The sequence below is a fragment of the Humulus lupulus genome, chromosome 8, assembly GCF_963169125.1.
Source record: "Humulus lupulus chromosome 8, drHumLupu1.1, whole genome shotgun sequence".
NCBI classification, from domain to species: domain Eukaryota; kingdom Viridiplantae; phylum Streptophyta; class Magnoliopsida; order Rosales; family Cannabaceae; genus Humulus; species Humulus lupulus.
The window spans coordinates 10007670-10079758 of record NC_084800.1 but is presented as its reverse complement, the minus strand read 5'-3'; the positions used below and the strand labels follow the sequence as shown (position 1 = coordinate 10079758).

At 40.5% G+C, this 72089-nt stretch overlaps 2 protein-coding genes across 2 annotated transcripts; both read right to left on the bottom strand.

The window, feature by feature from the left end:
- Positions 1-21853: 21853 nt before the first annotated feature.
- Positions 21854-23792, bottom strand: LOC133794993 (ankyrin repeat-containing protein BDA1-like). Its single transcript, XM_062232446.1, has 2 exons — positions 23172-23792; positions 21854-21889 (listed from the first exon to the last, which is right to left on the bottom strand). The coding sequence occupies exons 1-2, from the start codon at positions 23790-23792 to the stop codon at positions 21854-21856; spliced, it is 657 nt and encodes a 218-aa protein (XP_062088430.1).
- Positions 23793-25006: 1214 nt separating this feature from the next.
- Positions 25007-68496, bottom strand: LOC133794514 (ankyrin repeat-containing protein BDA1-like). The gene is made up of 2 exons (XM_062231774.1): positions 67620-68496; positions 25007-26271 (listed from the first exon to the last, which is right to left on the bottom strand). Exons 1-2 carry the CDS (start codon positions 68238-68240, stop codon positions 25459-25461), a joined length of 1434 nt encoding a protein of 477 aa, XP_062087758.1. The 5' UTR covers positions 68241-68496; the 3' UTR covers positions 25007-25458.
- Positions 68497-72089: the final 3593 nt, after the last annotated feature.

The window sequence follows — 72089 nt, the reverse complement described above, 5'->3', positions numbered from 1 at the left end:
ACAAATTTGTACTAAAAAACTCTGCCAAATTGATTTCATTCGAAGCTTTGAGAGAGTATTCATAATAATATTGACTTGTGGACGTAGACAGATTTTAACTGCTGAATCACGTTAAAATCTCTAGTTTATTCTATTATTTCCAATTCATCGCTTATTGCTACACAATTAAGTTGACGAAAAATGACGTCAACATAAACAATTGTTGAAATGAAGCAAACAAGAAGGTAAATAAATGTTCAGTGTTTTGGTGAATGGATTTTCTTTTTATAATTTATCAATATCGCAATGTAATTAATAGTGTAGAATGGATTCTCTATAATTAATCTAACAATTAAAATTAAGCTTTGTAATGCAAATATAAATTAATAATGACACTAATTAAGCAGTTGTCCTAGAAACACTTTTTTATAAGTAAATAGCACATAATTGATTAATTAATTATATATGATCATTACAATTATCTCTATTTTTTCCCATTATTATTATATGTATTCTATCTTTACGTTGTAGAATCTTTATTTTTGGGGAGTTTTGGCATTGTTGTTGATTTATGAAAAAAAAAAATATTTAAGATTAAGGAGAAAGAATCATTCAGAAGAGACCAATTGGTGAGGGGAGTGTTGTGATGAATGGTAGATTATTATTTAATTCTGAGTTTTTGACAATCTTCGTAACGAATTTCGATCACAATAACCACACAAAAAATAAATAGTTATATATATACGAACGTACCTCAACTTGGTTCAGCATAACAGCTAAATGCAAAACAGTGTTCTGAGTTTCTCGGTCTTTGGCGTTGAGGAAGTCGGCGTTGTGACGACCCACTGCTTCCACCAACAGTTTGAGAGCCTCCAAATGGTTATGCTGAACGCATAGATGTAGAGCTGTTTCTCCACTTGGAAGCACCTCAAAGACCGACTCACTTTGGGCATCAATCAGAAGTCGAATTACGTCGACGCGGCCTCTCATGGCGGCATAGTGGAGAGGGATTTTTCCATATTTGTCTTTAACAAAGCAAACATCTTTATTTTCGTGTAGCAAGGCTCGGACTATCTCCATGTGCCCCTCGGCCGCAGCCAAGTGAAGAGGCGAGCGTTTGAAGGAGTCCAGCTCCGAAGCAAGCTGCGGTTTCAGCTTCAGAAGTTGTTTAGTGAAATCCAGGTGGTTGAGCGCAGCTGAATTGTGCAAAGGAGATTTAGTGGAAGTGGTGAGTGAAATTCTTGTCATAATTAAAGGGTCTTCTTGGAATAAGGAGTTCAAGGTCACTACGGATCCTTCCATTGAGGCCTCAAAGAGCATTGATACTGTGGCATCATCTCTATCATGAGTACTTCTACTCAATGCTGTTTCCATCGTGCTCGTGATCGTACTTAGATTAATTGTGAAAAAGGATAGAGAGGGGAGAGATTTGAAAAGAAGATGTGCTAACAACACATTATGAATAAACACTTATATAATGAATCATATTGTGAAACTTCTGAAAAGTTAATACCTCTATGGTTGTACGACTTATGTTCAAATATGTCAATGAGGAAGACAATCAGAAATGGAGCGAGGATTCACAATGAGGGTTTCTTTTTTAATTATGGGGCGAAAGTACTTTGTCTAAATTTCGAGGATTTTTCTTAGTAAAATAATAGTATATAAAATTAAAAAATTTAGGAAAAATAAAAAATTGAATGCAAGCTTAAGTCCTAGAGCTCATGTAGTTCCGTCCTTGAAGACAATCATGTTGACTTGGGCCGCACTAGCTCCCTTTATTTTCTTTTTTCTTGAAAATAACATAAATTTTCAAAATATTGTACTATTTCACAAATTTTATCATTTTTATTTTTTAAAATTGACATGCATTTTTTTAAAATCGCTGCTGGTATCGCAATGAAGATGACGTTCAAGAAGAGGCATCTTCACTAGTCAATGCTTCTCAAACCAAGGCAGCATTTTTGGCAACTCCAGAAGTTGTGGCAGATCGAGCATGGTATGCTAATAGTGGAGCCACTGACCACATAACTGTTGATGTTCAAAACCTCTAGTTTCAAATGATTACCGTGGACCAGACAAACTCAAGGTTGGAAATGGTAAGCTTATCTCTATCACACATACTTGTTCCACTCTTTTTTTACTCTAAAGTGAGCAGTAGGCCTTATGTGTTCCTCATATAAAGAAAAATTTGGTAAGCATTTCCAAACTCACATCTGACAATAATGTTCTTGTAGAATTTCAATTCTCAAATTTCTCTGTGAAGGATTGAACAACAGGAGCATTGCTTCTGGAAGGAAAGCTTGAGAATGGATTGTACAAGCTGCATCAACCAATTCATTCACATAGTCAATTGTCACCAAGCTGCTCTCCTTTGTCAAACCATACCAAGTGTAATAAATAAAATTCACTGTGTTTTACATCTGTCAAAACGAATTGTTGAATATGGCATAGACGTTTAGGCCATCCTAGTGCCAAAATTTTGAGTCTATTATCTCCTCAATTGTATGAATGTATCATAAATGAAATCAATAAAAATGGATTTTGTTCTTCCTGTCAACAAGGCAAAAGCCATGTTCTGCCATTTCCTCTATCCAAAAAAAAATAGCACTCAACCTTTATAGCTCATCTAAAGTGATTTGTGGGGACCATCCCCAGTATCATTCAATGAGGGTCTTAAATACTATGTGCAGTTTCTAGATGACTATACCAGGTACACTTGGGTTTACCCACTTACATCCAAGTCTGAAACATTAACCATGTTTAAATTGTTTAAGCTACATGTGGAAAACCAATTTGGTGTTCCCATTAGAGCTTTTCAAAGTGAATGGGGGTGATTTTAGGCCTTTTACCTCTTTCTTTGCTAACCATGGTATTCAATTTAGGAAACCATGCCCACATGTTCATCAGCAAAATGGAAGAGTGGAGAGAAAACATAAGCATATTGTGGAGTCAGGTCTCACGTTATTGGCTCAAGCCTCTATGCCATTGACCTTTTGGTGGGTAGCTTTTCAAACTGCAGTCTACTTAATAAATAGACTGCCCACACCTACTCTTAATGGTCAGATCTTTTCTTTAAGCTTTTTAAGAAATCACCAGACTATAGGTTCCTCAAAGTGTTTGGAACAGCCTGATATCCACCCCTAAGACCATATAATAGACATAAATTAGAGTTTCGATCCTCTATGTGCTTATTTGTTGGGTATAGCAATGAGCACAAGGGATATATATGCTTACATCCCTCTAGTCGTGTGTATATAACCAGAAATTGTGTGTTTCATGAACACACTTTTACATATAGTGTGTTATTCCCTTCTAATCTCTCTTACCACAACACAGAAACCACACATATCAATCCTAGTATCAAATTTACTTTGCCTACCAGTCAACACAAATGGTCAGCTCCCACCTCTTCTACTAGTGTACAATCCATCTCAGCTGGACTAGAAGCAACTCATCCCCATTCTCTAGAATCATCTGTCTCTTCTACACGTGGAGATGAAGCTATCTTAATACCTTCTCCTAGATCTTTATGTGAAGGTTCTACGAGTGCAGAAACTCTTGATACTCATGTGGCAGTTGAAGAAGAAACTCCTAGCAATGACAATGTGATAGCACCTACTGTTATCGCTTCCACAAATTGTCCTATGCATTACAAACCTACAGCTGCATCTACTCATAATATGCAAGGTGTTGCTAAACCAATGAACTTTATGGCCACCAAGTATCCTTTGAGTATTGAAGTTGATCCTAAGGAGCCAAACTCAGTTCAAGTAGCTATTCGAAATCCCATATGCAAGCTGAATATAATGCTCTCATGAATAATCAGACTTGGTCTTTGGTACCACTTCCTCCAAACCAAGTAGCTGTTGGTAATAAGTGGGTTTTCAAGACAAAGTTCAATCCATATGGCACCATTCAAAAGTACAAGGCTCGTTTAGTGGCAAAAGGATTAAATCAAACCCATGGTGTCAACCACCATCCGCATTGTCTTAGCAGCTGTTGTTCACTTTGGTTGGGACATCAAACAACTTGACGTGAATAACGCGTTTCTCAATGGTCATTTAAAAGAAACAGTTTTTATGGAACAACCCCAAGGGTTCATTAGTAGCACTCAACCACACTATGTTTGTAAGTTGCACAAGGCTCTCTACGGACTTAAACTAGCTCCACGAGCTTGGTTTGATAGGCTCCAATCTTCTTTACTAGCATGGGGTTTCACAAACTCTAAGTCTGATGTTTCTCTCTTCATTTACCATCATCAATCTCAACTTTTGTTTCTTCTAATGTATGTTGATAACTTAAAGATTACAGGCACAAGCCCTACCTTGATTCAAAAGTTGTTTGATGACTTGAATGGTATATTTTCCTTAAAGCAACTTGGTTCTCTTCACTATTTCTTGGGCATTGAAGCTTATCGTGATTCAACAGGTTTATACTTGTCTCAATCCAAGTACGTTTCTGATCTTCTACATCGGATCAACATGGCTGGAGCTAAAGGATGTACAATTCCTACAGTCCCACGACAGACCCTATCTCGTAGTGAGGGGAATTGTTGGAGGAACCATGTAGAGTCCAAGAACTTTACTTAGCTAGTTAGATAGTAGTAGTAATAAGTATAGCTAGTAATAGTTGTAGTATGTTTATGACTGTGGTTTTTAGTTCATCCATCTCTTTCTTTTAGAATACTCACCTCTATATTATGGTTTTTAGGAGTGTTCCAAAATCTCGACTTTGTTCTCATCATCCTGGTATATTGGTAAGGAAAATAGGATAGGATATTATGTGTTATGCCATATGTTATCTTATGATTTATGTGTTATGTTAACTTATGATTTGTGTGATATGTATGTTTGTAGACTTGGGCATATGACCTATACAACTAACAAGCCCCAATAAATTTATGGGCATGTGACTTGCTTAGCCAGCAAGCCCCACAAATCTAATGGGCATATGACTTGTTTAGTTTATGGGACCCCAAGTAATAATGGCCATTATAGTATATGTGACATATGTTATGATATGTTTTAGTATATGTTGATATGAATTTTATGTATATGATTTATGTGTTAGATTTTCCTTGTTGGGCATTAGGCTCATTCCTTTATGTTTATATGTGCAGGAAAATAGTTATGGCGGCGGAAAGATTCTTGGCAGCTTGGGGATGTGTATTGAGGCAGGATGGAATCGGTGGATTGCGCGTTCGATTCGAGGATGAAGTTTTTAAGTCTTTTAGTTATGATTTCTATGTATTTTTTTTCCGCACTTAATTTTGTAACCAATTTATTTAAGTTATATTTTGTTTTCAAAACAATGGGATCCCATATCCTAAATTAATGTTTATGTATTTTACATTTACTTTACAGTTTTTAAATAAAGTTATGGTTATTTCATATGTACGTTTTCTTAAGATTAGTATAGTAGTCATTAATAGTCCAAATTCTAGAATAGTTGGGTCATTACAGTTGGTATCAGAGCAACGGTTCATTCGCATGAAGTTCTCCTCGATACACACACTCAAAGCTCTGAATCTAACCGCCAATGTAAGTGTTTTAGTTGTTTTGATTATGTGTTTAGTTAATGTTTTAGTCCTTATGTTTTCAGTTAATAATATTTGTAAATTAGTTTATTTTTCGTTATTTATTTTATTTATTATCTTTGCATTTATGATTGTACATAGTGAAAACTTTTTTTTTTCCAAATAAATATCATTGTTATTTTTGAATGACATGTATGAGTTTGATTTCTTTTACAATCATAATAAATAATAAGTTTAATAAATAATGACCAAGTTCAGTGAGGGTGGATACAAATCAATGGACCGGGTTCTATATTGAGAGTTTAGGGGGCCATAGTAGTGGGAATGATTTTACTGATCCCAGCCCTCCCTTAATATGGTTAACTTTGGAACAATGATGAGTTTCGAGCCTGAGAATTAAGTCATATAGGATGATTAGAAATAGACTTAGTATATTATAAAGATGGCTTATTTTTCTAAGTTTAGAAACAGACCCTAATCATAAAGAAGGCTTACATAATTTTTTTTCTTCAGAATTCATAATTAATAGGTTCGAGTTATGTTTGCTTAGATTAAGTTTTTCCTTAGAGACTATTAGGATAAGTTCTAACATGTTCTCGACTGTTAGAACTTTGTTAAAGATGTCGTTCAGAAGATTTTCTTGCACCAACGGAAACGCCTCCAACGCTACTCTGGTGAACAATGAAGCCCCTCCAGTTCGCAGAAGGGGAGTGCATGCTACTGCCAGCCGCAACGCGCCACCGCCACCAGCTGACAACACTGCGGAGATCGCCAGACTACGACAAAAAGTGGAGGAATTACTGCAGCAACAACGACATCAGACTCAGACTCAGCGTCCACCTCAACTGCAACCACTGCCTCAGTAGATGGCTCAAGTACCCCATCAAGTAGGTCCTTATGGGGGATGGCCAATGGCGAACTATGCACCATACCTAGCTCAGCACATCGAGCCAATCTATGAGCGGTTTCGTAAGCAACACACTCCAAACTTTCAAGGGACAACAAACCCCTTTGAAGCAGAGGAATGGCTCAGAAATGTACAGCCGATCATAGCGCATATGAATCTCGGCAACGCAGACCGTATATCCTACGTTTCGTCTATGCTTAAGAAGGATGCTAGAATATGGTGGGACTTAGTTCAGCAGACTAACAATGTCGCCACCATGATATGGACAAAATTTGTGGAGCTGTTCCACAAGAAGTATTACCACTCGGCAGTCATCGCTACAAGGATCGAGGAGTTTGCTAGTTTGAATCAGGACAACTTAACGGTAGTAGAATATGCTCGGTAGTTCGACAGATTAGCCAAGTTTGCACCTGAGTTGGTTCCAACTGACTTTATGAGGGTGACCAAGTTCGTTAGAGGACTTAGACCAAAGATTGAATTAGGGGTTAAGCTAGCAAACCCGGGAAATACTACCTATGCTGATGTTCTAGAAACAGCAATAGAAGTAGAAAGGCTTCAGGCGAACGTTAGTAAGGAGAAGGTTAGTAGGCCTGAGCCTATACAGCAGGGTCAACCTCAAAATGGTCGGAACAACCACAACAACAGCTATCAGCATAGTAAAAGTAATAGTAATGGTCAGGAGAGAAGGCATCCTAATGATAAGTAGGCCAAGGATAATAAAAGAGCACGGACAAACAATGGACGCAATAAGTCGGGTTATGTAGAATACCCGCAATGCTCTAAGGGCCAAAAGAAACATCTTGGGGAATGTCATGCAAACATCAAGGGATGCTTCAACTGTGGTTAGGAAAGTCATCGAAAGAAGGAATGTCTATAGCTCAAGCAAAAGGAGAAGAAGGATTAAACGATGGTTCCAGACCAAAGTCTTTGCCTTGACCCAGGGAGGAGCCCATGCTAGTAACAAGCAGTTACAGGTCAGATTCCTATCCTCGATAGTATATGTTCTAATATCGCTTGATTTGGGAGCTACATACTCGTATATCTCGTTAGGAATGATAGAGAAATTAGACAAACCTTTTAGAACTAGGTTTATGACATAGTTGCCTTTGGGTAAAGTAGTTCTATCATCACGGATAGTACGAGGCGTACCGATCAAGATTGAGGACGTAGAACAAGAAGAAGACCTGATAGAACTGGTGATAAAGGACTTTGACGTGATACTAGGCATGGACTGGCTAGTACGGCATGGCGCAACCATCGACTGCAAACGCAAGAAGGTGATGTTCGAGACTCCTGACGGCCATAAACTATGCTTCATGGGACAAGCTTCATGATTTCGCACACCGTTAGTATCATCTCTCAAAGCTCAAAGAATGATAGAAAAAGGATGTCAAGCATTCTTAGCCAGCATCACAGATGTGGTAAAGGAAACACCACTCAAGGTTGAAGACGTCCGTATTGTAAGAGAATTCCCAGAGGTATTTCCTGATGACTTGCCAGGATTGCCGCCAACTCGGGAAATTGACTTCACGATAGAATTAGTACCGGGCACCGAGCCTATTTCCAAGGCACCGTACTAGATGGCACCTACGGAACTCAAGGAATTAAAGACGCAGCTGGAAGAATTCCTAGACTTGGGTTTTATTAGGCCGAGCCATTCACCATGGGGAGCACTAGTGCTATTCGTGAAGAATAAGGACAGAAGTATGCGGATGTGCATAGACTACTGCAAGCTTAATAAAGTAACAATTAAGAATAAGTACCCACTACCCCGGATCAATGATTTGATTGATCAACTCTGAGGTGCGACTGTATTTTCAAAGATTGATTTACGGTCCGGGTACAATCAGCTCAAGGTACGGGAAGAGGATATTCCCAAGACGTCTTTTAGAACTCGTTATGGACATTATGAGTTTCTAGTTATGTCTTTTGGTCTTACCAACACTCCAGCCGTGTTTATGGATTTAATGAATAGGGTCTTCAAGGACTACTTGGATAAATTCATCGTAGTTTTCATCGACGACATCTTGGTGTACTCAAAGGATAAAGTCGAGCATGAGAAACATTTAAGGTTAATCTTTCTACAACTGAAGGAGCATCAACTTTACGCCAAGTTCAAGAAGTGCGAATTTTGGCTTTCACAAGTAGCATTTCTCGGCCACATAGTATCCAAGGACGGGATTGTTGTAGATCCATCTAAGGTAGAGGCCGTAAAGGATTGGCCAAGACCAAAGAACGCATCCGAAGTAAGGAGCTACTGGGATTAGAAGGTTATTATAGGAGGTTCGTAGATGGCTTTTCTAAGATAGCCACTCCACTCACTAACCTGACCCGGAAACAGTAAAGATTCAATTGGAATGATAGATGTGAAGAAAGCTTCCAGTTGCTTAGGGACAAGCTGTGCTCAGCACCAGTACTCTGTGTACCGACACCCAATGATAAGTTCGTAGTCTACTGCGATGCATCGAAGCAAGGGTTGGGTTGCGTGCTGATGCAGAATGATAAGGTGATAGCCTACGCCTCACGGCAGCTAAAGGAGTACGAGCAACGCTATCCAACGCATGATATGGAGTTGGCAGCGGTGGTCTTTGTGTTGAAAATCTGGCGCCATTATGTTTACGGAGAACGGTACGAGATTTATACAGACCACAAAAGTTTAAAGTACTTCTTCACACAGAAGGAGGTCAACATGAGGCAGCGTAAGTGGTTAGAGCTAGTGAAGGATTACGACTGCGAAATCATATACCACCCGGGAAAGGCAAACGTAGTTGCCGATGCACTAAGTAGGAAGAGTTATGGAAGTTTAGCAGCGCTAGAAGGAATAGAAAAGTCGCTATAGCAGGAGCTGATCAGTGCCGGAATATAAATAGTTGTCAGTAAGCTGGCTAATTTGTCTGTCCAGTCAAATCTGCTAGAAGATATACGGATTGGGTAAGGGCATGAAGACACTAGCGGCACAAATGGATGCAGTCAGAGAAGGCAAGGCCACAGATTTCTCAATATTAAGTCAAGGATTATTGAGATATAAGGATCGGGTATGCGTGCCAAATGATCAAAGGATTAAGATGACGATTCTAGAAGAAGCGCACAGTACCCCATACTCAGTTCACCCAGGGTCGACCAAGATGGCAGATAACATCAAGGCAATGTATTGGTTGCCAGGGATGAAGAATGACATAGCAGAATTTGTGTCTAAGTGTCTACTAAGCCAGCAAGTGAAAGCAGAACATCAGCGGCCTGCAGGCTTATTGCAACCACTTAGCATTCCAAAATGTAAATGGGATGATATAGCCATAGATTTCGTGACGGGTTTGCCACGAACAAGTAAGCAGCATGATTCGGCTTGGATAGTAATAGGTAGATTAACCAAGTCAGTTCATTCCCTGTCTATTAAGACTTCGTATACAGCAGATCAATACGGAGACGTTTAAATCCAAGAAATAGTACGACTGCATAGAATCTCTAAGAAAATAGTATTTGATAGAGGATCGGTGTTTACATCGAGATCTTGGAGTGAGTATTTGCCGCTGATAGAATTCTCCTACAACAATAGCTACCAGTCAACGATCGGGATGGCACCTTATGAATTGCTTTATGGAAGAAGGTGTCGATCGTCGTTGCATTATGACGAGGTAGGAGAAAGGCAACTACTTGGAACTGAAGCTGTTAGAGGAGCTCAGGATGTAGTAGCCCTGATTAGAAAGTGTATGCTCGCTACTCAAAACCGTTAGAAAAGTTATGCGGATGCCAAGCGGCGTGATGTGGAATTCAAAGTCGGAGATCAAGTTTTCTTAAGAATATCTCATATGAAAGGTGTGAAGCGATTTGGGAAGAAAGGCAAACTTAGTCCCCGATTTATAGGTAATTTTTAGATATTGGACAAAGTGGGAGCAGTTTCATATAGATTAGCCCTACCGCCAGCTTTAGCAGATAGTCATAATGTATTTCACATCTCGATGCTGCATAGACATGTGTCAGACCCATCTCACGTCCTCAAGTACGATACGATAGCACTCCAGAAAGACTTGAGTTATGAGGAACGACCAGCTAGCATCCTAGATAGAGGGATGAAGCAGTTACGATCCAAGAGTATTCCAATAGTCAAAGTCCTGTGGAGTAATAGTTCTGAATAGGAGGCAACGTGGGAGTTGGAGGAGGACATGCAAGGCCGGTATCCAGAATTATTTAGTAAGTAAATTTCGAGGACGAAATTCCTTTTAGTAGGGGAGAATTGTAGAGTCCAAGAACTTTACTTAGCTAGTTAGATAGTAGTAGTAATAGTAATAGCTAGTAATAGTTGTAGTATGTTTATGAATGTGGTTTTTAGTTCATTCATCTCTTTCTTTTAGAATACTCACCTCTATATTATGGTTTTTAGGAGTGTTCCAAAATCTCGACTTTGTTCTCATCATCCCGGTATATTGGTAAGGAAAATAGGATAGGATATTATGTGTTATGTCATATGTTATCTTATGATTTATGTGTTATGTTAACTTATGATTTGTGTAATATGTATGTTTGTAGACTTGAGCATATGACCTGTACAACTAACAAGCCCAATAAATTTATGGGCATATGACTTGCATAGCCAGCAAGCCCCACAAATCTAATGGGCATATGACTTGTTTAGTTTATGGGACCCCAAGTAATAATGGCCATTATAGTATATGTGGCATATGTTATGATATGTTTTAGTATATGTTGATATGAATTTTATGTATATGATTTATGTGTTAGATTTTCCTTGTTGGGCATTAGGCTCATTCCTTTATGTTTATATGTGCAGGAAAATAGTTATGGCGGCGGAAAGATTCTTGGCAGCTTGGGGATGTGTATTGAGGCAGGATGGAATTGGTGGATTGCGCGTTCGATTCGAGGATGAAGTTTTTAAGTCTTTTAGTTATGATTTCTATGTATTATTTTTTTTCCGCGCTTAATTTTGTAACCAATTTATTTAATTTATATTTTGTTTTCAAAACAATGGGATCCCATATCCTAAATTAATGTTTATGTATTTTACCTTTACTTTACAGTTTTTAAATAAAGTTATGGTTATTTCATATGTACGTTTTCTTAAGATTAGTATAGTAGTCATTAATAGTCCAAATTCTAGAAAAGTTGGGTCGTTACAAACCAGCTATGTATCGCAGCACCATTGGAGCTCTACAATATTTGACAATCACTCGTCCCGATATAGCCTACATTGTGTCTAAATTGAGTCAGTTTTTACAGGCACCTACTGTGACTCATTGGTAGGCATGTAAGAGGGTTCTAAGGTACCTGAAGCATACCATAACATATGGTATTAGTTTCAGACCTGGTTCCACTAACACACTCTCGTTACAGGGGTATACCGATGCTGACTAGGCCAGCTGCCCCGATGACCGTAAATCCACAGGAGGATATTGCATGTTCTTAGGCTATTGCTTAGTTTCTTGGATCGAAGAAGCAGCATGCCATTGCTTGATCAAGCACCGAGTCAAAGTATCGAGCCTTGGTAAATGCAGCTGCTGAAATGTCTTGGCTTAAAGCTTTCTTGAGAGAAATACACATACCTATACATCAGCCTCCTGTGATTTGGTGCGACAACATTGGAGCTGCCTCACTAGCTACCAATCCTGTGTGTCATGCCAGAACAAAGCACACTGAAATAGATGTGCATTTCATAAGGTACATGGTGATGCAAAAGGAAGTGGATGTTCGATATGTACCAACACAAGAGCAAGTTGCTGGCGTACTTACAAAGGGTTTAAGTGTTGACAAATTCCTTAAGTTTAGGGATAAGCTCAAGGTTGTAAGTTCTCTTTTTCACTTGAGGGGGAATGTTGAGTGAGTCAGTTGAGTCTGTTAGGAATATGTTAGAATGGTTTCACTTCAGCTCGAGATACTCGGTGTGTTGTAGGAAATCAATTTAGCTCACCCTTTGTAATACTTAGTCTATAAATAATACATAGCAGCTTTCTCTATGTTAATTAATCATAATAGAGAGTTTTCACTCAAATCAATAGAGAAATTTCAGTTTGTATGCTTGATAAAGGCTACTATTTTAAAAAAATGTTAGGCATATTAAAGATTTCAAAATAATGCTACTTTTTGACACTTTACCCAAAATACCCTTAACATTTCCTCCATCACTTTTCACTTCTCATTTCTCTCTTCTCTTCCCTCTCTCTCTCTCTTAGTTCACTCGTTGTCACCTCACAGCACCACCAACACCACCACCACACTAAATATTGTATTTCGAACAGAACTGGGCATGATTTTTAGGTTTTTTGTGATATTTTTCAGATCTGAAACTCTGAAATTTGCAGAAAATCGACCTTGCTCGAAGGTGGTTCGATGGTGCTCGATGTCAGCTTGATGGGTCTTTCAAAATCATGATTTTTCATGAAAAAACGATTTTGCTCGGTGGTGGTTCGATGGTGGCTCGATGCAATTCTTGCAAGATACATAATTTTTCACTCAGGTGTACGTTGGGGGTGTTTTTTTTTATTTTGGATATTTTTTTCAAGATCTACATGTTTGTCAAGCTAATATGCACATTTGTGAAGTGTAACACTTGAAAAAAAAGACAAAAATGTAAACATACCTTATGTTTAAGACATCTTTTGGTATGTTTTCAAGTTTTAAACTTCCCAAATGTGCATATGAGCATGTCAAACATGTAGATCTTGAAAAAATACCCAACATAAAAAAAATCACCCCAAACGGACACTCGAGTGAAAAATTATGTCTCTTGCAAGAATCGCATCGAGCACCATCGAGCATCATTGAGCACCATTGTAACGACCCAAATTCCCTAATGTGGCTTGGATTAGGGGGCCGGGAGGGCCATAATTGATTTATTATGCAATTATGTGATTATATGCATGATTATGTGAGTTATATTATTATATGATGATAATTGCATGCATGTGGGTCCACTTATTATTAGAAGGGCATTTTCACAATTTGGCCCATTGAGGGCATATATGTATATTTATATGCATGTTGGTGGATTATGGGCGAGACCACATTGTTATGTGAATATGTTCGAGCTATTCAGCATGAGACAATCTTAGAATGAAATTAGCGGTTTGGTCATAACGAGGTAATTTGTCGGGCTTAGGGTGAGTCTCGGGGTAATTTGATGCTTAGTACATTGCCGGGAATAAATGGGTAATGGGATATTGTAACGCCCTACTTCCTTAGAACCGTTACTAAGTGAGTTTAAAACGTGCTAATCACCCGCTAATCGAGGTTTTAGGTTAAAAGTGTAGCTAAATTGTGTTGAAGGTCGTTTTAAAGGCATGATATATATAAAAATGTGATTATTCATTTAAAATACTAAAAGTTAAACATTTGGGATCCCAAAATACTGTTTAGAAAATATTTACAACTCAAAACACATTTAGGGTCGACTAGGCGACAAATTCAAGTCTATACATTACATTTTCCCAAAAATACCCCTGGCCGTGGCAGCCAGGTAGGCCGAACATGTACCCGTCGCTCCACCCTCTTCGTACTAATGGTTGCTAGACCTTTCCTTTGCCCTTACCTGCACCATAGAGCAGCCGTGAGCCAAAGCCCAGCAAGAAAACTCAACACAAAACAATTAACATATGCATATCTATCAGCAGCATATAACTAAACAGCCAACAGGCTAAACACATAGTGGCCATGCTGTCCTAAGCGCTTTACCAGGCCCTGGGTTTGCGGTCTTCACTGTGAGGATGACCTCAGCATCCTAAGAGGGTCTCGCCCTAACGGTTTGCACTCCACGTGCTCAACGTCGTTCCCGGCCCCTTGCCGTACTCGGCTTTGCCCTCCGTGTGCTAGCGTCGCACCCAGCCCTTGCAGTACTCGGCTTTGCACTCCACGTGCCCAACATTGTTCCCGGCCCCTTGTCATACTCGGCTTCCTACTGTTCTCGGCCTTCGCAGTTCCCAGCCTTCGTCATTCATTCACTCATACGCAATACATTGCATATAATCAAACAATACTTAAACATACACTAAAGACAAACAATAGGGCTACGCCCTGCAATTCAATCCCATAGGGACATGCCCTGCATTACAACAATACAATCAATAGGGCTACGCCCTGCTCTACGGGTACAAAAATTTCCTTACCTCTGTCCTAAGCTTCCTGAGCACCGCAATCCCGAGCACAGTCCTCTAACCCAAGCCTCGCTGAAAACCTAGTCACAACGCATTACCAATAGCCATCCGTAAAACTCTAATCCAATAAATAAATTCGGGATATAATTCTAGCCTCCGGGACCTTGGATTCTACCAAAGCCGGTGGTAAAATCCTTCCCGAGCCTTAACAATTGGGTCCCCAAGCCAAGAACCTTCAAACAGCCAACATTACGAACTTGAGTCGCGGCCCAGCCCCTTAAGGGTCGCGGCGCACTCAAGTTAGAGGCAAAAAGCCTCACTGGTTGAGGGACATGGGCCACGATGCTCCCACCTTGGGCCGTGGCGCCCTTGGGCAGACAGAGGCTTCCAGCCTCTTCAACACACACGAGCCACGGCGCTTGAAGAACAGGGTTGCAGCTCGAGCCTCCAAGCCCAGAAAACACCATTTTCCCCTACGTTTTCCTCAAGCCTAAACCCTCTGAAATTAACCCAATTCAAGGCCTATATCCAGAATCCTTGTTCCCACAGTCTAAACATCCTAATAATCTCATAATCAACCCCAAACTTCTCAAAATAACCAAGGGTAAAACACAATTCAGCGCACATGCATATCACTTCCCAGCAGAAATCAACAGAGTAAGTTGAGTTAAAAATCTTACCCTTGAACTTAACTAAGTCTCTGAATTAGTTCCTAGTGTTCCAAGCTGCTAGTCTTCCAAACTCCAGCCTTGAATCCCCTGAACTTCTGGCCTGAACTCCTTAAAAAACTAAGCACCACAGAGAGAGGAGGTGAATCGAAAGGGAGAGGGAGAGAGAGAATTGTGTGTGTTCTGTTGATTCTTCCTTCCTTCTGTTTTCTTCCAGTGACTTCCCAAGACTATACTGAGCTATGTAATATCCCTGCCAAAAGACCAACTGCCCCATAAGCTTATCCTCAATCCCTAAGTAACCCAAGGGCAATTTAGTCATTTGCCAAATCTCATTAAGTCCCCGAGTATTCCTATAAATCCCCAGTTAATCCCGACCTTCCAAATAACTACCAAACTACTACCTGTTACTCAATAAATTCCAAACACATATAATATCCCCCAAAATATCCCTAGGCTCCTCGCGAGCCAAGTATTCGACCTCGTTGTGACTTTCCAGCTAAACTGCTCCCTAGGACTGTCTCGGATCGTGTATCACAAATATATCACCACTCACACGTGGTAAAGATCACAATATACACAAATATTTCATTTATGCCCTCATGAGGCTAATATTACAAATATGCCCCTAACAACCAAATTGAGCCCACATACATATTTAATTCACCTAAACATGCATTTCTAATCACATACTCATCAAATTCACATATTATCATAATTAAATCAATTATTTCTCTCCAGGCACGCTAATCATGGCCCTAAGCCTTTTCAGTAAATTTAGGACGCTACAGATATGATTTAATCATTATTTGAGAATATTGAGAATAACAAGAATCAGACGATGTTAATTATAATTAACGGGATTAGCAGGAAATGATTGTTTTCCCTTGGGTGGTTGTTAAGAATTAAATTAGGCTTGGGAGTATTTTGGTCTTTTGACCATTAGATATGTTCAAGGTTGGATGGATGTAGAAGAAATTAGACAGCAAAATAGAGTAGCTCTCTTCCTCACCCACGATTATCTCTTCTTATTCTTCTTCTTTGGCTTGGAGTTTTGAAGTTAACTTGAGGATTCAAATTAGGGAATCAAAGCTTGAGGTTTTAGGCTAGTGATCAACCATTGAAGGGGATTCATACCTGTGATTAAGGTAAGATTTCAGCCATAGTTTTATGGTTATAGTTATTGAGCTTGAAGTTTTGATCTTAGAAGTGGTTATTTGGTGTGGTTGTTAGTGTTTAAAAGCTTGGGTTTTGTGGTTTAACTGGTGGATATATTATGTTGATGCTTGGTTGTGATTTTGGGATTGAATTGATGAAGGTTTGGGCTGGTTTGAATAGAGAAATGGGCAGAGGAGCTGGGTTCGCTAGGTCTAGTCACGACCGAGTTCATGCAAGTCGCGACATGGACCCAAGCCAGAGCCTCCCCTGGGCTCTGCCAAGTAGGCGCGCCGCGACCCACTAAGGCAAGTTGCAGCCCGCCCCTGGTACCTCCGACTAATGCTCTCTGTCTTGGGGGCACGTCGCAACTCACTAGGCCAAGTCATGACCCGCCCCTCCCTTTTGTGCCTAGAGGGGTTTTTCAAGGGTTTAGGCTTGGGGTTTCGTTTCTTAAGGCTTGGGATCGAATCAACTAACCGTTTTAATAGGATTCGAGGTCCTGGGAGCGAGGCTTTCTATCATGAACCTTTTATGATTTATTTTATTAAAGGAATTCCATATTTGGTTATGACTAGGTGACCGCTAAGGAACTCAAGGATCGATCGTTCTCAAGGGTCGTTCTTTCATTATTTCACGCTCGAACCAGAGGTAAGAAAACTACACCCAGTATGTGACATTCATGGTTATTGATGAGGCATGTTGAGTGCTCTATATGTGGACATTGATTGCATTGTAAATGCATAACACTTTTGCTTAATTGTGAATGGCACTGACTTAGACAATGGTGTTAGTACTGGTCGTGATGTTGTGACTTATTAGTCAAGATCAGTGGTAGTACTAAGCACTAGTCGTACGGAATTGATCTATGAGTCAAGAAGGGCATTAGCGTATTGAACGCACAACCGAAATGATTAGATCTAATCAACATAAGCATGAAATGCCTGACCGACCCCAAGGTCGAAGAAAACTAAAGCATTGTTCTAGTCTAAAGGCTAGTTACTTAGAGCCAGAGCCAAAAGGCTCAGGTGATTGTAACGTCACGTGGCTTAGGGTGCAGAGCCCCAGAATGTGACTCATTAGTCACCTATACAGTATGTGACTCATTAGTCACCTATATAGTGTGTGACTCACTAGTCACCTATACAATGTGTGACTCATTAGTCACTTATCTGATTAGGGTACAGAGCCTCAGTGTGTGACTCATTAGTCACATATATAGTGTGTGACTCATTAGTCACTTATCTGATTAGGGTTGCAAGCCCCAGAATGATTACCAAAATCACTTATTGATATTGTATACATGCGGTAATAAGATTTCTTACTGAGCCTTGGCTCACGGGTACTATGTGGTGCAGGTAAAGGGAAAGAAAAGTTCACCCAACCTTGAGTGGAGAGCTTAGGTGGTGATGTGTACATATGTGGCAGCTTGACCACCACGGCCAATGTGTTTCTCAGAGGAACTAGGGGTTAACCCTAATTTTACCACTGAGGTCAGTGAGTTGAAATTTTTATATTGTAATAACCATTTTGGATTGTAAACACTTTTATGGGCCCATGGACAGTTTAATGTTTTAAATAAAATATATACATTCCTTTTAATAGAGATTTTCACCCTTGCCTATTAATAACACCTAGATGCATGTTTATAACCTAATGACTCGTTTAGGGAATTAAACACGATTTAAAGTTCACAGTAATGGTCTTGGAGTAACCAGGACATTACAACCATTGAGCCACAATCGAACCACTATCGAGCAAAGTCATTTTTTCATGAAAATCTTGATTTTGAAGGCCCCAGCGAATGGTTGTTCGATAGTGCTCGATGTCAGCTCGATGGGGCCTTCAAAATCAAGATTGTTCATGAAAAAATGACTTTTCTCGATGGTGTTGGATGTGATTCTTGCAAGAGACATAATTTTTCACTCAGAAGTCCGTTTGGGGTGATTTTTTTTTATTTTGGGTATTTTTTCAAGATCTACATGTTTGACATGCTCATATGCACATTTGGGAAGTTTAAAACTTGAAAACATACCAAAAGATGTCTTCAACATGAGGTATGTTTGTATGTTTGTATTTTTTTTTCAAGTGTTACACTTCACAAATGTGCATATTAGCATGACAAACATGTAGATCTTGAAAAAATACAAAAAAATCATTCCAAACGGACACCCGAGTGAAAAATTATGTCTCTTGCAAGAATTGCATCGAGCACCATCGAGCAAAGTTTTTTTTTCATAAAAATCATGATTTTGAGGGCCCCATCGAGTTGGCATTGAGCACCATCGAGCAATGTAGATTTTCTGCAGATTTCAGAGTTTCAGATATGAAAAAATTGTAAAAAAAACCAAAAAGTCATGCCCAGATCTGTTCGAAATGTATTATTTAGTGAAACAAACATCATTATATTTGATAAACAATTAATTACCCATAAATTTCTACTCAAAGAATCATCAAAATGTATGTTTCTTTGAGTATATTGTGTTTATCTCTACAAGGTGGCCGAAGTTATAGATGTTTTTCTGGTGTTGGTGGTGGCATCACTATCGTGGGTGATGGTGTCTTGAGGTGAGAGCGAATGAACGAAGAGAGAAGAGAGAAGTGAGGGGAAAATGACAATGATATTTTGAATAAAGTGTTAAAGAGTGACATTATTTTGAAATATTTATTATGTCTAGTATATTTTTTAATTAGCACTCTTTATTATGCATAGAATGTGAAAATTCCCAATCAATATTACATCTGAATTGAGAGCATCAGCAATACAACACAATCTATTCGATAAAGTATTTTCTTTCATATTATTGTTTTTTTATTGTTGGAACCATAATTTATAGTTTCTTGAAATATGTAAACAAGAAGACGTAACAAACAGTATTGTATGCATATCACATTAGATTTTTTTTTTTTTAAATGAATACAATGATTGAAGCTGCAGAGGTTTTTGTTGTCATTTAACATGTGAGTTGGGATGACAAGACAACGCAACACTAAGAATAATGTCAATTTTCAACCAAAGCACCTTGCCCAATTATAAATTTGTGTATTAGTTTAACTTATAGAGTAGTACGGATACGGATACCTATCCCTCCCTCCCCTTATATTTAGGAGTGGTGCTATTTGGCACCTATTTGCTACCTCAAGATATTCAACAATATATGAGGTGACAATTTATAGTTAGTTATTAATATTTCATAATAATTATTAAATTAAAATGTATGAGACTCGATATTTGATTGCACTAATAACGGTAAGCTAAATATTAGACAGCACTTGAGCTCCTCAATAATAGTCTCTTCCTAATTAAAACTAGAGATGTAAATATGGGACGGGCTTTCTTGCACAGCACGAAATTGGCACGAGCACGACACGACACGGCACGACATGGGCATGAGCACGGCACGGCACGACAAGCCCGAAGGCACGATACGAAAACACGAACAAACTAGCCCGAAAGCACGATATGATAAAAAAACCTTATATTTTGACATTAATAATGATAATAAATTTTTATATGTTAATTATCTATAAATTAAAATAATAATAAAAGTCTAATATTTTTCTCAATATTTATATTTTTATAATTATATTAATTTATTTTAAGATTTGTGAGTTAAAATTTTTAACATTTATTAGTAGGTATGAAAATTCTAGTAATTATTTTTGATATAATTTTGTGTAAAGTATATCTAAATCTATAATTTAAATGTATTTGGATTAGTAGTGAGTTTATTGATTGTTAAAAATGAGGTGAAGAGTTGAATTTCCTATCCTCATATTTTTTTGGCAATAATAAAATAGATATAAAATTGAGTCTGAATAAAGAAAGTGGGACATAATTTTGTGTAAAGTATATCTAAATCTATAATTTAAATGTATTTGAATTAGTAGTGAGTTTATTGATTGTTAAAAATGAGGTGAAGAGTTGAATTTCCTATCCTCATATTTTTTTTTTGGCAATAATGAAATAGACATAAAATTGGGTCTGAATAAAGAAAGTGGGACAGTCCGACTTAGGCCAACCTAGCCTGAATTATTTAGAGGTATCCAGCCCACATTTACAGCTCTTGCTCCCTGATCAAGAAACAATAATTTGACGTGATAAAATAATGTGTCCCCTGTGTCAAAATCAAGACTACTGGTTTTAGGCATAGGCAATGATGAAAATATATGGATTGAAATATCAGTACTTCAATTTAATAGAAATATCATGAGTATAGAGCCTTCTCTGATACTTCGACCGAAATTATCAATTTTTACTTCATTGGAAAAGGTTCCCCGCTCAGAAAAATTTAATCTCAAATTTACAAATAAATCATATAATTTTATCTTTTTAACCAAAAATTGTATATATGTTGGGGCCAATTATTACCTGGTCGAGATATAATTAATGAGAGGCTACAATAATTTTAAAATATATTTAATTATATCATTGGCTAAAAATAAAGCATATAACATGTATTTAAAAATAAATAAATAAACTTTTTCTCCCAAATTTGGAATTGTAAAATGGTTCTAGATATGTTATTAGCACTCGAGCATGAGTCAGAGCGTTCACAACTACAAAAATGACAAAGCGAGCCCTAAAAAAGATTTTAGGACTCGCGTCCCGTGAGTTCTCTATTTAAGAGCCTTAAAAACTATGATTTTTTAGCGAGTCATTAGAGAATGTTTTTAGAATTTGCATTGTGAGTCCTAAAAGGTTTTATTTTTAATTTTTTAAAAATTAAATGGTAGCCAAAGCTCCCACCGGAGCTCCAACAGTTCGGTCCAATCCTTTAGTGGGTTTTGAAGCCCAAAGCACAAGGAATGCAATGGTTGTGGTCATTTGGCTCGAGGTGGTCGGAAAATGCCCAAAATGTTTCGGAAACCCATATGGTCGTCAAACTTTGGAGGCTTCGCCGACTAGGCTAGGGGGTGCGTGAGGCTAGGGGCTCGCGGGGCTGGGGGTTTCGGGGGTCGGGGAACACTGTGGGTCGGCGCATGTAGGCGGTTGGTGGCCGGAGAGCTGCCGTAAGTGGCTGGGCAGTGGGGTTTCGTGAGAGAAACCCACAAAAGTTTCTGAACTTGGAGGCTCCGTCGACTAGGCTTGGGGGCGCATGAGGCCATGGGCTCGCGGGGCTGGGGGTTTCGGGGGCCGAGGAACGCCGTGGGGCGGCGCGTGTAGGCAGGGGGTTGCCGGAGCGACGCCGTTCGTGGTTGAGGCAGTGGAGTTCGTGAGAGAGAGAGAGAGAGAGAGAGAAAGAGAGAAATGGGGGAAGAGAGCAAATAGAGAGAGAATGGGCTGTTATTTTTTTTTCTTTGTGGTTTAATACATAATAAAACTTTAGTTAAAAAAATCATTCAAACTTTTATGACACACATAAGATTTTAGGGCTCGTTTTGCGTGTCCTAAAAGAAATTTTTTAAGGACTCTCAATGAGTGTCCTAAAAAGTCCATGAACTTTTGTTAAAAAAAAAAAATCAAACTTTTATGACACACATTTTAGGACTCGCTTTACGTGTCCTAAAAGAAATTCTTTAAGAACTCTCCATGAATGTCCTAAAAAGTCCAAGAACTTTTGTTAAAAAAAAATTCAAACTTTTAGGACACGCATCGGTTTTTAGGGCTCGCATTGTGAGTCCTAAAAGAAATTCTTTAAGAACTCTCAATGAGTGTCCTAAAAAGTCCAAGAGATGTTTTTTGGACTCACATCTAGGTGAGTGCCCTAAAAAAGTGTCCTAAAAGCATGTTTTTGTAGTAGTGGTTCGAGCATAAATTGTAGGCTCGAAGATACCAACCTTCTCCGATGAACGAATTCGACCGAATTAGTGGATGAGGAGAAGGTTACAACTGAAATGATGAGCTCGAAGTTTCGCTAGTCTCGAAATCGTGTCAACACAACGATCGAGCTCAATGACGCGCTTATCACATGGAAAAAGTTGTCAGGAAATCCCTATTTTGTAGGGATTCGTTAGCACCGTGTATTGAATCCCTATTATCATGATATATTATGTAATTAATGCATTTATTCAAATTTAAATATTTGATTATAACTTCCCTAAATTGGGAGAAGATATTTCTACAACCATGTCTATAAATAATCTTGACAGATTCATTTGTAGTCAGGCACAAATTTGTACTGAAAAACTCTGACAAATTACTTTCATTCGAAGCTTTGAGAGAGTATTCATAATAATAGTAATATGTGGACATGGACATATTTTAACTGCTGAATCACGTTAAAATCTCTAGTTTCTTCTATTATTTCTAATTCATCGCTTATTGCTACAAAACGGCGTCAACATAAACAATCGTTGAAACGAAGCAAACAAGAAGGTAAATAAATGTTAGGTGTTTTGGTGAATGGATTTTCTTTTTATAATTTATCAATATCGCAATGTAATTAATAGTGTAGAATGGATTCTCTATAATTAATCTAACAATTAAAATTAAGCTTTGTAATGCAAATATAAATAATGATACTAAGTAAGCAGTTGTCCTAGAAACACTTTTTTATAAATAAATAGCACATAAATGATTAATTAATTATATATGATCATTACAATTATCTCTATTTTTTCCCATTATTATTATATGTATTCTATCTTTACGTCGTAGAATCATTATTTTTGGGGAGTTTTGGTATTGTTGTTGATTTAAAAAAAAAAAAAAATTGTTTAAGATTAAGGAGAAAGAATCATTCAGAAGAGACCAATTGGTGAGGGGAGGGTTGTGATTAATGGTAGATTATTATTAATTTTGATTTTTTGACAATCCTCTTAACGAATTTCGATCACAATAACCACACAAAAAATAAATAGTTATATATATACGAACGTACCTCAACTTGGTTCAGCATAACTGCTAAATGCAAAACAGTGTTCTGAGTTTCTCGGTCTTTGGCGTTGAGGAACTCGGCGTTGTGACGACCCACTGCTTCCACCAACAGTTTGAGAGCCTCCAAATGGTTATGCTGAACGCATAGATGTAGAGCTGTTTCTCCACTTGGAAGCACCTCAAAGACCGACTCACTTTGGGCATCAATCAGAAGTCGAATTACGTCGACGCGGCCTCTCATGGCGGCATAGTGGAGAGGGATTTTTCCATATTTGTCTTTAACAAAGCAAACATCTTTATTTTCGTGTAGCAAGGCTCGGACTATCTCCATGTGCCCCTCGGCCGCAGCCAAGTGAAGAGGCGAGCGTTTGAAGGAGTCCAGCTCCGAAGCAAGCTGCGGTTTCAGCTTCAGAAGTTGTTTAGTGAAATCCAGGTGGTTGAGCGCAGCTGAATTGTGCAAAGGAGATTTAGTGGAAGTGGTGAGTGAAATTCTTGTCATAATTAAAGGGTCTTCTTGGAATAAGGAGTTCAAGGTCACTACAGATCCTTCCACTGAGGCCTCAAAGAGCATTGATACTGTGGCATCATCTCTATCATGAGTACTTCTACTCAATGCTGTTTCCATCGTGCCCGTGCTCGTGCTCGTACTTAGATTAATTGTGAAAAGGGATAGAGAGAGGAGAGATTTGAAAAGAAGATGTGCTAATTACTAACCCACAGGAGTCAGCAACGCATTATGAATAAACACTTATATAATGAATCATATTGTGAAACTTCTGAAAAGTTAATACCTCTATGGTTGTACGACTTATGTTCAAATATGTCAATGAGGAAGACAATCAGAAATGGAGCTAGGATTCACAATGAGGGGGTTTTTTTTTTTTTTAATTATGGGGCTAAAGTACTTTGTCTAAATTTCGAGGATTTTTCTTAGTAAAATAATAGTATAAAAAATTTAGGAAAAATAAAAAATTGAATGCAAGCTTAAAGTCTTGGAGCTCATGTAGTTCCGTCCTTGAAGACAATCAGGGCCGGCCCTGGGCATAGGCGGGCTAGGCCCGTGCCTAGGGCCCACCCCTACCCAGGGCTCAAAAATATGTAAACTTTTAAGTGTGTTCAAAGAAAAAAAAAAATTTAAATAAGGCCCGCCCAGCAGCCTTTTCCCTTCCCAGCTGGTGTTCAAGAAAAAAAAAATTAAATAAGGTCCAGCAGCCTTTCCTAAATATTGGTTTGGAATGTATTTATATTACTAAATATTAGTTTAATTTTATTTAAAATTACATATACAAAATTACATATACAAAATGGCCCATTTTTTTCAAATTTATTAGAACCGTCTTAGACCCACTTTTTTTCAGGGCCGGCCCTGAAGACAATCACATTGACTTGGGCCGCACTAACTCCCTTTATTTTCTTTTTTCTTGAAAATAACATAAATTTTCAAAATATTGTTGCATTTCACATATTTTATCATTTTTATTTTTAAAATTGACATGCATTTTTTTTAAATAACAAATAACCCCTAATCTTAAAAAAAATCCTCCACAATTTTAAATTATCTACCCCATGATTTTGATACGACCTCTACTCTCTTGAAGTCACCCGGGCGCCCAACGTTTACGTTCTTTAAACATTATCCCCAAGATTTTGAAAGAGTCTCTATTTTATAATTATCACTCTCATATTCTTAAATCTGGTCCAGATTATGATCTGGAAACTTTTGTGTTTAATTAATAAGAATTAAACGACACTAGGTAGACACATAAAAATTCTATATTATATAAGAGCACATATTATTCTATATTTACACGTAGCATATATATTTTTTTCTCATATGTATAAGTAATAAAAATATGTTCTCGCACTTTCAAAAATAATAGTAATCATACATAAAAAAGAGAAAATACATAATTAAAATTATGATATTTCGTTTTAGTGTGTGCACATATTCTAAACCACTACTCATACAAGCATCACTACTCTAGTAATGGAAGAAAAAGAAATCCAATACACATTACAATATATATAAGTCGGACGTTCGCGCGGCATAATGAGCGCAGACCCACCCAATACACACATCTTTATATAGATAAAATCTCGTCTGGGGTCACGACGTACAGGTAAGAGCAAGAGCCACACACGCTCACCGGCCGGCTAATTCTACTTATTCTAAGATGATGATGATATAACATAATTAATTAATACAATCTTTGCAAGTGATGGGTATCGTCTCCATTAATTCCCTTCTCTCTTGCTATTTTTCTTCTTCTATTAGCATATGCAGCCATTAACTAAGGGTAACGTACCCCACAACTACAAAACCAAGGCGCCAGCCACTGACGCCTCATCAAGATTATCGTATCGCTCCTCCCCCTCCGCAAAATCTTGTAAACCCACATGCTGAAGTGAATCGTGTGATAAACACCGATGGCTACAAGGAGCCCAATCCAAATTTTAAACGACGTCTTGTAGATATATGTTACGGGACCCAAAACATGGTCGGGAGTGACCAAGAATATCCCATGGAGGAAAGTGAGAGCCGTAAACGTCAAAGTGACACAGATGACCATAGTCAAGAGCCAGATGCCAATCTTGCTCTTGAGAGGGAATCCGCCGACTATCAAAAGCACGACACTAAGCGCAGCAAGAAAGGCAACGCTGTTGTATTCTATGAATGTGAGAAAGTCATCTGTCCAGGCATAAGCCAGCACCGCTGTTCCGGCCATGCATGCTCTTTTGTCGCAGTTAAAGGGTGCATTAGGGTCGATGTCGGTGGTGTTTGTACTTTCTTGCCAGACACCGCCCGGTGGGTTGAATGCGGTGTAAAACGTAGTGGATGCTATTACGGTGGCTACCACCATGATTGACCCTCTCATCTCTTTCAGCCAATCTCTCTTGTACTCTGTCAGAAGCTCAGTGACCCAGGAGATCCGATACATTGATTTTGGATGGTGGTTGCTGTCGATACCCATGAGGTGTCGGATTCTGACGGTGTTAAAATCTGTTGAAGGGTCGTCAAGGACTAGGAGATCAGCCGCTTTGTAGCCGTTTCCATTTAAGGTGTCTTCTTCCACACCAGGTGTGGAAACCAAGTATTCTACAGTCTATAAATATATACGAAATCATTTAAAATAGCTGACCAAAAATGATAATAAGCAGATTTTATTTTAATAAAAAATAAGGCTCACACTATATATATGCTAGCTACATATTCATTTTATTAGTGCTGAAAGTAGAGCTTCATTTCAATGGGGAGATCACCAAATTAAACAAATGGAAGAGAAAGATAATAATTTTTAGAGTCAACACTAATATTATTATAAAAATATTATACATATACATATATTAAATTTAACCATGTAATGATCTGCCATGATTGTATGTATACTAAATATGTAAAATAAATGTGTACACATAAACATTGCTATAATTTGCTAATAACACAACTACATACACAATTAATATACTTAAAAATTTACACTAATTATTTACATACAACATTGGTTGAAAAAAAGAGTGTAAAATATAAATTAGTTCTCCCTAGAAACTTTTGCTCCATGCATCAATCATTTCATGCTAACGAATATATATAAATTCCTTCCTAATATATATATATATATATACTAGATACAAACAACGTGCAATATGCATTTTTCTCATATTTTAATTAAGTAATTTATTTATTTTTGTTTAAGTTTATGTTTGTTCTAGTTTTTGAATTTGGGGGTGACAACAAGATATTATAAATTATATATTTAATGTAATATTAAATATTATACATGAATTTTAAATTTAAGTTTCTTGCTAGATTTAAAAAAAATAATTTATTGCTAATTCACAATAAATTATATTATATGTTTAATATGATATTATTCTAATAAGTGAGTTTAAGTTTAATTAAATTTTATTTAAGTTATAAAACGTATGATTTTATTATTTTTAAATAATTATCATTGTAAAATATCTCAAATATATCATATTTTAATTTGTTTAATTATTTATTATTTTAAAATAATTATCATTGTAAAATTTCTGAAAAATATCATATTTTAATTTGTTTAATTATTTTTAAATAATTATGATTGTAAAATATCTCAAAAATATTCTATTTTAATTTTTTAATTATTTATTTTATTTTATTTAAGTTTAAGTATTTACACACTACCGTTAAATATAAGAATATTCTGTTAAATATAAAAATATTCTGTTAAAGTTAACATTAAAAAAATAAAAAACTGTTAAAACCAAAAATTTCTGTCATCTACGCACTTATTATATAAAAGAGATATATAATTTCTTGACAAATCCATCTTGAAAGGTTAATAACTCAATACAACGTGATATATATAATTGAATAGAGTATTGATGACATAAAAATTGAATAGAGTATTATGTATAACAAATTATTATTATTATCGGTAAATCTTCGTCAAAGTATCCCTTTAGCATAATAATAATAATAATAATTGTTGACGCTGTTTTTCGTCAGCAGATAAAAGAAGAGAGCACGTAAACAATTTAAGACAATGGCCAAAAATAAACAAACGAATCAAACACGGTTTTTTACGTGGTTCAGCAGTTAAATCTGCCTAGTCCACGAGTCACTGTTATTAACCTCAAGATTATCTCTGAACAATTCTTTAGCAAGAATTCTCCAGAGTTTTCTCTCAAGGATCAGAACTTCGGTCCTTTACTATGGTGCATGCCTTCTCTATTTATAGAGAAGGATGCAGAATACTATCCCACATATTTTGGGTAGTTACTCTTTTGTGAATACAAATAAATGGCTTTAAATGCCAATAATCAGATATTAAAGGAAACGTCCCCCAAAGATCAGGGGGCGTATAACTGTATTAAATAATATCCCACAATTCTTGGGGATTTACATCAATTAATGAGGACTACATCTCATAGTTATTACACTTGTAGATACTCAAGGTGGTTATAGCGTATCTTCAAGGCTCCAGCATTTCTGGTCTCATGTCATTGTGCGAGCCACTGGCATCTCCCGAGCTAACGTTTCTTTCGAGATGGGATATCGAGCTCAAGAACCATGCTCCGAAGTTCCTGAAGATGAAGGTGTTCTCGGAGCTACCTTTCGAGATCGAGGTCATTTCGAGATCACCGCATTCGAGATCATACATCATACTTTGCAGGCTCGACTTACAATCCTAGATCACTCTAATCCTCTCGAGACCATTTGTTGCGAACTCAGCTTTCGAGGTCATATTTATTATGGCTCGAAATCTGGGTATAACATTTTGCCCCCTCAAAAGTATTTGTTCGAATCCTAAGAGAAGGAAACTTTTGAACTACTCTTTTCGGGAACCATACCGTCACACTCTTGAAAATGGACACGTGCCAGATGGGTATTGCTCACTTTAGGTACTTGAGTACCTTGGGAACACACCCACGATCGTTCGTCAGACAACTTTTCGGCGCCATCATGTCACCGATTCCCATCCATTCGATCTGTTGAGGAATTTAATCAACGCTCCTGATTAATTTAGTTTTCCCACCTATATATACAAGACTCCCTCTTCGTCCTCTTCACATTTGTTCATCACAAGCCAGAAAAAAGAAAAACACTCCCTAAACTTCTTTCCACAGTTTATTCTCATTGCATGTTTTCTAGGCCGAAGAAACAAAAAGAATCCTGGTTTGTACGAGTCAGTGAGTTCTTTCTTGCAACCTCTTCTCCACTCGACGATTTCGCTGCAATCACCATCACTGTGTAAGTACACCATTTTTGTTGTTCTTTTTATACTGTGTTTGCTGTGTATGTTAGTTTACGTTCTTAGCAAGATGCGATAGGAGGTTTTGAACTGATAGGCTTTTAGGCTTTCTGGATATTCACTCTGGAGGTTCGTCTCTGGTTTATACCCAGTTTCGACGTTTGAATGTGGTTCCTATTTTCTGGGTTTTGAAATTCTTGGGCAGCGTTTCTTGTACATTAAGCTTTCGGATAAAAATATGGGCTTTGACATATACACGAAACCCAAAAACGCTTTTCCTGGCTAACCGCCACTCTCCTTTCCCTTGAATTTCGGGACTTTCAAAAAAAAAAAATCATCCACGCTCCTTTTCCTTTCCTGTGGAACACACGCTCTGACTCTTTAGTAAGGGTCTTAATTCTTAGTTTCTTGTCCTTAAATATCCGAGCTCATCCATCGAGCTCGTGATTCTTGCATGCATGGCCCTCACCATTTTTTCTTTCTCGTTAGATGTCACAGAATCCGGAAAGACGGTGGGGGTCATTACGAGCAATTCCTTACGAGCCCAAATCTCCGAGCCCGGAATCGATCTTTGCCCGGAACCAGCGTCGGATTAAAGAATACGAGATCGCACACGAGCAAGAAGACATTCGAGCCCACTATCGTCGCCAGATAGACGAGGTCATTGAAAAGAAGAGAAGGGTTCTTCGGGAAGCCATCTATCCGGAGCCTAACCCAGGACCTAGGCCAGTTCCTCTCGACCCTGCGTTAAAAGTCACAGTAGCATACCACCCGGGGGAACTCCAGTTTTCCTTAATGGCGGAGCCTTCGTCTTCGCAGCCTAGGAGGGAGATGTTTGAAGCCGAATTCTATCCGAGCTCGGTTACCACCTCCGACCAAATAACTGATATCCTGGCCATCCATGGCCTTAGCTCGTTGGACACATTGAAGTGTCGAGCTCCGACAAGGCATGAACGGAGCTGTTTCGCTCCTGGGGGCCGCGATTCCAGTGTGAAATACGCGGCCTGGAGCCAGGAACATATAAGGGCAGGAGCTTTGCTGCCCCTGAAGTCCTTTTTCAGAGACTTCATCGATTTCGTTGGGTTGGCTCCATTCCAACTCAACACCAACTCATACAGGGTGCTGTCTGTCCTGAGGTCCTTATTCCACGAGCTGGGGTGGATAGGACCTTCACCCCAAGAGATTTTATATCTCTTTTGTTTGAAGAGTAATCCCTCCCGAGCTCGGGGAGGAGATGGTTTCTACTATCTTTCGAGCTACCCCAAAGAGACAAAGATCTTTGAAGATATTCCGAACCACCCTCCTGACTTCAAGAAGGCTTTCTTCTGGACAGACGGCCTGTTCCCGTCTCGACATCGTTCGTTTAGGCGGATTCGTAAGTATTCTCGTTACTTTCTATTTTTGAGCTCGAATTTTTAGCCCTTGAATCCATGTTTAGTTGAAGTGTATCTCGCCTTTCAGCTAACTTTCAGCGTCCCACCCTTGACGAGACAATGAAGGAGCACAGAGAGAGCCTGCTCCGACTCCCTTACGGCAGGAGATCTCTCTCATTTCTGCTACATGAGGACAAGCTGCGAGCTTGTGGGTTGTTGGGTCAGGGCCAGTCAACCTCTGACTGGTCCAGTAAAAAATATGAACGCTGGGAGGAAGTACCACTGCCCACAGGCATCCTTCCTCCGAGGAGAGAAAGGAAAGCATCTCTCCCAATTCGCTCGAGAAGTCCGCGGTTGGGAAATGAGGCCAATGACGAAGCTTCGAGCTCGGACTCCGGAGGAGGTAAAACCCTTCCTACTTTGCGAATGTGGTCCCCCACTGTTAAAACACAGGCCCAATAGACTAGTCTCGTGCCCACGGGATAGATACCACTTCTACATATGGAGTTGGGTAGATGACTGTGTCCATAGGTTTGATAGTGGGCTCGGGAAATATGATACCATGTACACCACAGACGAGGTGTGGAATGGGATAGCGGTGCAGTATGGGACCAATGTCTATAGGGACCTCTCGAGGTTGTCACCAACTTATAGGGAAGGTACTCCCCCCGCCTCTTCTGAAGACGGGGGAATTTCATGGTCCCCAAGCTCGAGCTCGGGGAAGAGTCCCAGTTAGGTTTTTTCTTCAGCTGGTTTACATCTTTTCCCAAAGTTATTATCATTGTTTAACTCACTGTCATTATGCAGGTGCCATGAATCCCGACCTCGACGCCGTGCTCTTTAGTGATGGGGGAGCTGGCGCCCAGAAGAGCAAACGCCCGAGGATACCAAAGAGGCCCGACCGACAGTCCAAGGTACCTAAACGTCACGAGACGACTCCCACGGCCCAGATCACTGCGGACACGTCCAAGGAGCCAACTGCCCAGGTTGATGGGTCAGGCTCTACTGCATCCATCTCGCAGCTTCCCACCGAGACCCGGTTAATAGTTGCTCGGCCTCCGAAGAAACCTTCTACCTCAACGGTTCAGCTGCCAACGGCCCGAACTCATACTGAGGAATATGTACTTGATGGCGCCGCTGGGGCAGAAGGGGCGCTTCTCAGCTCAGACGTCCTTGCTCGGGTGGGTCAGAGCTTTTCTGGCTTTGGTGCCGACCACTGGGACCTCGTGCGCAAGGCCTCGGACTGCAACACTCTTTATGAGAAGAGTATCGAACTCTCCGCCGCGGTAGCCTTCTTAACTCTATTCAGAGTATTTATGTCTTAGAGTATTTATGTCTCTGATTATAATTCTGATTCATTCTTTGTGTTTCAGGCCCTTGTTGTTTCAGCGCAACTCAACTACAAGCTGACCAACGAGGTGCAAACGAGCTTATCTCTGGCTCAAAAGTCGAAGGATCTCGAGCTGAAGATGGTTGACGAGCTCAAAGACTCGAAGTCTGAAATTGAAAAATTGAAGACCCGTCTCGAGGAGCTTGAAAAGTCGAACGCTGAGCTCGAGAAGGCCAAAGCCAAGCTCGAAGAGGAGAAGTCTGCCACCTTCGATTTCATGGAGAGCGAGAAGACCCGCCTCCTGAATGAGTCTAAGGAGCAGAGGGAGAAAGCGGTCGACCAGGCCATGTACAAACTTTGGGCCGACAATGCCGATCTTGACACCAGCTTCCTGGGTCCTCTCGAAGCCACATATGTTGAGCGGTGGAATGCCCGTCTTTTGGCAAGTACAGCTGCTCGAGAGGCGGCCCAGCAGGATAGTCATGCTATTCGTCCTGGAGGGTCTGGTGATATTGATGCTGAGAAGGCCAAGGATACTCTTCTTCCTTAAATCCGATCTCGGAGAGATCAGTTATCGGGGCTGCGTCCCCTCATTCTTGTAACTATTTAAATTTGTGCCCACGAGGCTGACACAATTTCTTTAACTTTTTCTATTATATGCTTTACATTTCTTGGCTCGAAATATTTTGCATTTTTCTTGCATTGATGAGTTATGTTTATTTAATTCATACAAACATAGTTTAGATTTAGGCTCGAAATTCGATGCATTCATGCATAGTTTATTCGAATTATCCGCTTCCAACCTCGTTATTTATCAAGGTCGGACATTACTTTAACCATGAACTGAAAAGTACTTATATGGCATGTAATATGAATGATTTGGTTATATCTCTTTGTCACTTTTCCTCATCCTCAGTATCTTGGCTCCGAGGTTATGAGTTCGAAACTATTTTTCTAAGGTATTCCAGCCTCGATTTCGACATATTTCGCAATAGGTTTAGGCTCCCATTTATCATTGATCGATAATTTGGCTGGTTTGTTCCAAATCTGTTGCTTGCACATCTGGTTAACTCCAAATATTTAGGTTTTTTTATGGTTCGGTTATGTCCGAACTATCTAAGCTCGCGTATTTGGTCATGTCCAAATACTTTATGTTTTTGATGATTCGGTTACGTCCGAACTATCTAAGATCGCGCACTTGGTTATGTCCAAATACTTTATATTTTTGATAATTCGGTTATGTCCGAACTATCTAAGCTCGCGTATTTGGTTATATCCAAATACTTCATGTTTTTGATAATTCGGTTATGTCCGAACTATCTAAGATCGCGTACTTGGTTATGTCCAAATACTTTGTACGTTTTTGATAACTCGGTTAAGTCCGAACTATCTGAGCTCGCGTATTTGGTCATGTCCAAATACTTTATGTTTTTGATGATTCGGTTACGTCCAAACTATCTAAGATCGCGTACTTGGTTATGTCCAAATACTTTATATTTTTGATGATTCGGTTACGTCCGAACTATCTAAGATCGCGTACTTGGTTATGTCCAAATACTTCATGTTTTATTTATTACTTTTTATTTTTTAAGCTGGTGGTATGTATGCCAATGATGCCCCCTTAATATCCTATGAGTGTGACCATAGGTTATTAACTTAAGAGAGATTGCAAAAATACAAAATAAATTACATGCGGAACAAAGTAGACATGTCATTCAAAAATAAAGAAACATAGATAGAAAATCATGGTTACAGGCAACACTTTTCCTATACTATTGATAATAAGGTCTAAGGTGTTCGCCATTCCATGCTCGTGGTAGGAGGCTCCCATCTAATCTCGCAAGCTTGTATACGCCAGGGCGGATGACTGATTCTATCTGGTATGGTCCTTCCCAGTTTGGCCCGAGTACTCCTGCTGCTGGATCTCGAGTTGCTAAGAATACGCGTCTCAATACCAGATCTCTTATTCTGAACTTTCGATCTCGAACCCTTTTATAGAAATATCTTGTGCTTCGTTGCTGGTAAGCAACATTTCTCAGCTGTGCCTCCTCCCTTTTTTCTTCGATCAAGTCTAGGGTTTCTTCGAGCTGAGTATGATTGGAGCTCTGGTCGTAAATCTGAGTTCGAATCGTTGGAATTTCGACCTCAATGGGCAACATTGCCTCGCAGCCGTATGCTAGAGAAAATGGGGTATGTCCAGTTGATGTCCGAGCTGTAGTTCTATATCCCCAAAGGACTTGAGGTAATTCCTCAGGCCATCGTCCCTTTGCTTCTTCCAACTTTTTCTTCAAAGAACTTTTGAGAGTTTTATTAACGGCTTCGACCTGACCATTCGCCTGAGGGTGAGCTACTGACGAAAAACTCTTTATTATACCGTTCTTGTTACAAAAGTTTGTAAATAAGTCGCAATCAAACTGGGTTCCGTTGTCAGACACAATCTTTCTTGGCACTCCATATCGGCATACGATGTTCTTTATCACGAAATCTAGGATCTTCTTCGAAGTTATGGTCGCCAATGGTTCAGCCTCCGTCCATTTTGTGAAGTAATCAACCGCGACCACAGCATACTTTACTCCTCCCTTGCCAGTTGGGAGCGAGCCTATGAGGTCGATCCCCCACACTGCAAAAGGCCATGGGGATGTCAACATGGTCAGTTCGGAAGGTGGAGCTCGGGGTATCGTGGCGAATCTCTGGCATTTGTCGCACTTTTTCACGTACTCGAAAGAGTCCGTTTTAATGGTTGGCCAGAAATATCCTTGGCGTATAATCTTCTTGGATAGGTTATGCCCCCCGGTATGATCTCCGCAGAACCCTTCATGAATTTCTTCAATAATCTTCTTTGCCTCGGGGGGAGTCACACATCTGAGCAATGGCATGGAATACCCTCTTCTGTATAGCCTTCCGTCCAGGATGGTGTAACGAGGAAGTTGATACATTAGTTTCCGAGCCTGATTTCGATTTTTTGGAAGAATTCCATTTTCGAGGTACTCAACGATCGGGCTCATCCAGGTCAGTTCTGTCTCGATCATACACACATCTTCCTCGTCTGGCTCAGTAATGCTGGGTGCTGACAGGTGTTCTACGGGTACAACATTCAGCTCCTCATTCTCGGCGGAAGTGGCGAGCCGAGCTAAGGCATCTGCATTTGAGTTTTGTTCTCGGGGAACCTGTTCGATCGCATAAAACTCGAAAAACTCCAATGCGGATTTTGCCTTCTCCAGATAAGCTGCCATTTTTGTGCCACGAGCCTGGTATTCTCCCAAGATTTGATTTACCACGAGCTGGGAGTCGCTGTAACAATGTATAGCTTTGGCCTTGAGTTCTTTTGCTATTCGCAGTCCCGCAAGTAAAGCCTCATACTCAGCTTCATTATTAGATGCTTTAAAGCCGAACCTTAAAGCAGAGTGAAATTTGCTCCCTGCAGGAGTGATCAGAATAACTCCTGCCCCCGCTCCATTTTCATTTGACGACCCGTCGACGTAAAGTTTCCACAGCTCGTGGGCCGTGGTTGTTACCTCGTCGTCGGCTGTACCGGTGCACTCCACCATAAAATCCGCCAACGCTTGTGCCTTAATGGTTGTTCTCGGATGGTAGGTGATCTCGAACTGTCCGAGCTCAACAGCCCATTTAAGGAGTCGACCAGATGCCTCTGGTTTGGACAAGACTTGCCTTAGTGGTTGATCTGTTAGTACATGGATAGGATGCGCTTGAAAGTAAGGGCGGAGCTTCTCCATCAGTGGATATCTTGACTCTGCCCCCAGTAATCTTTTACTGATGTAGTAGACGGGTTTCTGTATTCTCTCTTCTTCTCGAACTAGCACCGCGCTTATCGCGTGTTCAGTTGTTGAGAGGTATAGGAACAGTACTTCTCCCGTCTCAGGCTTCGATAGGATGGGTGGTTCGGCTAAGTGCCTTTTGAGCTCCTGAAAGGCTAGTTCGCACTCATCTGTCCATTCGAACTTCTTACTTCCTTTCAATAAGTTGAAGAATGGGAGACCGCGGTCCGTTGACTTCGAAATGAACCTGCTCAGAGCTGCCATCCTGCCAGTCAAGCTTTGAACATCTTTATGCTTCCGAGGTGAAGGCATATCGATCAGGGCCTTTATTTTATCGGGATTAGCCTCGATTCCACGAGAGTTGACAATGAAACCCAGAAATTTCCCTGAAGACACCCCAAAAGTGCACTTCTGAGGATTCAACTTCATGTTGTACTTTCTGAGCACGCCAAAGCACTCTTCGAGGTCATCAACATGGTTCTTGTTAAGTTGAGACTTTACAAGCATGTCATCAACATAAACTTCCATGTTATTCCCTATTTTCTCTGAGAACATCATGTTTACGAGCCGCTGGTACGTGGCTCTGGCATTCTTGAGTCCGAATGGCATGACATTGTAGCAGTAGAGCCCTTTATCTGTGATGAAGCTCGTATGCTCTTGGTCGGGGGCATGCATGGGAATCTGGTTATATCCAGAATAAGCATCCATGAACGACATCAGACCATGCCCCGCCGTGGCGTCTACGAGCTGGTCAATTCTCGGCAGGGGAAAACAGTCTTTCGGGCAGGCCTTGTTGAGGTTTGAGTAGTCAATGCACGTTCTCCACGTCCCATTGGGTTTCGGGACCAACACTGGATTGGCCACCCAGTCCGGGTAAAAAGCGTCCCTTATGAAATTATTTGCTTTCAGCCTGTCCACCTCCTCCTTTAGTGCTTTCTTTTTGTCTTCATCCAGCTGCCTTCGCTTTTGCTGCTTTGGGGGAAAGCTTTTGTCTATATTCAATGCGTGGCTCGCTACATTAGGGCTTATTCCCACCATGTCAGAGTGTGACCACGCGAAGACATCCTGGTTTTTCTTCAGAAAGCAAATTAATTGCTATTTTGATTCGTCTTGGAGGTGTTTCCCGACCTTCACCTTCTTTGAGGGATCAGCTTCCTCGAGCTGAACCTCTTCGAGCTCTTCCAGAGGTTGGAGGTCAACCTTCTCCTCAATCCTCGGATCGATCTCCTCATCAATTTCTAAAACTGTCCCATCTTTATTCTGTATGATAATGAGTGCTTGAGCGCTCGTTTGTTTCTTTCCCCTCAAGAAAATGCTGTAGCACTCCCTTCCTGCCAATTGATCTCCTTTCAATGTTCCGACTCCACTTGGAGTTGGGAACTTAAGGGCTAGATGCCTTACAGATGAAACTGCCCCTTGCCCGACCAGGGCGGGTCTCCCGAGCAATACATTGTAGGCAGATGGTAACTCTACTACCACGAACTCCATCTTCTTGGTCACCGAGACTGGATAGTCTCCCAAGGTCACAGGGAGTTCGATGGACCCCATACAGGCGGTTCCTTCTCCAGAAAATCCATACAACGTGGTTGCACAAGCCTTCAGGTCGCGAAGGGAGAGTCCCATTTTTTCTAGTGTTGCTTTATAAAGAATGTTAACTGAGCTCCCATTGTCTATGAGAACTCGGCGCACTCTTTTGTTGGCAAGCTGTAGGGTGATGACAAGTGGATCATGATGAGGGAACTGGACATGGGAGGCATCCTCCTCGGTGAAGGTTATAGGCTGAGTTTCAACTCTTTGGCTTTTTGGTGCCCTTGGTTCGGGTTCATAAGGAGACTCGTCCCCTGTCTTCAGCTCATTCACATATCGCTTTTGAGCATTTATGCCCCCTCCTGCGAGATGAGGACCTCCCGAGATGGTAATTACGTCCTCTCCATCTATCGGCGGAGGCCTGTCTTCATCCCGAGATCGGGAGTTATTATTCTGTGCTGCCGGAAGCGCGGCTACTCTCTGGCTGGCAGTAGCCTGTCCAGTATTCTGGTTTTTGACATACTGCCGGAAATAACCTCTCGAGATCAATCCTTCGATCTCGTCCTTCAGCTGTCGGCACTCATCAGTTGTGTGTCCGGTGTCCCTATGAAACCGACAATACTTGCTGGAATCCCTCTTGGACTTTTGATTCCTCATAGGGTCCGGACGCCTGAAGGGGACCTGGTTTTCATTAGCCAGGTATATGTTTTCCCGAGACTCGTTGAGCTCGGTGTGCACTTTATATACGGAGAAGTACCTTTCTCCTTTTTTCTTCTTTCCTCCATCAACCTCGGGGTTATTTCCCTCGCTCTTTTTCCTCTTGGAGGGATTCTCCGAGGTAGGCTGTGGAGCTGCTGGGTCAGCCGAGGTTGAGGCGGAGTTAATGTTTATCGTTGTAGTTTCGGTCTGCGAGGTCGCCTTGAGCGTTGACCTCGCCTCCTCTACATTGACAAATCTCTGCGCCCGTCTGTTAAACTCGGTTATCGACCTCACCGGTTTCCTTTGCATGTCATCCCAAAGGGAACTTCCAGGTAACACACCAGCTCGGATGGCCATCAAGTGCCCACTGTCATCCACGTCTCGAGCTCGGGCGACCTCTAGATTAAATCTTGTTAGATAGCTCTTCAGTGTTTCGCCCGGTTGTTGTCGGACGTTAGTCAAAGTGGATGCTTCGGGTCTGACTCCCATCATAGCTCGGAACTGCTTCTTGAAGTCTCTAGACAATTGATCCCACGAAGTTATAGAATGTCTCTTGTACTTCTCGAACCAACTCTTGGCAGGTCCGGCCAATGATGTCGGAAACAACATGCATCTGAGCTCGTAACCCACGTTACTAGCTCTCATGATAGTGTTGAATGTACTCAGGTGGCTACATGGGTCGGTTTTTCCTTCAAACGCTGGGACGTGAGGAATCCGGAACCCTTGAGGAAACTGAGTGTTGGAAATATTGGGAGCAAACGGCTCGAGCTCCTCATCAAAGTCCTCATATCGACCGTTCCCTCGTTCATTCTTCAAAAGCCTAAAGGCTTTTTCGAGCTGATCAATCCTTTCTTGGACTGGGTCCTTAGGCGGTGTCTAGAATTGCCGGTCATTAATCGCGATCCCAGGCTCGCGTCTCCGTGGGGGATCTCTACGCCCATTCAAATGATTCCTTAGATCTGGATTTATCTGATCTCCTTTCCCCCTGCTCTGATTCAGATGATTTCGCAGGTCAGGATGGCTTTTGTGATTTCCAGTATTTTTACGACCCCGGTCGTGTTTACTGACGGACCTAGTTTCTCCGGACTCATCACTAGTGAAACTCATTGATCGGTCATTTCGTGGTGGATCCTTTCTACGCCGCCTTGTCTCCGCAGTGCAAGATCGGGACGTTTGACTCCTCTCAGATGGCGCGCCTCTCCGCCCCTGGAACGTCTCTCTGTTTCCTTGTCTTTCCCCTGTACGCCCTTGATCCTGATCTCGACCAGGTTGAGCGTTTCTGCGGGGAGGTGAAGGATATCTTATGGGAGACGGAGGGAACCGTATAGGTGACGGTGGTTGTCGTCCTTGCTTCGGCCTAGAGGGCCCAGAATTTTCCCAAGATGGGCCAGTTGCGTTCGGTGCACTACCAGGAACCTGAGTCCGAGCCTCGGTAGGAGCTCGGTTATTCTCAGTTCCTGCAGGTGCTTCCGCAGGTGTATTAGGCGGGACCCGAGCCCGGGCACTCCTCTGAGGCCTAGAATGGGCGGATGGCTCTGCTGGTGTTGGAGGTTGTGCCGGCCTCCTTGTGGCAGCATTTTTTTGTGGACGTCCACGGGGCCTCCGGGGAACGTGCACGTCCCTTGGAGGAGGGACTTGGTCTTCGCGTGGAGGCGGGGGCTGAGCCACCTGCGCCTCTGCGGCTATCCTAGTCAACTCCTCGTTACGTTTGTTGGCTTCTGCCAACAACTGTTTCAGCTGCCGATTCTCCAATTCTACAATAGGGACATAACGTTCAGGGTTATAGTACATGTCCTCATCCCTTGGTTGTGGAGGTGGCCCCCGGGAATCGGAGGACCCACTCCTTTCATCAGCGTCCGGGTTCTCCATTGGCTGTTTTCCAGGACGCCTTGGGTAATTTTCTTCAGGAGTGTTCTGATTGTTTGCAGCCATGAATCTCTCAGGGATGAATGCTTAAGGCTCTCAATGAAAGCACCAAACTGTTGACGCCGTTTTTCGTCAGGAGATAAAAGAAGAGAGCACGTAAACAATTTAAGACAATGGCCAAAAATAAACAAACGAATCAAACACGATTTTTTACGTGGTTCAGCAGTTAAATCTGCCTAGTCCACGAGTCACTGTTATTAACCTCAAGATTATCTCTGAACAATTCTTTAGCAAGAATTCTCCAGAGTTTTCTCTCAAGGATCAGAACTTCGGTCCTTTACTATGGTGCATGCCTTCTCTATTTATAGAGAAGGATGCAGAATACTATCCCACATATTTTGGGTAGTTACCCTTTTGTGAATACAAATAAATGGCTTTAAATGCCAATAATCAGATATTAAAGGAAACGTCCCCCAAAGATCAGGGGGCGTATAACTGTATTAAATAATATCCCACAATTCTTAGGGATTTACATCAATTAATGAGGACTACATCTCATAGTTATTACACTTGTAGATACTCAAGGTGGTTATAGCGTATCTTCAAGGCTCCAGCATTTCTGGTCTCATGTCATTGTGCGAGCCACTGGCATCTCCCGAGCTAACGTTTCTTTCGAGATGGGATATCGAGCTCAAGAACCATGCTCTGAAGTTCCTGAAGATGAAGGTGTTCTCGGAGCTACCTTTCGAGATCGAGGTCATTTCGAGATCACCGCATTCGAGATCATACATCATACTTTGCAGGCTCGACTTACAATCCTAGATCACTCTAATCCTCTCGAGACCATTTGTTGCAAACTCAGCTTTCGAGGCCATATTTATTATGGCTCGAAATCTGGGTATAACAATAATAACTTTCAGAAGAGAGAATAAACAAATTACTAAGAAAAATTATATTTATACTCCATAAATGTATAAAATGACTAATATTTTATAATCTTTAATTACATTTATAAAATTTTACACTTAGTACACTCTTATTTATAATAACATTAAAACTATAATTTTTTCATTTAATTGAGTCTTTTTAATTTTTATAAATTATGTAACAACACAATTATAATTTTATCACTAGAAAAATTATCTATTATGAATATAAATTTATTTTTGTGATTGTATTAAATTTTTATTTTTTATTTAATTATTTATTTTTATTAAGATTTATTTAATTAATAATATTTATTATTATTATTTTGTATAATGCATGGGTTACAACTCAAGACCTAATATAGAAAATATATAGGTGTAATTATAAATAAACTTTTTTTATTTATAGAATGATATAATTAGTTTTTTTAATATAGATATAATTAGTTTGGGATGTATTTATATCTATATTAGGTTTGAAAAAAATAGTTTTGAGAAAAAAAAATTAGTTGCAATGGTAACTGATTACTTATCCAGACCTAAAAAAAAACCAAAACCAAACAAAAAATTTTAATTATTTATAATCATAACTGGTTACAACTAGGTTTGAAAATAAAATTCAAATCCGAAGAAGAAAAAATATCATTTGCCTTACATGGTACCTGGTTACTTAGTCATGATATTTTATAATATTTTAAATTTATATTAATATATTTAATAAATATTTATTTTTAATTTGTTTTAAAAGTATATTTAGTTTGTTACACCCAAATTTTGAAATCATCATAAATGAGTCTCGAAATATAGGCTCGTAAAGTGTATGGTCGAAAATGTTAAGTAAGGGCTCAACACTTGTATAAATTAACATGTTTCCTGATTTGTTCTTATTGGCTTCTTATTGGCGACTAAGCACCAGTTAAGAAGGTTCGAGCTTAAGCATCAAGCTCGAAAGGATGGATCTTCTCCGAAGTATATGAGAGCACTTTGAACCTTCATTGCAAGCTCGAAGAGGTTGATCTCCGAAGGTTAAGCTCGATGAAATCGTTGGCTAGGGATGAGGCTGCTGACAAGAATGACGAGCTCATGATGTTGGTCGATCTTGAAAGTATGTAAACTGTATGTTCAAGGTCGGTAAACCAGTTTGAACGCAGTGGATGTTATGAAATCCCTATTCCTTGGAGATTTGTTGTTATTTGATAATAAATCCCAAGTATCATGGGATATTACATGATTAATATATTTAATTATATGTATTTCAAGTTTGACTTGTAAATAAAAGGGAAGATATTTTGTTAACCAGTCTATAAATAGACTAGAGAATTTCATTTGTAGATACGCATAATTTTTGGTACTAAGAATACTCTGCTAAATTGCTTTGTAAAAGCTTTAAGAGAATACCACCACTCAATAATATTGACTTGTGAACTAAGCAGATTTTAACAGCTGAACCACATAAAATCTCGATTGTTCTGATTTATTTTCTTAATTCTATGTTTAGTGCTCTTCAAATTTAAGTTGATGAAAAATGACGTCAACAGTTTGATGCTTTCATTGGGAGCATTAAGAAAGTTGTTAGATTGTTTAATCAGAAACCACCTAAATTACCAATGGCCGCCACAAACAACCCCAGTACTGGTGGGAGACCATTGCCCCAAATACCGGAGGAGCAAACTCCTCATACTGAAGATTACCCACCCTGACCTGGGAAGCAGCCCATGACTGACCATGGCCCAGAGGAAGGGAGGGCATCCTCTGATTCCCAAGGATCGCCTTATCCCAGGCCTGACGAGGACCTCTATTATAATCTAGAGAGATACATTCCTATTGTTGAACTAAAGAATCGAGCGCCAACAATTTGCAGAAGCTACAAGGCGCAATGAAGGGTTGGCCAGACAGGGCGCTGAGGTCCAGGCACCACCCCGGAGGCCAAGAGGACGTCGCCGAGGGAGCACAGCTGCTAGGAGAGCTGAGCAAAGTGCCCAACAGGCTCAGTCGAGGCCCAAGGCGAATCCTGCAATGAACACCCTAGGAGAAATACTCGAACTGATGCTACTAACAATCCGACTGCATAAGTGTCTACAGGAACAGGGAATAACTGAGCTCCTCCAGTAGCTCGGAGCTCTATCCCTGAAGCAGTCAAGAATAACCCGGAACCTGTCCGGGCCAATTCTGGACCATCCAGACCCAACAATGGGCGGCCACCACCATCACCTATAAGGCATCCACCCTCTCCAATAAGACACCCGTCACTAGTCTGAGAGGCACCATGGCCTACACCTCAAACGCCCTCACGCAGTGGCAGTCGAGATAGGAACCGTCAAGCCCGACCTGGACATAGGGGCGAAAGGGAGGCAACTCGAGAACACAGGGCTCCCCAACCGTCGGGAAGCCATGTTTTGAGATCACAAACGGCTGGAGCGAAGAGGCCAGTGGAAGATCCACCTCGTAAACACCGAGCCCCTCAGCCAGAGAGAAACATTAACTTCATAAGTGGGAGCTCAGATTACACTCGGTCTATAAGCATACATAATACCGAGCCCAAAAATACTGGGAATCAGGGCAATCATCCTGACCTTCGAGATCACCTGAACCATAACCGGGGGCAAGCCAATCCCATAAACCCTGATTTGCGCGACCATTTGAACTGTCGAACAGCCGACATATGGAAACCAATAAAACCCTATACCGGGACAAGGAGCTGGAGTTTTTATAAACAATAACCAGCTCCCCCAAGTACAAGCTCAGCCTCGAATGGACTTGGTCTAGTAGAGAATTAACCAGCTCAAAAGGGCATTCAGGCTCCTTTAGGATGAAAGGAACATGGATAAGGCTTTAAACTCCGATGAGGAGCTCGAGCCTTTTGCCCCACATATCTCCAACACTCAATTTCCACAAGGGTTTAGGATACCCTATGTAGAACCATTTGATAGGAACTCAGACCTATACAGTCATCTGAGTACATTCAATACCATTATGCGAGCCAGCAATGTTGGTTATGAGCTCCGATGTATGTTATTCCCAGCTACTCTATCACGACTAGCAAAAAACTGGTTCGAAAAGTTTAGAAGACATTCGATCTCATCTTGGGATCAACTAGCGAAGGAGATTAAGAATCAATTCAAAGCAATGGTAGGCGTCAAGCCCGAAGCCTCGACTTTGACCAATGTCAGACAACAGCAGGGAGAGTCATTGGAGAGTTACCTTGCGAGGTTTAATATAGAAGTGGATCGAGCCCACAACGTCAATGATAGTGGTCATCTTATGGTTGTAAGAGCTGGTATATTACCAGGGAGTCCCCTTAGGGAGGATATGCAAAGAAAACCCATAAGGTCGTTAACCGAGTTCAACAGGAGGACCCAGAGATTTGTCAATGTAGAAGAGGCGAGGTGAGCATTAAATCTGACCTTTCGGCCTGTAACTACAACGAAGAATGTTAACTTATCCTTGACCTCGGCTGCCCCATCGACGTCAAGACCTTCTAGAGATAACCCTTCAAAAAGAAAGAAAAATGAAGGGAATAACCCCGAGGCAGACGGGGGGAAAAAAGAAGAAAGGAGACAATTATTTCTCCATTTACACAGTATATACTGAGCTCAATGAGACTCGGGAAAATATCTTCCTTGCCAATGAGAATCAGGTCTCGTTTAGACTACCTGACCCAATGTGGAATCAAAAGGCGTAGAGGGACTCCAATAAGTATTGCAGATTCCACAGGGACGTCGGACATACCACTGATGAGTGCAGACAATTGAAGGATGAGATCGAAGGCTTGATCTCGAGGGGATATTTCGAACAATATTTGAGAAACGAGAATCCCAATCAAGCCTCGAGGGGATATTTCGAACAGGACAGAGGGCAACGTCTATCCAACTTGTCCAATAGAACAACTCTCGAGCACGGGAGGATGATAGACACCCCCTATAGATGGGGAGGATGTGGTAACCATCTTTGGGGGATTGCATCTCGCATGATCGGGCAGAAATGCCAAAAATAGATACGTAAACGAGCTCAAAGCTGGGGACGGTTCTCCCTACGAGCCTGAACCACGAGCTCCGAAGCAGCAGAGGATTGAAACTCAACCCATCACTTTTATAGAAGAGGATGTGTCACACGTCCAATTTCCTCACAACGACCCCTGGTCATCATACTTCAGCTCGCGAACAGGAGGGTACGCAAGGTCCTGATTGATAACAAGAGCTCTGTTAATATCCTTTAATATGCCACTCTAGAAAAGATGGGACTCACGCTTCGAGATTTGAAAGCATGTTCAACCACCTTGTACAGATTTTTAGGAGAAGGGATTGCTTGTATGGGATCCATTGAACTCCCCGTAACCTTGGGAGACTATCTAGTCTCGGTAACCAAGATGATGGAGTTCGTGGTGGTGGATCCTCCGTCGGCCTACAACGTACTGCTCAGGAGACTAGCCCTGATTGGGCTGGGGGCAGTATCGTCTGTTAGGAACTTGGCCATCAAGTTCCCGACGTCTAGTGGCATCGAGACGCTGAAGGGAGACTAGCTCGCATGAAGGGAATGTTACAACATTTCCGTGAGAGGGAAAAACTAAACAAGTGCACACACACTTGTGGTCATTTAAGAGATAAACAGATCCGTCTTCGAGATAGAAAAAGGAATCGACCCTTGACTTGAAGAAAGGGCCGATCTCGAATCGTTGGAAGAGTTTGAAGAAGTAGAGCTCAACGAGAAAGATACCACGAGGGTGGTAAAAATCGGAAAAAAATCTTTCTAAAAGTGAAAAATAGCAATTAAGTTGCTTTTTGAAAGAAAACCAGGATGTATTTGCATGGTCACACTCGGATATGGTAGGGATTAGTCTGAATGTTATAAGTCATGCACTCAATATTGATAAGGGCTTCCCCCTGAAATAACAAAAATGGAGGCACCTGAACGACGACAGAAAGAAACCCCTAAAAGAGGAGGTCGAGAGGTTAAAAGCAAATCGATTTATTCGAGATGCTTTTTATCCCAATTGGATAGCCAATCCTGTGCTGGTCCCAAAACCCAATGGCAAATGGCGAACCTACATCGACTATTCAGACCTCAACAAGGCATGCCCCAAGGATTGTTTTCCCTTCCCTCGAATAGACCAACTCGTAGATTCCACTGCAGGCCACGACATCATGTCATTCATGGATGCGTATTCTGGATATAACCAGATTACCACACATGCACCTGACCAAGAGTATACGAGCTTTGTAACTAACAAGGGATTGTATTGCTACAATGTCATGCCTTTTGGGCTCAAAAATGCTAGAGCCACATACCAAACACTGGTAAATAGGATGTTTGCTGAGCAGATAGGGAATAACATGGAAGTTTATGTGGACGGTATGTTAGTCAAATCCAAACATAACAATAACCATGTAGATGATCTCACTGAATGTTTTACTGTACTTCGGAAATACAAAATGAAACTTAACCCACAAAAATGCTCATTCAAAGTATCTTCGTGTAAGTTCCTTGGGTTCATAGATAATGCTCGGGGTATAGAGGCTAATCCCGACAAGATCAAAGCTTTAATAGACATGCCCTCACCTCGAAAACATAAAGATGTCCAGAACTCAACTGGACAAATGGCGGCCTTAAGTAGGTTTATTTCAAAATCTACAGATCGGTGCCTTCCATTCTTTAATCTTTTAAGAGGGGGCAAAAAGTTGGAGTGATCGGATGAGTGTGAACTCGCGTTTCAGAATCTTAAGAAACACATCGTCGAACCACCGATCTTGTCTAAACTGATCACATGAGAAGTTTTGTACTTATACCTCGCCACAACCGAGCACACTATTAGTTCAGTACTAGTACGGGAGGATAAGAACATACAAAAACATGTGTACTACGTCAGCAAAAGATTACTGGGGCCAGAATCGAGATACCCATTAATAGATAAATTGTCTCTGTGCCTGATGTACGCATCTCAAAAGCTCCAACCATATTTCCAGGCACATCCTATTCATGTGTTAACTGACCAGCCACTGAGGGAAGTGTTATCTAAGCCTCAAGCATCCAGAAGATTGTTGAAATGAGCTATCGAGCTCGGATAGTTCGAGATTACTTATCACCCTAGAACAAAAATCAAAGGAAAGGCTTTGGCAGATATCATTGTCGAATGCACAGGGATTTCCAGTGAGGAAGTCGTAACCCCAGCTCATGAGCTGTGGAGAATTTATGTCGATGGATCCTCCAATGAAAATGGATCGGGGCAGGGATCATTCTAATCACCCCAACATGAAACCCTTTCCACTCAACACTAAGGTTTTGTTTCAAGGCTCAAATAACGAGGCTGAATACGAGTCGTTATTAGCAGGACTACGAATAGCCACCGAGCTCAAGGCAAAGGCCATACATTGCTATAACGAGTCACAGCTGGTTTTTAACCAATTCCTGGGTGAATATTAGGCTCATGGTATAAAAATGACCACTTACCTGGAGAAGGTAAAAACAACACTGGGAGGGTTTGAGTTCTACGCTATAGAACAAATCCCTCGAGAGCAAAATTCAAATGCAGACGCACTGGCCAGGCTCGCCACGATTAACGAAGATGATACACTTAATGTGGTTCCGGTAGAATTTATACCGACCCCGAGTATAAACGAGCCTAATGAAGAAGATATAAATATGATTGACTCACAACCCACCTGGATGACCCCAATAGATGACTACCTCGAAACCAGAAGTCTCCCAGCAAACTGGAACGAGGCTAGAAAGATTCTGTACCAAATTCCAAGATATACTATTTTGGAAGGAAAATTGTATAGAATGGGGTACTCTATGCCATTACTTCGATGTGTAACTCCTCCCAAGGCAAAAAATATTTTGGAAGAAATCCATGAAGGATTTTGTGGAGATCACACTAGGGGCATACCTTGTCAAAAAAGGTGATTTGGCAGGGGTACTTCTGGCCAACAGTCAAGGCAGACTCGTTCGTGTACGTAAAACATTGTGATAAATGTCAAAGGTTTGCGTCAACATCATGAGCTCCACCCACCGAGCTTACCATGATGAGCTCCCCATGGCCATTCACGATATGGGGAATCGACCTCATAGGCTCCTTGCCAACTGGAAAAGGTGGAGTAAGGTATGTTGTAGTCGCAGTCGATTATTTCATAAAACAGACTGAAGTTGAACCTTTGGCCACCATTACCTCAAAGAAAGTCCTATATTTCGAAGTAAAAAACATAATCTGCAGATATAGGATGCCCAGGAAGATAGTATTAGATAATGGGACCCAGTTCGACAGTTGTTACACCCAGATTTCGAGCCATAAGAATTGTGATCTCGAAAGCTGGATTCGTAATGAATGGACTCGTAATGTCTGGAACATGTCCGAAGCCTAGGCATCGAGCCTGCGAAGCAGAGACGAATTCGAAGATGGTAGCCTCAAGATCCTCACAAGCTCGAAAGACAGACACCGAAGTACGTCTGTTCTCAGGAGGGCCTCGGATTAGGGGCTCCGAGCCTGACAAAGGTATGAGCTCGAAGTCATGTGATCTTGGGAAGTTGCTATAGCTCGAAAGTCGATAAGAGACCTGGGTGAATAGGGCCTTGGCGATATAAGATAATAACGTTTAAAATCTTAGTGAATCATCAATGAGAGACGCGGTCTACATTGATTGCTATAAATCCCCTATAATCAAGGGATATTAATTGTTTAGTTATACGCCCCCTGATCTTCAGGAGACGTTTCCTTGTATATAGGATTACAAGCTTTGAATGCCATTAAATTTATTTGCATACACAGAATAACTTGCCAAAATATGTGGGATAGTATTCTGAAATCTTCTCTATAAATAGAGAGGTCACGCACCATTGTAAAGGACCGAATTTTTGTGATCTTGAGAGAAAACTCTGGAGAATTCATCCTTGAAGAATTTTCAGAGATCATCTTAAGTTTAATAACAAAGACTCGTGGACTAGGCAGATTTAACTGCTGAACCACGTAAAAAATCTCATTTGTGTTATCATATTTTAATTGGCCATTACTAATTATTGTTTTCGTGCTCTTATTTCACTGTTGACGAAAAACGGCGTCAACAACAATGATTTGTTTACACAATTTTGCGAAAAGAATGGGATAATAAAGAGTTTTTCCTTCGTGTCCCATCCCTAGGCAAATAGCCAGGTCAAAGCAGTCAATAAAACCATAAAGAGCTCCATGAAGAAAAGGTTAGAAGAAGCAAATGGGAGATGGCCAGAGGAGTTGCCTCGAGTCTTGTGGGCTTATAAAACCACAGCAAGAACTTCAACGGGGCATACCCCCTTCTCCCTGGCTTATGGATGTGAGGCCATGTTACCTATCGAGATTGAAATGCTAACTATAAGGCACGATGCATATGATCAGGCCTCGGACCAATCCCAGCTCAAAGAAAGTCTGAACTTCATTGATGAAAGACGAGACGAAGCCCAGTTGAAAAATGCTGCATACCAGCAACAGGCTACTAGATATTTTAACATGAAAGTCCGAGATAGGAAATTTGGATTGGGAGACTTGATGCTAAGGCGCCTGTTTTTGGACACGCGAGACCTATCTGTTGGGGGTACTTGGACCTAATTGGGAGGGACTCTATCAGATCAAGTCCATTATTCGACCTCGAGTATGTAAGTTGGCGAGGCTAAATGGAGAATTGGTTCCGCGAGCTTAGAATGGTGAACATCTACGACCTTATTATCATTAATGTAGGAATTATGTTTTCATTTTAACTAAGCATGTAATTGATTTTTTGTTTTTTATCAATAAAGTACTGAATTTCATTCAAAAGTTGTATTATTTATTATTATACTTTTTTTTGCAAACCCTTGAAATTCAATAACCTAATAACGCAATCATAGGATATTAAGGGGGCATAAGTGGTATACAATCATACCATAGGCTCAAAAAAAATATAACATAAATAAAAAGTAACTCAAATGGCAATGTTTGGATTATTAACACGACATGAAAAAATTAATAAGTGTATGGATTAACCAAACACGTAAACTAAAAATGTCTACATTATTAACCCGACATAAAAAAATGCAATGTCTGGATTATTAACCCGACATGAAAAAATTAATAAGTTATGGATCATTAACCAAACACGCGAACAAAAAATGTCTAGATTATTAACCCGACATGAAAAAATAAATAAGGGTATGGATCATGAACCAAATACGCGAGCTAAACAAGTCAAGAACAAACCAGCAAAACCTAACCGACAGTAAAAAAGTTAGAATTCTAGATAAACCAATTGTATACTGTAAGTCGAAACTAGGGCTGGAAACTTTTGCAAACAAGATCCGACCTCGCAACCTCGTGGCCCTACTTGAGGATGAGGAAAAGTAACTGGAAAAGCAAAATCTAACTAGGCTAATAAGGTTACATGTCAATTAAGTATTTTTCAAATACATGGTAAAAGTAAAGTTCGACCTTGATAATAACAAAGTCGGACATGGATATTTTAAATAAAATGTGCATGCATGCATTGAAATTTGAACTTAAATCCAATATATATTTATATGAATAAACAAGTATAAAAGCAGGTCCTTAATAATGACGTGCTTGAAATATTTCGATCAAGAAATGTAGTGCATAATATTAAGGCAAAAATCTAAAGGCTAAACAAAGTGCATAAAGATTTTCGAGCTAGAAAATTGAGAGCATAAAAATTACTGTTGACGCGGTTCTTCGACAACAAGTAATTATATGAATAAATGAGATGGATTAGTGCAAATTGGTGAACCGTAATATGAAAATAACTATAGGTGATCACTCCTTTCTTTTTAGGTGGTTCGAAGGTTAAAATCACTATAGTCCACCAGGCGATATTATTGATATCTATTGACTATTTCTTACAGAGTGTTTCTTTACAAAAATATGCCAACCCCTTGCACTACCCAGGGTCTCGGTATTTATAGGAAGAAGATAATTGGGTCAGCAATGGGGTCCTCCCGTGATCTCTTTATCCTTCACGTCATGTCTGTGACACTGATGATTAATTCCTAAACTTTCCAGTGAAGTGTGGTCTAATCAATAGGTAAGGAGGGATAATGGGTCGCATGGCCCAAATCAGGCGTGGGATGTCTGAACAAGCACGTTTATACTGCGTGTCCAAGAATTCGGGAATAGAATAAACACGTGATGTCTGATATATGTACGTTTATATTGCGTGGTTGACTTTACAAGGGTTCGAATGTCAGATCTCTACTGCATCACGAGCTTAACGTGGCGCCAGCTCGTGACACTCATACTTCAGCTACACGATGCCTCCGTGTAGCCGTTAACTCTCTAATCAACTCAGGATGTAGAAAAGGAGGCTCGCAACACATAGCTCTGAGTGGGCGATCTACACGTGTCAAATCGAATTAGGCCATTTTCTAACTCGCCAATATGTGTAAATATTTAGGGCGTACATTTGCCCCCCAAGCCCCTGCTCGTGACCCATGATGTCATCCGTGGTCTTCACAGCAGGGGCTTTTAAGTATCCCTTTCAACTCTTCATGCCCCGCCCCCTGCGTGGGCATCAGACACCTGGAGCATCGTGGTTGGTGACTATTTGGTTTCCGAGACTTGCATTAAATGGCCTAGCCTGCTATCGGCCGTCGTTTCGACTCTCGAGTTATGACCCTCATATCTCGCATTAGTTTGATCGGACGGTCCCCGTTCCTTTATGTCTCTTACGTATATATATAAGGTTGGCCATCTTCCATATTAGCCATCCTTCATTTGAAATTTTTTCCTCATTTTCTCTCCTTTTTAATCTCATAAGTTTCTCTTCTTGCGATTACCATCCCAGAGATCCCTACGCTCTCACCATTGGGGTTTCTGTACCAGTCCAGCTTTAAAGACTTCACCAGGACTTCGACTCCTACGCTCTTGGTGACTTCCACACGGGAAATACACTGTAAGTCCTCTGTCTATGGCATGTTTTGATCTTTCCGTTTTTCGGTTAGGTAAACATATTTCTTAGTCGCACGCAGTAGGTTGTTTTTGGCTGGTTTTTGGTGCATAGGTTTTGATCCTAGGTATATTTACTTCATGAGAACATGTCTAGGAACGTGATGTTTTAGGACAAGATAACTCTGGCTAGTTTTTCTGGGTAGCTTTAGGGAATTCCTATTTGGAAAGGGGAAGGTGAGAGGTTTCTAGGGTGCAAAACCGAGTAGCTTAGGGGTCACGCTTCCTAGGCGGTTTTGTTTTTTAAAACTTTCCCTCCAAGGCAAGTATTATCCTGACCCTCATGACACACAGATCCCGAGCAATCGGGGATCCGTTGGAAACATGGGCGCGTGACCATGGCATCGCGTGGCCTCACGCACCGCGGGCTGAGATTACCTCAGCCCGTGTACGAAAATCACTTCTCGCGCCATATTCCTTTTTCTGCTTTTAGGTCTCCTATTTAAACTTTTATTCCTTCTTGTTCGTTAGGTGACCAGATGGGACCCAGGAAAAACGTACCCAAGAAGAGCACGACAGGCTCGTCATCCCAGCAGGCTAGCAAGGGGAAAGGGATTGCTGTGGATTCTCCCATCCCCCACTTCGGTCCCACAGTGGAGAAAGAGGTCGAGGTGGGACTTGATGCTTTCTTCGAGGCAGAGAGGATAGTCTAAAAGATTACGACCCAAGGGAGGGTCAACAAGATCCTACTGTCCCATAACATCGAAATCGGGACAGGCGCTCTTGTTGCCCGACCTCCCCTCGAGGGCGAGAGGAGCTGCACGCCCCTCGACGAGGAGTTCGCGGCTTGGAGTGACAAACACCTCAAGGCCATGGCCTTCTTACCGCTGGACTAGTACTTCACGAATTTTCTAAATTATGTGAAGCTGGCTCCCTTCCAACTGCCCCCTAATTCCTACCGTTTGTTGGCGGGGCTGAGGTACCTCTTCTTGAGGCATGAGTGGGAGGTCCCGACCCCAGTGGGCATCCTTTTCTTATTTTGCCTCAAAGACAGCCCAGATCAACGGGGCCGAGGCAACGTGTTCTACTATTTGACCCATTTTCCCAACTCTCCCGCAGTCATCGAGCTGCCCAGCCACCCCAATGACTTCAAGGACCAGTTCATCATGTCGACGAGGTTTCGCAACCGCGAATACCACTACTTCAACCGTCCTCGTAAGTTCTTTCTATTCCCAGCTCCCAAAATCAACACATTTCTTTATTTCTTTTCACGTGTGTTGACTTGAACATCATCGTGTAGCCATCTTTGCGAGGACGGCCAAATCGGTGAACCATGGGGGTTAATACAAAACCTTGGCGGGGCTCCCATTAAGTGAAAAAGACTATCGCCTGCTCGTGTCGGATGAGATGATGCTGGCATGTAAGTTGATTTCTTCAGGCTAAACTCTGGCCTTGAGGAGGCCGCGGGCTATCCCAATAGCTTGCGAGCTGGTGCCTGTCCCCGAGGGGGATGCTGCAGACAGTGACGAGCAGGATGAGGAAGACGAGGTGCCGCTCGTGCGATGAAAGCAGGCTCTCGAGGCTGCCCAGGACCTCAACGTAGATCGGACTCAGTCTGGGGCAGCAGCCGGCCCCTCCGGCCAAGGTAACCCATACCTGTTTAGGGACTCAAACAGGGCCGCCGTGGACCTAAGGCTTGCTAGGTTTAACCCAAGCCAGCTCGTACATCGTCACCGAGATAACCCAGACCTTAACCTAACCTTACTCCAATGTGTAGATCAACTAGTGCTGCGCCATGATATGGGTCGCCCTAGGGGAACTGTAGTAGTAGACAACACCCTGTCTTTTAGGTCGCCCTTTTTCGAGGAGTACGAGACCAACCTTAGGTATGGCCTTCCCTTCTGGAGGGTGTAGTCGCTCCAGGGCTTACGTAGTATGTAGAGGAGTCCAGTCCTGAGGCGGATCTGGACCTAGAACCCCATCTCATTCGTGAAGTCATAAACTTAGATTCCCCCATAGAAGCTCCGAGGCTGGAGGTCGTGGCACTAGATTCCTCCTCTAGCTCGGAAGGTAGGACCTTTGCAATACGTCTTTTACTTTTCTTGTAATGAAGTACCCTCACATGTATACTAACACTCCCTTCTTCTTTGTTTCAGGCGAAGAGATGGCCTAGCCCGGAGACAACGTCCTGGGGTCCATCTTCCAAGGGGAATCCTCCCTCTGGATCTTCCGGCCCACTGGTCAAGAAACCCCGGCTAACCAAGAAGACTCCTCCCGGGACCATCTCCAAGTCTCCCGCTAAAGGGATGGGCCAGGTTCCTGCTGCCATAGAGAACATGCTCCCACCTCCCCCGCGGCCTCCGGTCCCTACTCGGGAACAGGAGGTACCAGCTAGAAACCCACCCGCTCCCACTCCCACCGTGCGCATCCCGGTGAACACTCAGGCCCTAGAGAAAATCCCCGAGGCCTTCAGAGGGACGGTCTACGAGACCGCGAGCTATACGGTGGACCATTACTATAATGCCACTCCGAGAGATTTGTGGGAGATCGAGACGAGGAGCCCCGAGAATGTTATGGAGTCTTCACTGGGGATGACCCTCACGGTAAGTTTATTTAGTTAACTTTCTTTGTATTCTTCCCAGCATCTGCTTCTTTGCCTTACTTTCTTATGTCTTTGCAGGTGGCTTTGGCTCTACACCGTAGCATAGCTCGGTCCAGGGCCAAGTTTGGCAAGATCAAGGGCGAGTTCCAGACTGCTCAGGCCACTCTCGCGTCTGCACAACAGCAAGAGCAAAATGCCAAAGCTGCCCTGACGGCTGCCAAAGAAAGCGAAAAGGCCGCACAGGTCGCCTTGGCCGCTGCGAAGGCCAAACTGGAGGCAGTCAGGGCTAAGCAATTGGAGGCCGAGGCTGCACAGGTCGCCCTGGCTGCTACGAAGGCCGAGCTTGAGGAGGCTGAGGCCGCCACCGTGGCAGAGAGGGCGTCTTCTAGCTCCTCCATGGAGGCCTTGCTCTACCACTGCTGGAACTTCAACCAGGATGGCGACTTCTCCTTCCTAGCGCCTGAGGTGTGGGAGCCATTTCTCGAGAAGTTCAAGGCCCGCCTTCAACAGGAACCGCCTTCTGAGACTTGGGAGACTTCCGCTGCTGGCGAGTAGGAGACCGAAGGGGTGACTTCATCGGAGCGGCCTGGGGGGGCTAGGACTTTTGTATTTACTTATTTGTATTCTTTTATCACGAGGTTTTTCCTCCTCGAGACAATTGGTTTCCCTGACTTTCATTTCAATTTATTTTTAATAGTTGTTATTATTTATTTATTTTTGTTTGGTAAAAACTTAGTTTGCGTCAGTCTATTGACTTTTTCTTCAAAACTACAAAGTTCTGCCAGTCAATTTTAACAAACTTCTAAGTCTTTAGGACCTCGTTACATCCAGGACGGTTAACTTTAAAAACTTAGTCCGCGTTAATTGTTATTGATACCTCGTGCTTTTTAAGAAAAACATCGATTAACCAATTTGAATCAACTTCTAAATTCTAGGACCTGGTCATATCCAGGACATATTTGATTTTAAAAACTTAGTTCGCGTTAATTTTATCGACACCTCGTGCTCTATAGAAAAAACACGGGTTAGTCAATTTAAATAACTTCCAAGTTTTTAGGATCTGGTTGTATCCAGTACATATTTGATTTTTAAAAACTTAGTTCGCGTTAATTTTATCGACACCTCGTGCTCTTTAGGAAAAACACGGGTTAGTCAATTTAAATAACTTCCAAGTTTTTAGGACCTGGTTGTATCCATGACATTTTGATTTTAAAAACTTAGTTCGCGTTAATTTTATGGACACCTCGTGCTCTTTAGGAAAAACACGGGTTAGTCAATTTAACTAACTTCCAAGTTTTTAAGACCTGGTTGTATCCAGGACATATTTGATTTTAAAAACTTAGTTCGCGTTAATTTTATCGACACCTCGTGCTCTTTAGGAAAAACACGGGTTAGTCAATTTAACTAACTTCCAAGTTTTTAGGACCTGGTTGTATCCAGGACATATGCCCCCCAACTAAACAGAAAGAGATCTTTCTTGGTTACTTGGAAAATGCTCTTCTAACACTATCCGCACACAAAAACATACACTGATATATAAAAGTACTTCTCATTTTTTAATAAAACAAGGCGGCCTTCGTAATTTAAGCCTTACAAAAGTATGACTATTGATAATATTTCTTTAGGTGTGTGGCATTCCATGTCTGTGGGACTGCTTCTCCATTAGGCCGAGTTAATTTAAAGGTCCCTTCCTTCACAACCTCTATGATCTGATAGGGTCCTTCCCAGTTCAGCCCCAAAACTCCGTCCTTGGGATCCTTACCGGCCAAGAAGACTCTTCGAAGTACCAGGTCGCCTAAGTTAAAGATGCATCTCTTGACCTTTGAGTTGCGAGTGATCTTTTGTTGATAATGCGCGAGATGCAGCTGCGAAGCTTCACATTTTTCGTCAACTAGGTCGAGGGACGCGCTGAGCAATTTGTCATTCTGGTCTTGGTCAAAAGCCCGGACTTTATGTGAGGCTATCTTTGCTTCGACGGGAAGGACGGCCTCGCTCCTGAAAGTTAGGGAGAAAGGAATGTGACCCATCGAAGTTCGGTGCGAGGTCTGGAACGTCTACAGCACCTGGGGGAGCTGTTCAGGCCAAACTCCCTTGGCTTCATCCAACATCTTCTTTAGGCTCGCTTTTAATGTCTTGTTCATAGCCTCGACATGTCCATTAGCCTGGTGGTAGGCCACGGAGGAAAAGCTTTTAATTATGCCGTGCTTTTTGCAGAATTCGGTGAAGAGGTCGCTATCGAACTGGGTTCCGTTATCCGACACGATCTTCTTTGGCAGCCCGAATCGGCAGACTATATTCTTAACCACAAAGTCGAGGACCCTCTTTGACGTAATCCTAGCTAGGGGCTCCGCTTCCGCCCATTTTGTGTAGTAGTCAATAGCAACCACCGCATAGCGAACTCCCCCTTTTCCCGTGGGCAGGGAACCAACTAAATCAATTCCCCAGACCGCGAACGGCAACGGGGACGAGATCATCTTCAGCTCGGCTGGAGGGGCCTGGGCGACCGTGGCGAACCACTGGCACCTGGCGAACCCGGGTGACCTCAACGTCGTTCCCGACCCCTTGCCGTACTCGACTTTGCCCTCCGTGTGCTAGCGCCGTACCCAGCCCTTGCCGTACTCAGCTTTGCACTCCACGTGCCCAACATTGTTCCCGGCCCCTTGCCGTACTTGGCTTCCTGCCGTTCCCGGCCTTCGTCGTTCATTCACTCATATGCAATACATAGCATATAATCAAACAATACTTAAACATACACTAAACACAAACAATAGGGCTACGCCCTGCAATTCAATCACATAGGGAAATGCCCTGCATTACAACAATACAATCAATAGGGCTACGCCCTGCTCTACGGGTACAACAGTCCTCTAACCCGAGCCTCGCTGAAAACCTAGTCACAACGCATTACCAATAGCCATCCATCAAACTCTAATCCAATAAATAAATTCGGGATATAATTCTAGCCTCCGAGACCTTGGATTCTACCAAACCGGGTGGTAAAATCCTTCCCGAGTCTTAACAATTGGGTTCCCAAGCCAAGAACCTTCAAACAGCCAACATTACGAACTTGAGTCATGGCCCAGCCCCTTAAGGGTCGCAGCGCGCTCAAGTCAGAGGCAAAAAGCCTCACTGGTTGAGGAACATGGGCCACGATGCTCCCACCTTGGGCCGCAGCGCGCTTAGGCAGACAGAGGCTTCCAGCCTCTTCAACACACACGAGCCGTGGTGCCTGAAGAACAGGGTTGCAGCTCGAGCCTCCAAGCCCAGAAAACACCATTTTCCCCTACATTTTCCTCAAGCCTAAACCCTCTGAAATTAACCCAATTCAAGGCCTATATCCAGAATCCTTGTTCCCACAGTCTAAACATCCTAATAATCTCATAATCAACCCCAAACTTCTCAAAATAACCAAGGGTAAAACACAATTCAGCTCACATGCATATCACTTCCCAGCAGAAATCAACAAAGTAAGTTGAGTTAAAAGTTACCCCTGAACTTAACTAAGTCTCTGAATTAGTTCCTAGTGTTCCAAGCTGCTAGTCTTCCAAACTCCAGCCTTGAATCCCCTGAACTCCTTCAAAAACTAAGCACCACCTAGAGAGGAGGTGAACTGAAAGGGAGAGGGGGAGAGAGAACTGTGTGTGTTCTGTTGATTCTTCCTTCCTTCTGTTTTCTTCCAGTGACTTCCCAAGACTATACTGAGCTATGTAATACCCCTGCCAAAAGACCAACTGCCCCACAAGCTTATCCTCTATCCTTAAGTAACCCAAGGGCAATTTAGTCATTTGCCAAATCTCATTAAGTCCCCGAGTATTCCTATAAATCCTCATTTAATCCCGACCTTCCAAATAACTACCAAACTACTACCTGTTACTCAATAAATTCCAAACACATATAATATCCCCAAAATACCCCTAGGCTCCTCCCGAACCAAGTATTCGACCCCGTTGTGACTTTCCAGCTAAACTGCTCCCTAGGACTGTCTCGGATCGTGCATCACAAATATATCACCACTCACACGTGGTAAAGATCACAATATACACAAATATTGCATTTATGCCCTCAACGGGCTAAAATTACAAATATGCCCCTAACAACCAAATGGGGCTCACATGCATATTTAATTCACCTAAACATGCATTTCTAGTCACATACTCATCATAATTAAATCAATTATTTCTCTCCAGGCACGCTAATCATGACGCTACAGATATGATTTAATCATTATTTGAGAATATTGAGTATAACGGGAATCAGAATACGTTAATTATAATTAACGAGATTAGCAGGAAATGATTGTTTTCCCTTGGGTGGTTGTTAAGAATTAAATTAGGCTTGGGGGTATTTTGGTCTTTTGACCATTAGATATGTTCAAGGTTGGATGGATGTAGAAGAAATTAGACAGCAAAATAAAGTAGCTATCTTCCTCTCCCACGATCATCTCTTCTTCTTCTTCTTCTTCTTCTTCTTCTTCTTCTTCTTCTTCTTCTTTGGCTTGGAGTTTTGAAATTAACTTGAGGATTCAAATTAGGGAATCAAAGCTTGAGGTTTTAGGCTAGTGATCAGCCATTGAAGGGGATTCAAACCAGTGATTAAGGTAAGATTTCAGCCATAGTTTTATGGTTATAGTTATTGAGCTTGAAGTTTTGATCTTAGAAGTGGTTATTTGGTGTGGTTGTTAGTGTTTAAAAGCTTGGGTTTTGTGGTTTAACTGGTGGATATATTGTGTTGATGCTTGGTTGTGATTTTGGGATTGAATTGATGAAGGTTTGGGCTGGTTTGAATTGAGAAATGGGTAGGGGAGCTGGGTTCGCTAGGTCTAGTCACGACCGAGTTCATGCAAGTCGCGACATGGACCCAAGCCAGAGCCTCCCCTGGGCTCTGCCAAGTAGACGCGCTGTGACCCACCAAGGCAAGTCGTAGCCCGCCCCTGGTACCTCAGACAAATGCTCTCTGTCTTGGGGGCACGCCGCAACTCATTAGGCCAAGTCATGACCCGCCCCTCCCTTTTGTGCCAAGAGGGGTTTTTCAAGGGTTTAGGCTTAGGGTTTCGTTTCTTAAGGCTCGGGATCAAATCAACTAACCATTTTAATAGGATTCAAAGTCCCGGGAGCGAGGTTTTCTATCGTGAACCTTTTATGATTTATTTTATTAAAGGAATTCCATATTTGGTTATGACTAGGTGACCGCTAAGGAACTTAAGGATCAATCGTTCTCAAGGGTCGTTCTTTCATTATTTCACGCTCGAACCAGAGGTAAGAAAACTACACCCAGTATGTGACATTCATGGTTATTGATGAGGCATGTTGAGTGCTCTATATGGGGACATTGATTGCATTGTAAATGCATATCACTTTTTCTTAATTGTGAATGGCACTGACTTATTAGTCGGGAATCGACAATGGTGTTAGTACTGGTCGTGATGCTGTGACTTATTAGTCAATATCAGTGGTAGTACTAAGCACTGGTCGTACGGAATTGATCTATGAGTCAAGAAGGGCATTAGTGTATTGAACGAACAACTGAAATGATTAGATCTAATCAACATAAGCATGAAATGCTTGACCGACCCCAAGGTCGAAGTAACTAAAGCGTTGTTCTAGTCTAAAGGCTAGTTACTTAGAGCTAGAGCCAAAAGGCTCAGGTGATTGTAACGTCACGTGGCTTAGGGTGCAGAGCCCCAGTGTGTGACTCATTAGTCACCTATACAGTATGTGACTCATTAGTCACCTATATAGTGTGTGACTCACTAGTCACCTATACAATGTGTGACTCATTAGTCATTTATCTTATTAGGGTACAGAGCCTCAGTGTGTGACTCATTAGTCACATATACAGTGTGTGACTCATTAGTCACTTATTTGATTAGGGTTGCAAGCCCCAGAATGATTACCAAAATCACTTATTGATATTGTATACATGTAGTAATAAGTTTTCTTGCTGAGCCTTGGCTCACGGGTGCTATGTGGTGCAGGTAAAGGGAAAGAAAAGTTCACCCAACCTTTAGTGGAGAGCTTAGGTGGTGATGTGTACATATGTGGCCGCTTGACCACCACGGCCAATGTGTTTCTCAGAGGAACTAGGGATTAACCTTAATTTTACCGCTTAGGTCAGCGGGTTGTAATTTTTATATTGTAATAACCATTTTGGATTGTAAACACTTTTATGGGCCCATGGACAGTTTAATGTTTTAAATAAAATATATCCATTTCTTTTAATAAAGATGTTCACCCTTGATTATTAATAACACCTAGATGCATGTTTATAACCTAATGACTTGTTTAGGGAATTAAACACAGTTTAAAGTTCACAGTAATGGTCTTGGAGTAACCAGGACATTACAACCATTGAGCTACAATCGAACCACTATCGAGCAAAGTCGTTTTTTCATGAAAATCTTGATTTTGAAGGCCCCAGCAAATGGTTGCTCAATAGTGCTCGATGTCAGCTCGATGGGGCCTTCAAAATCAAGATTGTTCATGAAAAAATGACTTTTCTCAATGGTGGCTCGATTGTGTTGGATGTGATTCTTGCAAGAGACATAATTTTTCACTCAGAAGTCCGTTTGGGGTGATTTTTTTTTATTTTGGGTATTTTTTCAAGATCTACATGTTTGACATGCTCATATGCACATTTGGGAAGTTTAAAACTTGAAAACATACCAAAAGATGTCTTAAACATGAGGTATGTTTGCATTTTTGTATTTTTTTTTCAAGTGTTACACTTCACAAATGTGCTTATTAGCATGACAAACATGTAGATCTTGAAAAAATACCCAAAAAAAATCACTCCAAACGGACACCCGAGTGAAAAATTATGTCTCTTGCAAGAATTGCATCGAGCACCATCGAACTACCATCGAGCAAAGTTATTTTTTTTTCATAAATATCATGATTTTGAGGGCCCCATCGAGTTGGCATTGAGCACCATCGAGCAATGTCGATTTTCTGCAGATTTCAGAGTTTCAGATATGAAAAAATCGTAAAAAAACCAAAAAGTCATGCCCAGATCAGTTCAAAATGTATTATTTAGTGTCTTAAGTAAAACAAACATCATTATATTTGAGAAACAATTAATTACCCATAAATTTCTACTCAAAGAATCATCAAAATGTATGTTTCTTTGAGTATATTGTGTTTATCTCTATAAGGTGGCCGAAGTTATAGATGTTGGTGGCATCAGTGTCGTGTGTGGTGGTGTCTTGAGGTGAGAGAATATGAACAAAAAGAGAAGTGGGGGGAAAATGACAATGATATTTTGGATAGAGTGTTAAAGAGTGACATTATTTTGAAATATTTATTATGCCTAATATATTTTTTAATTAGCACTCTCTATTATGCATAGAATGTGAAATTTCCCCATCAATATTACATCTGAATTGAGAGCATCAGCAATAGAGCACAATCTATTCGATAAAGTATTTTCTTTCATATTATAGTTTTTTTATTGTTGGAACCATAATTTATAGTTTCTTGAAATATGTAAACAAGAAGACGGAACAAACAGTATTGTATGCATATCACATTAGATTTTTTTTTTTTTTAAATGAATACAATGATTGAAGCTGCAGAGGTTTTTGTTGTCATTTAACATGTGAGTTGGGATGACAAGACAACGCAACACTAAGAATAATGTCAATTTTCAACCAAAGCACCTGCCCAGTTATAAATTTGTGTATTAGTTTAACTTATAGAGTAGTACGGATACCTATCCCTCCCTCCCCTTATATTTATGAGTGGTGCTATTTGGCACATATTTGCTACATCAAGGTATTCAACAATATATGAGGTGATATTTTATAGTTAGCTAGTAATATTTTATAATAATTATTAAATTAAAATATGTGAGATTCGATATTTGATTGTACTAATAATGGTAAGTCAAATATTGGACTGCACTTGTACTCCTCAATAATAGTCTCTTTCTAATTAAAATTAGAGTTGTAAATATGGGACGGGCTTTCTAGCACGGCACAAAACCGACACGAGCACGAAAAATTATGGGCTTGGGCCAGGCACAACACGATTGAAAATTGGCACGGCACAGCACGACATGGACCTGAGCACGGCACGACACAACAAGCCCGAAGGCACGATACGAAAGCACGAACAAACTAGCCTGAAAGCACGACATGATAAAAAAACCTGATATTTTGACATTAATAATGATAATAAATTTTTATTTGTCAATTATCTATAAATTAAAATAATAATAAAAGTCTATTATTTTTCTCAATGTTTATATTTTTATAATTATATTAGTTTATTTTAAGATTTGTGAGTTAAAATTTTTAGCATTTATTAGTATGTATGAAAATGCTAATAATTATTTTTGATATAATTTTGTATAAAATATTGTTGAAAAGTATATAAAAATATTTAAATCTATAATTTAAACAAAGAAATGTATTTGGATTGGTAGTGAGTTTATTGATTGTTAAAAATGAGGTGAAGGGTTCAATTTCTTATCCTCTTTTTTTTTTTTTGCAATAATAAAATGGACATAAAATTGGGCCTGAATAAAAAAAATGGGACAGCCCGACTTGGGTCAGCCTAGCCTAAATTATTTAGAGGTACCCGGCCCACATTTACAGCTCTTGCTCCCTCATCAATAAACAATAATTTGACGTGATAAAATAATGTGTCCCCTATGTCAAAATCAAGACTTCTGGTTTTAGGCATAGGCAATGATGAAAATATATGGATTGAAATATCAGTACTTCAATTTAATAGAAATATCAACAACAAAAAATTAACGATATTTAGACCGAAATTATTTTCCATCTAATGTTTTATCATTAGTATAGAGCCTTCTCTGATACTTCGACCGAAATTATCAATTTTTACTTCATTGGAAAAGGGTCCCAGCTGAGAAAAAATTTAATCTCAAATTTACATATAAATCATATAATTTTATCTTTTTAACCAAAAATTGTATATATGTTAGGGGGCCAATTATTACCTGGTCGAGATATAATTAATGAGAGGCTACAATAATTTTAAAATATATTTAATTATATCATTGGCTAAAAATAAAGCATATAACATGTATTTATAAATAAATAAATAAACTTTTTCACCCAAATTTAGAATTGTAAAATGGTTCTAGATCTGTTATTAGCACTCGAGCATGAGTCACAGCGTTCACTACTACAAAAACAACATTTTAGGGCTCACTTTGCGAGTCCTAAAAAAGTTTTTAGGACTTGCGTCCCGCGAGTTTTCTATTTAAGAGCTTTAAAAATTAAGATTTTTTAGCGAGACCTAAAAGAATGTTTTTAGGACTTGCATTGCGAGTCCTAAAAAGTTTTATTTTTAATTTTTTAAAAATTAAATGGTAGTCAAAGCTCCCATCGGAGCTCCAACGGTGACGGCGGTGCCACCACCCCACGGTGGTGGTTCGGTCCGATCCTTTAGTGGGTTTTGAAGCCCAAAGCACAAGAAATACAGTGGTTGTGGTCATTTGGCTCGGGGTGGCTCGAGGTGGTCGGAAAATGCCCAAAATGTTTCGAAAACTCACATGGTCGTCAAACTTTGGAGGCTCCATCGACTAGGCTAGGGGGAGCGTGAGGCTAGGGGCTCACGGGGCTGGGGGTTTCGGGGGCCGGGTAACACTGTGGGTCGGCGCATGTAGGCGGTGGGTGGCCGGAGAGCCGCCGTAAATGGCTGAGCAGTGGGGTTTCGTGAGAGAAACCCACAAAAGTTTCTGAACTTGGAGGCTCCGTCGACTAGGCTTGGGGGCGCGTGAGGCCATGGGCTCGGGGGGCTGGGGGTTTCGGGGGCCGAGGAACACCGTGGGCCGGCGCGTGTAGGCAGGGGGTGGCCGGAGCACCGTCGTTCGTGGCTGGGCACACTACTACAAAAAAGGCTTTTTAGGACTAGCATTGCGAGTCCTAAAAAAGTTTTTAGGACTCGCAGGGCGCGAGTCCTCTATTTGAGAACCTAAAACATCCCATTGAGTGCCTTTAAGTAAGATTTTAGGACTTGCGTTTTAGGACTCGCATTGCGAGTCCTAAAAGATGCGAGTCCTAAAAAGTCATATTTTTAATTTTTAAAAAATTAATTGATAGCCAACGCTCCCGCCGGAGCTCTGACATTAATGGCGGCGCCACCACCCCACGGTGGTGGTTCGGGAAAATGATCAATAATTTAGTGGGTTTTGATTCCCAAAGTACAAGGAATGCATTGGTGGTGTTCGTTTGGGTCATGGTGGCTCGAGGCGGTCGAAAAATACTCGGTAGAGTTTTGGAAAAATAGCACCACCGCAACTTCGAACGACTTTAGGCGGCGGAGGGCGCTGCGTGAGGGGCTGGGCTCGCGGGGGTCGAAGGTCGCCGACCTTCTGCGTCCATTGCAACGGCGCGTGTAGGAGAGGGGTGGCCGGAGCGCCGCCGTCCGTGGCTTGGTTGTGAAGTTCTTGAGAGAGAGATAGAGAGAGAAATGGGGGAAGAGAGCAAGGAGAGAGAGAGAGAGAGAATGGGCTGTTCTGTTTTATTTTTCTTTGTGAAGTAATAAATAGTAAAATTTTAGTTAAAAAAAATAGGAGGGAATTTGAAATTTTTTAAAATTCAAACTTTTAGGACACACATAAGTTTTTAGGACTTGCAATGCGAGTCCTAAAAATATTATCGTAATTTTAGTTAAAAAAATTGGGGGGAATTTAAAATTTTTTAAACTTCAAATTTTTAGAGCACACATAAGTTTTTAGGACTCGCAATGTGAGTCCTAAAATCATTCTTTTAGGACTCGCAATGCGAGTCCTAAAAACATTCTCGTAATTTTAGTTAAAAAAATTGGAGGGAATTTGAAATTTTTTAAAATTCAAATTTTTAGAACACATTCAGTTTTTAGGACTTGCAATGTGAGTCCTAAAATCATTCTTTTTCTTATTGTGAGAATTCTTAATTCATGAGTTGTAGGAGGGACTTATGTCACCACAAACAGAATGCACTCACGGGTTCTGTCGTTCCCACCGTTTCGCGATTAATGGTTAGGTCTGAATTCTACAACGGAGCTATTGCTTACTAATTTAGTTAATAATTTAATCAGTTTTCTCTTTTCTCCCACCTTCATAAAGTATAGGCATTTCCATTTCACACGAGCTCCCGTTCTGAGGCGTGGCGGCAGGACCGATAAGGGATTGGCTCCGGGTGTAGATAGGGTAAAATCGAATCATAGGAGCTAGTAATCGTCGATATGCTCATATTGGTGACGTTATTGTTGCTGTAATCAAGGAAGCAATACCAAATACCCCGCTAGAAAGATCTGAAGTAATCAGAGCTGTAATTGTACGTACTTGTAAAGAACTCAAACGCGACAACGGTATGATAATACGATGTGATGACAATGCTGCAGTTGTTATTGATCAAGAAGGAAATCCAAACAAATGGTTTATCATTTCATGGCAAATCGGCAAATTTTTGGGCCGAGCTGGATTTGAACCAACGTAGACATATTGCCAACGAATTTACAGTCCGTCCCCATTAACCGCTCGGGCATCGACCCGGGCATAGGAAATGAATCCATTTACATACTATTAAGTAAGTGAAAGATATAAAACATAATCTAATCAAAATTATGCCACTTGAACCATGAATTGTCTTATTATTCATCAATTATCTATCTGATTTTTTTTTTTAAAGAACTGCTCAAATTGCGAGTCCTAAAAACATTCTCGTAATTTTAGTTAAAAAAATTGGAGGGAATTTGAAATTTTTTAAAATCCAAATTTTTAGAACACACTAAGTTTTTAGGACTCGCAATGCAAGTCCTAAAAACATTATCGTAATTTTAGTTAAAAAAAATTGGAGGGAATTTGAAATTTTTTAAAATTCAAATTTTAAAACACACATAAGTTTTTAGGACTCGCAATGCGAGTCCTAAATACATTATCGTAATTTTAGTTAAAAAAAATTGGAAGGAATTTGAAATTTTTTAAAATTCAAACTTTTAGGACACATAAGTTTTTAGGACTCGCGTATTAACTCAAACTTTTAGGACACACATGCGAGTCCTCAAAAGTCCAGGAGTTTGTTTTTAGGACTCGCATCTAGGTGAGTGCCCTAAAAAAGTGTCCTAAAATGATGTTTTTGTAGTAGTGGCAGTGGAGTTCGAGAGAGAGAGATAGAGAGAGAAATGGGGGAAGAGAGCAAGGAGAGAGAGAATGGGCTGTTATTTTTTTTTCTTTGTGGTTTAATACATAATAAAACTTTAGTTAAAAAAATCATTCAAAATTTTAGGACACACATAATATTTTAGGGCTCGTTTTGCGTGTCCTAAAAGAAATTTTTTAAGGACTCTCAATGAGTGTCCTAAAAAGTCCATGAACTTTTGTTAAAAAAAAATTCAAACTTTTAGGACACACATTTTAGGGCTCGCTTTGCGTGTCCTAAAAGAAATTCTTTAAGAACTCTCAATGAATGTCCTAAAAAGTCCAAGAACTTTTGTTAAAAAAAAATCAAACTTTTAGGACACGCATCGGTTTTTAGGGCTCGCGTTGTGAGTCCTAAAATAAATTCTTTAAGTACTCTCAATGAGTGTCCTAAAAAGTCAAGGAGATGTTTTTTGGACTCACATCTAGGTTAGTGCCCTAAAAAAGTGTCCTAAAAGCATGTTTTTGTAGTAGTGGTTCGAGCATAAACTGCAGGCTCGAAGATACCAACCTTCTCCGATGAACGAATTCGACCGAATTAGTGGATGAGGAGAAGGTTACAACTGAAATGATGAGCTCGAAGTTTCGCTAGTCTCGAAATCGTGTCAACACAATGATCGAGCTCAATAACGCGTTTATCACATGGAAAAAGTTGTTAGGAAATCCCTATTTTGTAGGGATTTGTTAGCACCGTGTATTGAATCCCTATTATCATGATATATTATGTAATTAATGCATTTATTCAAATTTAAATATTTGATTATAACTTCCCTAAATTGGGAGAAGATATTTCTACAACCATGTCTATAAATAGTCTGGACAGATTCATTTGTAGTCAGGCACAAATTTGTACTGAAAAACTCTGTCAAATTGCTTTCATTCGAAGCTTTGAGAGAGTATTCATAATAATAGTAACTTGTGGACGTAGACAGATTTTAACTGCTGAATCACGTTAAAATCTCTTATTTCTTCTATTATTTCTAATTCATCGCTTATTGCTACATAATTAAGTTGACGAAAAACGGTATCAACATAAACAATCGTTGAAACGAAGCAAACAAGAAGTTAAATAAATGTTAGGTGTTTTGGTGAATGGATTTTCTTTTTATAATTTATCAATATCGCAATGTAATTAATAGTGTAGAATGGATTCTCTATAATTAATCTAACAATTAAAATTAAGCTTTGTAATGCAAATATAAATAATGATACTAATTAAGCAGTTGTCCTAGAAACACTTTTTTATAAATAAATAGCACATAATTGATTAATTAATTATATATGATCATTGCAATTATCTCTATTTTTTTCCATTATCATTATATGTATTTTATCTTTACGTCGTAGAATCTTTATTTTTGGGGAGTTTTGGTACTGTTGTTGATTTTTTTTTTTTTTTTAAAAACTGTTTAAGATTAAGGAGAAAGAATCATTCAGAAGAGACCAATTGGTGAGGGAAGTGTTGTGATTAATGGTAGATTATTATTAATTTTGATTTTTTGACAAATTTCTTAACGAATTTCGATCACAATAACCACACAAAAAATAAATAGTTATATATATACGTACGAACGTACCTCAACTTGGTTCAGCATAACAGCTAAATGCAAAACAGTGTTCTGAGTTTCTCGGTCTTTGGCGTTGAGGAACTCGGCGTTGTGACGATCCACTGCTTCCACCAACAGTTTGAGAGCCTCCAAATGGTTATGCTGAACGCATAGATGTAGAGCTGTTTCTCCACTTGGAAGCACCTCAAAGACCGACTCACTTTGGGCATCAATCAGAAGTCGAATTACGTCGACGCGGCCTCTCATGGCGGCATAGTGGAGAGGGATTTTTCCATATTTGTCTTTAACAAAGCAAACATCTTTATTTTCGTGTAGCAAGGCTCGGACTATCTCCATGTGCCCCTCGGCCGCAGCCAAGTGAAGAGGCGAGCGTTTGAAGGAGTCCAGCTCCGAAGCAAGCTGCGGTTTCAGCTTCAGAAGTTGTTTAGTGAAATCCAGGTGGTTGAGCGCAGCTGAATTGTGCAAAGGAGATTTAGTGGAAGTGGTGAGTGAAATTCTTGTCATAATTAAAGGGTCTTCTTGGAATAAGGAGTTCAAGGTCACTACAGATCCTTCCACTGAGGCCTCAAAGAGCATTGATACTGTGGCATCATCTCTATCATGAGTACTCCTACTCAATGCTGTTTCCATCGTGCTCGTGCTCGTACTTAGATTAATTGTGAAAAAGGATAGAGAGAGGAGAGATTTGAAAAGAAGATGTGCTAATTACTAACCCACAGGAGTCAGCAACGCATTATGAATAAACACTTATATAATGAATCATATTGTGAAACTTCTGAAAAGTTAATACCTCTATGGTTGTACGACTTATGTTCAAATATGTCAATGAGGAAGACAATCAGAAATGGAGCGAGGATTCACAATGAGGGGTTTTTTTTTTTTTAATTATGGGGCTAAAGTACTTGTCTAAATTTCGAAGATTTTTCTTAGTAAAATAATAGTATATAAAATTTAAAAATTTAGGAAAAATAAAAAATTGAATGCAAGCTTAAAGTCTTGGAGCTCATGTAGTTCGGTCCTTGAAGACAATCAGGGCCGGGCCCTGGGCATAGGTGGGCTAGGCCCGTGCCTAGGGCCCACCCCTACCCAGGGTCCAAAAATATCATGTAAACTCTTAAGTGTGTTCAAAGAAAAAAAAAATTTAAATAAGGCCCGCTCAGCAGCCTTTCCCCTTCTTAGCTGGTGTTTAAGAAAAAAAAAATTAAATAAAGCCCAGCAATATTTCCTAAATATTAGTTTGGAATTTATTTATATTACTAAATATTAGTTTAATTTTATTTAAAATTACATAAAAAAAATTACATATACAAAAGAGCCTATTATTTTCAAATTTATTAAAACCGTCTTAGGCCCATTTTTTTTCAGTGCCGGCCCTGAAGACAACCAGATTGACTTGGGCCGCACTAGCTTCCTTTATTTATTTTTTTTCTTGAAAATAACATAAATTTTCAAAATATTGTAGCATTTCACAAATTTTATCATTTTTATTTTTTAAAATTGACATGCATTAATTGTGAAAAAGGATAGAGAGAGGAGAGCTTTCAAAAGAAGACAACCCACATGTCGTGTAACTTAAAAGTACCGTGACAGCTTTTTTATATATATATAATTTTTGTTTTTTTTAAAAAAATTCTGGTTGTTTTAATATTGAACTTCGTGGTGTAGATTTTTTTTTAATATTTAATTTTTTTTTTACAAAAAAAGTAATACATTTCCAAATTATTTATAGCACATATAAAATTAGAATTTTTTATTTTGGTTGTTTAATTTTGTTAAAATTGATGCTAAAAATTTATATATTTTTTAATATAATGTGTAAATTATGTAAAATAGTTATGTTGAGTTTTATTAACTACAGTTAATATTATTTTTTTATTTTTTTGTGTGGTGAGTTATAGTAGTTTATTTATTTTTGGCTCAATTTATAATATAATCTTTTATCATATTATTAAGAAATGATAATTAGGTGATATTTTAACATATATTTTTATAATTCCAATCTCTACATAATTCAGTCATGTTCTTAATTCATTATTTTTTAGGATGATATTTACATGGCAATAATATATACACCCCACTTATTAAAAATAAATTAATTTAGCTTTTTTAAAATAAATTGTTAACACTTGTTGACGCCGTTTTTCGGTTACTTAAATAGTAGAGCAATTAAGCAAATGGAAAATGGAGCGAATGAATTTAAAGAGGAAGATAAGAAGGTTTTTTTACGTGGTTCAGCAGTTAATTCTGCCTAGTCCACGAGTCTATGTTATTAAGACTTGGAGTTTTCTGAATATTCTTCAAGGATGGATTACCCAGAGCTTTCTCCCAAGAAATCAGAAATTAGAATCTGATCCCTCACAAGTGGTGATTTCTTCTCTATTTATAGGGAATGTTACAGAGTTCATCCCCACATATTTCGGGAAGATATTATGTATATCAATTGAACTAATGATATTAAATGTGATATCTCCTATATACATAGAAACGTCCCATGGAAATCGGGAACGGATAACAGATAAAATGATATCCCTTAAATTAGGGGATTAAATAACAATAAACACGTTCACACGTAATCGGTTATTTCAGATGAATTATCCAATCTTCGAGATCGGCCATTAGCATTAACTCTGTCGAGACCAAGAGTCATTCACGAGCTTGCCACCCCAACTTCGTGCTATGCTCGGGACATGTGGGTGCCGACAAAGCTGCTACATCCAAGCTTGTACTTCCCGAGTTCGAGCTATCTCGCCTGAAAGCAATTGGTGAAAAATATGTTTAAGTGTCATGCCATGCGAGCTCAAAACATATTCGAGGTTACATGTTCGAGCTTTCGAGGTCGGCAATTACAGCAGAGCGGTTTGACTGAAGGATCAAATGATGACCATGCATACTTCGAGCTCACACCCGTCGAGCCCAGCTTTCGGGATCAAGACTCCTTGTCTCGAAATCTGGGTATAACATTTTTGTAACGCCCTGGCTACCCCAGAACAGTTACGGTGAACGGTGGACCGGAAATTTGACTCATTGCCTGAGTCCTTTGGTCAAAAACGTGCTCTAAGTATGATTAACAGGTTAAGGTACAAAACCAATAAAAAGGAAATGGAGATTTTATTACAAACTGCTCTGCAGAGGCAAACAAAACATTTACAAGTGGTTCTCAGTACAAAATGGTCATTACAGTTTGAAATTTACAATCCCGCCGACTTAAGCGGCAAAAACAGGGTAAACCCCCTAGTTCCTCTGAGAACACCATGACCGTGGCGGTCAAGCGGCCGCATATGTACACACCACCACATCAGCTCCCCACTCAAGGCTAGGTGAGCTTTTCTTTCCCTTTACCTGCACCACATAGCACCCATGAGCCAAGGCCCAGCAAGAAAACATAACATTTTTCAATAACACTATCAAATGATTATCATTATAATCATACTGAACATAAAGCTTTCAACAAGCAAATGAACATCACATGATTTTAGCGGGAGAGTGGCTGTTAGGTAAGCCACTAGCCTCCAAGCTCTCTTTTCCAGCGGGAGAGTGGCTGTTAAGTAAGCCACTAGCCTCCAGGCTCTGTTTGTTCATCGACCCTCAGGGTCGGACAGGCATTAATGCTCCTTGAGTCATTCAATGCTAATAATCGATTAGATCTAATCTCCGTTGGCTTGCGTGAACCACGCTAAGTCCATCCTTGACTAATAAGTCAGCGCCAAGTGACCAGTGTCCAGTATCACCGCCGAACTTGACTAATAAGTCACAGCTTCTCAGCTGACACTAACACCTTTGCCAATTCTGACTAACAAGTCAGTGCAACGTGACCAGTGCCCAGTACCACTGCCGAACCTGACTAATCAGTCACAGCTTCACAGCTGATACTAGCACCTTTGCCAAACCTGACTAATTAGTCAGTGTTATGCTCAAGTGAACAACATATGCTAAGCATTCCATGTTCAATCCATGTCCATATTACACAACCAACATGCCTCACAAATATCCATGCATGTCTCACTCGGGGTGCAGTTTTCTTACCTTTGATTCGAGCTAGAATGAGCAAAAGAACAACCTCTGAGAACAGTTTAGCTTTTAGTCCTTTAGCGGTTACCTAATCACAACACATTTGGGATACCATTAATAATCAAGATAATCAAGGGTCTCAAATCATTATTTAACCTCCAAGAGATCAATCCAAGCTAATCCAAGTAGCAAGGACACTCCCGAGGCCTAAAACTAGGTTTCCGGGGTCAAAACGAGCAAACGGGGCGAAAACAGGGCAAGGGCTGCGGCCCTAGCACCTTGGGCCGCGGCCCCCAGGGTTCCCAGAGGCTAGGGCCGCGGCGCCCTTCATCAAGGGCCGCGGCGCCCAGCAGGCACAAGGCCTCCACCTGCTTCTTCAAAGAAGGGCCGCGGCGCCTCAAGAACAGGGCCGCGGCACTCCACCCTGGGCCATTCCCAACCGCGTTTCTAACACTCCAAAGCCTCCAAAAT

What these genes read in the sequence shown, in the direction of transcription:
- LOC133794993 (XM_062232446.1), bottom strand. Translation starts at nt 23,792, where the DNA reads ATGGAAACAGCATTGAGTAGAAGTACTCATGATAGAGATGATGCCACA. An exon ending in TTATGCTGAACCAAGTTGAG is followed by an intron (nt 21,890 to 23,171) that starts GTACGTTCGTAT and finishes TGGACTTTTTAG; the next exon opens with GACATTCATGGAGAGTTCTT.
- LOC133794514 (XM_062231774.1), bottom strand. Translation starts at nt 68,240, where the DNA reads ATGGAAACAGCATTGAGTAGGAGTACTCATGATAGAGATGATGCCACA. An exon ending in TTATGCTGAACCAAGTTGAG is followed by an intron (nt 26,272 to 67,619) that starts GTACGTTCGTAC and finishes ATATATTTATAG; the next exon opens with ACTGTAGAATACTTGGTTTC.